At 41.7% G+C, this 60,948-nt stretch overlaps 1 protein-coding gene across 5 annotated transcripts; it reads right to left on the minus strand.

Annotated features, from left to right (window-relative positions):
- Nucleotides 1-7,872: 7,872 nt before the first annotated feature.
- On the minus strand, nt 7,873-50,704 carry znf438 (zinc finger protein 438). Of its 5 annotated transcripts, none has more exons than XM_069511986.1 (5): nt 50,539-50,704; nt 43,117-43,192; nt 24,800-24,892; nt 11,010-12,803; nt 7,873-10,829 (listed from the first exon to the last, which is right to left on the minus strand). In XM_069511986.1, the coding sequence occupies exons 4-5, from the start codon at nt 12,773-12,775 to the stop codon at nt 10,241-10,243; spliced, it is 2,355 nt and encodes a 784-aa protein (XP_069368087.1). In that variant the 5' UTR covers nt 12,776-12,803; nt 24,800-24,892; nt 43,117-43,192; nt 50,539-50,704; the 3' UTR covers nt 7,873-10,240. The 5 variants fall into 5 exon arrangements, with proteins under 5 accessions (XP_069368087.1, XP_019943321.2, XP_019943320.2 ...); XM_020087762.2 differs by having other exon boundaries at nt 24,796-24,892; XM_020087761.2 differs by lacking the exon at nt 43,117-43,192 and having other exon boundaries at nt 24,796-24,892.
- Nucleotides 50,705-60,948: the final 10,244 nt, after the last annotated feature.

The following is a 60,948-nucleotide window of genomic DNA, read 5'->3' on the forward strand; positions in this document are numbered from 1 at the left end:
CACACACACACACACACAGATACACGCACGCACAACTCAACTCACCCTCCATGTCATTAAACACCTCTTCCCATCATGCTTTGGGCAAAGCACAGTGAATCCACACAAGCTCTCCTTTACTTATTCAACCTGTAGTTAACTGTATGATACATTACATATGCATGAGCTAATTAAGATATCAAATCAGTTTTCCAGAGCGTTCTCTTTGTCTTAATTGAAGGTGGGAGAGAGGAGCATGATGGATTAAGACGGGCCTCAGCCCTCTCTCACAGTTCAGTGCAGAAGAACTCTCCTCCTCTTATTAGTCCACACCCACGGCTCCTTGGAGCCAGACTAAATAAATAAATAACCGTTTCAGATGGCGGCTTTCTTGCTAACCTTGTTAGCTTTTGCACCACAGCAAACAGAGCCCCCCCCCCCCTTGTTTGTGTGTCACTGTGTCTGGAATGATTGTATTCATGATTGCTGTATGTGTGTGTATTATATGAGGGGTCCGTGTGTTCTGCGGCAGGCCTGATTCATTAACCGTATATGTAAGATGGCTCAGTAAATGTAGGTTACCGCTCAGGCAGACATAATTCCCCAAAGGCCAAGGACGGCATTAGCATCCCGTTATCTCGTCACATTCCCTGGAGCTAACATGACTCCAGAAAGACGCTCTCTATCTTGTTTGAATTCTGCAGGACACCCATAAACACTCACACTCCACCACACACACGCACGCACACAGGTAGCAGAAATAGAAGCTGATGTGAGAGTTAAGGAATGAGGACAGGACAGAGGTAAAATGGGCCCATCATGACAGAATAAAGATTGAATTTCTCTGCTTTTTATCAGCTCCTGGAAGTTCTGTGCAGATGTTTCGAGCTGCACTGGATTTTATTTACTCATCGGTCAAGGAGAAACACGGGATTAGACAGAATCAGACCTTTATGCAAAGCCTTTAGACTGAGTGCATCGAGGCTCTGACTTATATGAGAGGAGAGGAAAGGATCAGAACAGATGGCAGGAGTCCCCCTGGGCGAACGACGCATACCCCACTGAACACTGGGAGCTCTTGACCATCTGGACCAAAAGCAATGAGCAGCATCCCCTCAGCGGATTCCCCTCTGAAAAGACATAGAAAAGGAGACGCACTCGAAGCAAAGTCACCAATATGCTGTAGTTCGGTTCCATATGACGATAAGGTGTCCCGCATACACACCGCAGGGTCGGGTGATCAGATCTGTTGCTCCTGTTGTGCAATGAACTAATCGCTGGTTTGGAGGCTGGAAATAAGATGCATTCGTCGAGACCTTCCACCCATCAACCGATGACTGTGTCTGACATTTCAAAGAGGGTTTTCAGACATGACCTCCAGAGACTTTCTGCAGAGTTTTCCTTTTCACATATGAAGAACACAGCAGGACATTCCCTGAGTCAGGTGCATTCATAACACAGAAATCTTTGTGTTCAGGTGAAGGCAGGCCGTAATGTATAAATTCCACTGCTCACATCACATTTGTATCCTTTTTGTTTTCATTAGTTTTGCATGCATTGCATGTTAGACATGTCATCACCACCCGCACTCGCTCTAGGTAAATCCTCCAAAGGATCTCCTGCTGTTTTTCACATGGACTCCTTTGTACATTATCCAGAGTTTTTACTCTGGGCCTGGCAGGAGAAACTCTGGAACCTCCAACTCGGACAATTGCGTTCTCACATACAGCCAGTCTGCATAATTTCAAGAGATTATCAGGAGTTCAGTGCATGTCTGAAAGCAGCTGTACAGAATAGTTCCCGTTTCATATAGATGCAGGGAGGATGGAGATCTCTTTGATACTCTGTGAGCCGACCATAGTTTCACGCACGCACTTGTTGGAATGTGGAGTGGTTGGTTACACTTGCTGCTCTGGAAAGAAATAAAATCTCCCCCTACAAATCAAAAGCATGTTTTTGATTTGGCTCGATTAGCTGCGCAGTCATCTCTCAATGCTGAAGAGCATGTGACTGTTGGAATCAGACTGGAAATGGAACAGAGGAGAGGTCTGTGTAAGTGATGTGAACCAGTTGCTGAGCTCTCAACACACACAATCTGATCTTCATCTTCAGATTTATTTCACCATCCGTCCATTCATGTTATCCAGGTTGACTTTTATTCCTACGAAACATCAGAATACATCTGTTTCATCTCTGCTGTCCGATGTCTGAGGATCATCATGTGTTTGTTTTTGTGTCCACATGTTCATGATGGACATTTGCAGAAACATGCACAGCCACACATATGAACCCACCTCCTATATGAAAGGTAATTCAACCAATCAGCTTGTGCAATGCATTGAGCTTTGCTAATCAACTCCTCCACCAGCTTCTGTCACTTTTTTGAATGGATTCATAGAAATGTTCACGTGTGCGTCCTGAGAAATGTACACTTCATATCCAACTCACAATCCAGCATTAAACGTTGGGCACTAAAGAAACAACAATTTCCAACAATGTTCAACAATGGCCAAACAAGAGGACATTTTAATGGAGTAATATCTGCTTTACCATCTCTGCTATAACACTACGCTGATGACAAAAACCATTGTTCCATACAGACCGCTGAAATATAGTTTTATATATTTCCACATCTATTGAAATTTTCAATCCCCATCAGGCCATAAGGACTCAGTGTTGCAGTGTTGTACCTGCACCAGCTTATCCTCCTGAGGTGTCTCCTTTTTTGTTCCATTTAGAGCCACAGACCAGCTCGGATCGATGCCTTTCTCCACCCGGCCATCATCAATTATTAACCTGATCAGCCCGTCTGCTCATTAGATGACTAATCTGGGAGGGTGAGGAGAGTCGGGCCGCTTTGAAATCTGAGACCGAGAGGCAGCAGGGACGGGAGATCACATCTCCAGATCCAGAGAGAGATGGAAGGTGAGTTCATAGATGTCGGATTACCGATTTGTACATCGAAGTCCTGTGTTCTAGGAGGTTTATAAATCCTTGATGAAACCGTAGAATCACTTTGATGAATGTGCTCGCGTATCACTGACGTATTGCACGTGCCAACAGAGGTGTCACGGATGTTAGCGTATTAAGAAAAACGGGCAACAGAGCACGCATCCACAGTGAGAAGTGAGAAAGAGGGAGTGGAGCTCGCCAGGAGATTGCATGCTGCTCTCTCTTGTTTCACCCTGGCTCAGTTGTTCTTGAGAACATCTTTGGTCAGTGTGGGTCACATTTTTACTGTCCTATAAATCTCACTCTGCTTTCTCCTAGTGACGCCAGTTTTGTTATTTCAAGTCTCCCTGCGTGTTGTTTTGTGGTCTAGTTTTTCACCCTACTCTTTTTCTTTTAGATTTGACCAGCAGATAAAGTGCGGAGAATTGGTTCCGTAGATTACCCAGGTTGCCTTTCACACATGCACAATGCAGCGGGACGTTATTTGACACGTGATTTACTTCACTACACAAAGACGTCAGCTCTTATCGCCACAAACTCTCTTAACATCTTTGTCGGCATCTTCTATGTCTGTGGCTCCACCTTTTCCCCCAGAGATCTTTGTTTTCTTCTTGTTTTTTTTCATTTTTGCATCTGTCGCACATTAGAAGCGTCATCAACCCCCTCACTTGCTCACAGTGAATCCAGAGAAGGATTCCCAGCTGCGTTTACACAGTTCCCCTGACTTTCTATGTATTTTATTCTAGGAGGCCAGGCTGAGAAAGCCAGCAGATAATTCGGAGCCTCTCAAACATTTGCTTTCACACATGCAGCTCCTCCAGAAAAAAGACGGATGATCTGCGGAGTTCAGCACATGTCTGAAAGCAGCTTCTGTCTGCTCGGCAGGGTCAAATGAAAGAAAACACGTTTTCAGACGTGAATTCCTGAGAATGTCCACACAATAGGGTCTGGACTTTCTCTGGAGCTTGCATTTCACATATCAGCAACGCAGCAGGAGATCCTTAGCTGAGATGAGAAGAGAAAAAACTCTGAAGTGCTTAGGCAAGGTATGGCACAGCATACAGAGAGATCATGTGTTTTTCTTTACAGCACATTGACACCATTGTTGGCCTTTATGACTAAAACCTCTTAAATCTTGTTGTCTTTCAAAGTTGCCGATGAAGATGTCTACTGCAAGCAAGTACTCCTCTTCTGGTATCAGTCGACCAACATGTCCAAAATGTCTCTTTGAGTAGGAAAAAGAAAGCAGTGCAACTGTGAGTCTCTCATCTCCCTCGCTCAATATAAATACTTCCAGGACCATGCCAGTGTTGAAGGGGGTGTAACTCAAAGACCGAAAGAAAGAGAGCAAGAACGGGAGAAAGAAAGAGAGCAGCCCCCAGTTCTCCTTCTTTCCCACTGATCATGTACAAGCAGGGGGGTGGCTTTGATCTCCCCTGTCCCCCTGAGAGCCACAGTGAGGTGGGAGTGCAGCGTGACGGCTGTGCTACACGTTAGCTCTGATTAAAGGGAAATATGCATCACTGTATAGGGCTTTCCTTTTTATCTGTGGCTGCGATGTGGTACGATGGTGACGCTAGATTGGGCCTGATATGTACTGATGTTGCAGCTTTCTCTGCGTTCCGCAGGAGCTGAAAGCCACCTGAAGTTGAGTCACTCTCATTTAAAACCCCTGTAAAGTAGTTTGGAGAAGTTCTGGAGTTGACGCAAATCTAGCTACGCTTGTTTTGTGTTCGGGGAGACGGGCCTGTTGCTTGTTTGACTAACAGCAGAAATCACTCCTGATGTGTTCTTCGACCTCTGATGCAGGGTCATGTGCCTCCAAATCAATTAGAGCTGTGGACCTGCATTCCACACTGGTGTGACAATGACTGCCAGGGCTGGGCCTTCATCAGTGCAGAGAGACTTTGGTTCCGATGGCAGAGAAACTATGATTATTTGTCTCTCTGTTGTCTGAGAATTTGACAGAGGAGGTAAAAGTACACATTCATATCTGTGTGAATAACGACTCAAGTAAAAATATAAGTACTGATTCAAGCTCTTTAGAGCAAAAGTATAAAAGCACAGGCTCTGAAGTATATATGCAAAGTATAAAAGTAAAAACAGTAGCCCTCTGAGAGCTATTTCTACCACCTGTATCTGTGCAAAGCAAACTGACACTCAAGTGACATTACTATATTTTGAAGACTTTTTAAACTCAAACCACTCCTTCATTAAATAAATAAAAAAAAACAATCAACTCAGTAATTCCACAAATGTCCGTCTTCCTGTCTGTATGAAAAAACTGCAATGCTTTATATCAAGCTGAATTACAGAGCTTTTATTTTAAAAAGTTGTGAACTTGGTTCTCAAGATTGAGTCAATTAGTCAACAGACCTCTGAAGTAGAATATTATGAAAAAATAACACCAGTTAAGTAAATCATTCAAACATATATATATATTGCATGTGTGTATATGTCACAAATGAACAGTACCAAAGCAAATTCAGTTTCATAGATTCAGACAAACCAGGTAGGACGGACATAGACCGTTTATAAAAAGCTCCAGAGCATCAACACAGGACAAGAGGACAGCTCATTCCAAACAGACAGGCACTGCACTAGAATACTCAAAGCAAACCTTGTCCAGGAGGAAATGTTTACAGTCTATTGAATTCAGTATTCTTAATTTAAATTAGGCCAGGGAGGGGGAATGTTTTGTTGCTCTGCTTCATTTTCACATTATCAGTGATGCTGGCTGAATTGTACCCCTTTTCATGGACATGTGCCACGCCTCCTCTCCACAGTTGAGTCTCCCTCTCGTCTATTTTGTCTTGATATGTTGTTTATTCTGTGTTGCAGATGCTGTGTATGATGTGCACTAATACACAACAAGGAATCATCTTTTCTGTGTTATTGTGCAGGAAAAAGAGCTTGATAATGCTAAATATAAAGAACCAGATAATGAGAAAGTGCTGAGCCTGGTACGAAAATGTGATAAGTAGAAGGTACAGATATTTGTTTTAAAATACAGATACCTGAAGAAGCTACTTGAGTACAGCAACAAAGTTTTTTTTAGTTCTTACCTTCTCTTTTACATTCTAACTGCATCTTGCTTTGCAGAAAATAAAATGAGCAGGCAGAGCTGAAACAAGAGCAGATCATTATTAATGTCATCTCCATTTATTAAACATGAAGCCATCACAAGGTTTACAGCTATTGTTTTTAACCTCCTCTCAGAGAATGGCAACTTAACCTTCCTTTGAACCTTCCTAAGAAATTGTCTTCGACCCATGTGTTTTCCTCCCCTGCTGCATTTGTAAGCAGCCTCTTGCATTGTGGCTCCTGTGTGGTCTATCTAATGAAAGAGAAATCTGCATTAAAAACCAAAAGCAAACATTTATGCGTCCGTATCTGTGGGTCTGAGTATGTTATGATGCTTTAGTGGACAGATGGAAGGTCTGTCGGGAGGGGAGGAGGACAGAGGTGAGGCATATGTAGGCTCCTAAAAGCCCTGTGGCTAACCCACTTTGCTTTGACCTTTCCACTGCACACATCATGCACACACCTTTCCGCTGTGAAATATCAAGGAATCCTATTCTCTACATCTCCTCTGACGATTACAGAGGGGATTAGGGGAGACAGTACTTAGCATCGATGGTCTTCACATCTGCGAGAGGAGCTACCTTTTTAGACTTACATTTTCTTAATTCTTTTCATTAGTCTACCTTCTTTATTTAACTGTATTTTATCTTGTACTTTATTTTAGTTGATTATAAATAGCACATTTTATTGCTCATTGTATTGCTATATTGTTGTGATTTTATTACATTGTTAAGCGCCTTGTATTGCAACTTTGCATGAAATGCGCTTTTTAAAATAAAGGTTTGATTTGATTATATCTCCTTATCTGCCTCACCCCTCCACCCCTCAGTCTGTGATTGTTGCTACAGTAGATGAGGTGTTCATGTCTGCAGGGTATTTCATGTGTATATGGGAGGGACCTAATTATATATTTCTGCTTTTACTACAGCTGTAAATACTTAATTGCTAAGGAGAAAATGGCATTTTTGATTTATTCGATTTATGATCCAATCTTTGTATTGAGGTTACTTTTTTTCATTTGTCCAGTACTTAAGTTTATGACCAGAAACCTGCATAAGTAATGATATTCCCGTCAGCTGCTTCTTTGCTTTGTGTTCAGTGCAAACAGAGTGGTGCAGGGATGCTGTATTTTTTATGTAGGGCAACCCAGAAATCTCTCTGGTTCTCTCGACAAAACACTAGTTGAGTTTTCTCTATTTGCTTTTGGAATATTGCAGATTAAGCTCTGAGACAAGTATTTGTTTAGAATCTCCAGTAAAGAACTCAATTTTTGTGATTTCTGAAGGCTTAATACAAACAGCAGAAAGAAAAAATATGTTAATACATTCTTAATACTTCAGCTAAGCTTCCAACTTGTAATTAGCTTTCTTGATGCATACTACTTCTGCAAGATAGTTTGTTATAGTTTAAGGGAGTGTGACTTAACACATCAAGGGTATAAATGCAGACTATGGAAAGGATCCATTTTTCATTTTCACTGTAATGAATGCAATAAAACTCATACTAAACTCACGAGTGGGATTTTTTATGTCGCAGAGTCAAATGTCTTGAACTTGTCTTAACCACAGACCTTATTTCAAGCATCTAATAAAAGCACACTTAACGTAGAATGGCACCCGTAGAGCGTCTACCTCACTTTGACTTGTCTGCTGCTGTAACAAGGGAATTTCCCTGGTGTGGGATCAATAAAGTTTTATCTTATAAGTTCACCAAGGCCCAACAATTCACTTAAATTCAATCAAGCAACACCAAACTGCACACACTTATAGATATCAAGCTGAAGTAGATTATTTTTTTCACTTTTGACTCTCTGACATTAAAACTCTGGTGAGTAAAGAAGCTCTAATGCAACCGTCACACTGTCTTCAACAAAGCATATCTTTATTCTGATAAACATCAGATTCTTCAGGAACACAAACACTCACAAACACAAACACTTTCAGTCTTTTCTTTTTTTTTGACACAGTCAACAAGTGAGTCAAAAACATTGTATCACCTAAATGTAGGATTTTTTTTCACTTTCGAACTTGTGCTGACGGTCATGTACGTCTCAACTAACTGAGGAAAGAAGAGTCTGAACCTTAATTCTGTCACTTCCTGGTTTGGGTTGAGGTCATGAAAACAAAGGACAGGTCACTGATGAACACTCTACCATGGTATTCAATGAACAGTAGTATAGTAAACTGGAGTTTACCCACTCAGTGCGACATGTACACATCAGTGCTTTGCCCTTCATTCACAGTCCCACGCTTTGTGTCAGACACATAAGGACAGCTCTGCATGGCTTTTGTTGCCTGGTTAGGCAATTATATATATTCATCTCTTGTTTTCCTCCACTGTGACAGAACAAAGCAGCTGATTCACTATTACTCTATGTAAATATATATGTTTTTCTTTTCTCAATATATCTATATATTCTATCTATAGAATAAGTCTATATAGCATATACTTTTGGTAGGGTTTTTAAAACATTCAGGTACATTCACTTGACCCTGTGATATTTTTTTCTTTATATGAAAGATAAACACACACAAGCTACTCGCCGTATAGTAATGACCTCCCAACCAAGAAACAAGACATTAAGCATCCCCAAAAAGAAGCAAACAAATCAAATGTCTCAGTGCCGGTTCTTTAAGGACCAACCACAAGCATAAATATACTAAAAGATCTGAATTAATCTAGAGTATAAAATAGCATATTTTTCTGGACTTGACAACGGTTTATATTAACTCTAATAATTGAGTCTGGGTGCACACGGTTCCACAGGTGCGTACATGAGCTGGCAACGACAGGTAGGCAATTTGATGGTTTCCTCTGCGTATTAACTACATTAATAAACAGTATTCCGTCAGTGGTTAACAAGCTTAAATGCAAAACTCACTTCTACAATCACTAGTGTGAATAGACCCTTGGCATATCATAGAATACACATATAGGCATTAATCAACACGTCAAGGAGATAGAACTTGGCCTACAGAGGACCATACTGATGATAAGCCACAATACGTATGGACAATTGTTTTCAGAAGGCCACAAGGATGTCTCTTGAGTGCTGGTTAGGAAAGTGTTCCTTCATAGGTCTAAGTTGACAGAGGAACCTAATACTGCCCTTCGTCAGACTGTGAAACTTCAAGTCTTAACTGAAAATGTTGATTTTCTGTTGCAGGAGGAATATTACACTCAAGGATTGTACAGATACTGGTTTCTATTTTTGCTCCAATAATACAAGGGCAATAGAGAACTAGTCTGTCAGAGTGGAAATCAACAGTGTGCCCTTATAATAAGATTCATGTACCTCTGTATTTTAATGGAAGAGTCCATCCAATTAAGAAATACATGTACTGTCACACTTTTCCAGAGTGGTATTCAGCCTTGCAGATCAGTGTGGTAGTTTCAGTTGAGGACAAAGATCTCATCTCTGTGATTCCTGCCATACACTCTGACACAGTGGACGCTATTGGAATCTGGTTTGTGGAAATCACAGCATTTAAAATGACAAGAGAACAGCTTATTTCCTCCAAGAAAAGAACTGGTTTCGGGGTCATGAATTGCATCTCTGGTTTAAATCTGACCAAGGACCTTAGCTGCATCTCTGTCTCCTTCATTCTCTTATCGCCTCTCTACTATCACCATCTAAAAAATACATAAAAAGTCAAAAACAATATTATTATGGAACTTGTAGGAACTATTTAGTTTTCCATTGGAGGCAGAAATCTTAGCACAGATATGTCAAAAACTGAACACATGAAACCAAATTCAAAGCATGGCCTAATACCTCAGGAAGTGTTTGGGTGAAATGAACATTTAACAGTTTTACTGTGTCAGCTAGGTTATAAATTACCCTTTTAGTAACCTTTAAATAACAGTAGAAAAAAATAATCATCTAGTTTTGAACAGGATATTAAATACATATCTCCAAACAAAAACGGTGCAATCAAAAACAACATGAAAAATAATATTGTTTATAAAATTGGATTCTCTGACTTAAAGACAATTTCTCTTATGAAATGTAGCACAAGATCAATTTTCACCACAGGCTTGATTTTTTTCTTTCCTTTTTTTCTATTTGAACTAAATCAGATGCCTCCGCTGGTGAAAGATGAAACTAGTGCTGGAAAACATAAGAGAGACTCTCCATCCCTGTGCTGTTGATTGTTAGGACTGAGTGTGTGTGTGAGGAGGAGCCACAGTGGAGGGCTCCATGCCCATCCAAGGCCTAGGCTCGTTAGTATGGGCTTGGAGCAGGAGTGTCCAAATCCCCATCCGCCTCACACTCTTCCTGGCCAGTATAGGAGCTCAGGGCATCCCAAAGCAGGATTGGTTGCTCACAGTGGTGGCAACTCCTCCAGTGCTGCATCACCCCCTCTTTAGTGTCCAACACCTCGCTGCAGAGCACACAGTTAAAGGCTGCACCTGCTGCAAGGACACCAAGTCCTCCACCTCTGTCTGGTGATGAGATTGTGCCACTATCCTCACCCTTTCTTTCACGGTGGTGGGACATGATGTGCCTTTTGAGCTTGGAGAAAGAGATGAACTCTTCGTCACAGTTGTCACACTTAACCAGGTTGCGTTTCTCGTTTAGCTGCCGCCAGTAGTGGGCAGCATGCTTTACCAGTTCATTCTCAGCCTCGCGGCAACCCCGCACGGTTTGGCCATCATTGAGTCGGACCTTGACCTCCTCTCTATGCACATAAAGCAAGTGCATCTTCATGTCAGCAAAGGTAGGAGTGATTGCCTGACAACGACCACATTTGATCTGCAACTCAACAGGATCTTCATGGTCCTGCTCATCTGATGGATCTGGGGAGTGGGCCCTGGTGAGAAAAAGAAATGACTAATGGTCATTTCTGATCACTTTGTTACCACTGTTAAATGTTGCCATGCTGGGTAAGCTATCAGTTTATTAACCTGTTTAATCTGTGGAAAACCTTGGTAGATGGTAAATGTATTAATTAAGTAGGGAATCATTATGATGCAACAGATAATACTCTTACCCCTCAACAGACATGTCATCTTCATGATGGCTGATGGACGGCTCCACAGTCAGTACCACCTTGTGGACCTCTTTGAGATGACTGAAGTACACCCCCACATACCCGAAGGCCTTCTCACAGAATTCACAGCTCAGAGACCGACGAGGACGTACCTCAGAGTGATGAAGCTTCATATGAGTACTCAAGCTGCCAGAGTGAGCGTAGGCTTTGCGACATACTGGACAGACATAGGGTCGACTGTTGGTGTGACTGTTCATGTGGCTCTGGAGGTGGTGCTTGAACTGGAAACAACGACTGCAAGTAGGACAACGGTGGAGTGGACGGCTGCCTATGAATACTCTAGTATGGGAAGCAGCTCTTAGATGGAGGGCTACTGGGGCTGGTTGGGGAGGACAGTCAAGGGCCTTGGTTGTGGTAGTGGTGGGGAACTGGTGACCAAGTATGAGCTCCTGTTCCTGACCATCTGAGGCAATTCCAGGCAGACTAACAAGTTGGGGCACTGTTTCCATAACCAACAGTGGCTTCGGTCGGATGCTGCGGTACTTCTTTGAAATATCAACCTCTTTTTCTTTCGAGCCTGGAACAACTGCTGGAGGTTTCTCAGGGACCCTTCTACGAAAGAAAGACAAGGACCTCTTCTTTCGGGCTTCAAATGCCAAGATGTCTTCCATTGTTTTTCTCTTCCTCCCTCGCTTCTTTCCAGGTGGTTTCTGGAGGATCCCCAACACAGGCATGAAAGTGTTTTTTGCCTGGGTCTGTAGAGCACAGTTTGACACGTGGTTGTGACTCAAAGCTTCAGCTGACTCTAGGGTCTTGGGTGTAGGATCTATGGGGCTGATGTGTCCTGTCTGGCAAGAGAAACTCTTCTTCTCAGGAGACACATTGCTGAGCTTGGCAGCGGGGATGAGGGTGCTCTTCATTTTAGAGTAGGGCAGAATGGGAAGTTTACCCTTAGGTGGGGAAGGGATAATCTGGACTGCTTTGCTGAAGATGGCTGGAGACAGAACAGTGATGCTGCTCTGGGGCTGGGGTACAGTGGGTTTAGATTGGCACAGCCTCATTGTGGTTTTACTTTCCTCTGAGGATTGGCTCGGGGAGCTTTTGACCGCAGTAGGGGGGGGATACTGAAGGTTCTGAATAAGACCAGTTGTCGCAGGTCGTTCAGGGCCATCTGGTGCTCGCTCCAATTGAGAGCTGGGATACAGGACAGCATTATCTGGGAGCAGTGCTGTGACAGAGATGTCAGAGGAGCTTGGGTCAATCAGAATTACTTGCTCTGAAGGTTCCTCTTTGGGCACTAGGGTTTCCTTTGTGTGCTTGGACTCCTGTTTTATATTTATCACTGATGATACCCCACCCACTGCCACCTTAGTCTGCAATGTAACAGTAGCCTTGGTGGCTGTTTTTATCTTAGCAGATGGTGGTGGTGATTTTATCTTATCTGTGGTCCCCTTGCTCCTCACTGGCTGGTATCTGGGAATGGGCAGTTTGAGGTTCTTTTGAATTGACTGGGTTTGTGGCTGTTGTTGCTGTTGTGCCTGAGAGGAGACAGAAGGGGGCAGTGCCACCAGGGAGAATGTGCCATCCTGACCTGCTATTTGCATCAGTGCATAGTTTTGGGTGGGTACAATGATGGACTTAGGGCTGGAGCCGGTGGTAGCTTCGGGGAGGGCAGAGGGAGGCTGGCAGGACAGGACCGCAGGGGAGGGCGAGGGCACCACGGCCGGAGCCTTTGGGGCAATGCTCCGGAACTGAAGGCTCTTCATCTGAAGGTCTGGACTCACTTGCTACCAACTAAAACACAAAGACAAAACACAGTTGTATAAGGAATTACACTGAGGCTAGCTAACCTTTCAAGACGTAGTTCGAGTCTTAGATCCATTTGATATAACAAACCCTATAGGACAAACTGAGATAGCGACATGACTTCCTGTTTGAGGTCTTAAGGTCTTTTATAGTGTAATTTATGTGCAACCAAAGCTGGAGAGAAGCAACCGCACTGTCAAAAATACAGGCATCTGCACAAGTGTGACAAGCTGTCCTAATACCAATGTCACTGGTCACATACAGCAGAAGCTCCCTCTCCCTGAGGCTGAGGACAGACTGCCCCCTTTGATTTGGGCTCAGCATGCAGCCATGGTACATGCTGTGACTCTGTGGGGGGCTTCTTGTACCTCCCCTCACTTCCTGCAAGGATCAGCCAGTGGAGCATGAAAGCTGCCCAACGGCAGAATCTTTACCAGATGAAGGGGGGGGGGTCCCCACTCATCCCCCCTCCACTGACCAGCATTGCAGTCTGGCCGATGGGCAATGATGATGCCCCCCCAAAAAGCCCTGGATCATCTCTTGTTCACAAATAATACTTCATGGTTACCCAGAAGGGATAAGGCTTTCCACACCGAGTCTCACCATACTCCCTGTGTTGATACAAAATACTGCTGAACTCTACAGAGAAACTATAACCTCAGAGTGAGGTTTTAAGCAAGTCTTTATTACCTCAATCTACCGAGCAGTTTCCATCCATCAATCAAAAGCCACAGGTATGGCTTTAAAAACAAAGGCAAAACTCCCTTTAGTTATATCAATACCATATCTTTATATCAAAAGGAGGGAGAGATTACAATGGAATGCTTTAAATGGTCTAATTGTAAACACATTCAGCGCTTTGAATTTCACATCATGACCGACTTTCAAAAGCATGGTTTGATACAGGCAGAGTTCCAACTCCACTCTAATATTAATCAGTACAAAGTCAAGCAATCTGGAGGTGTCACAAAAGGCAAATATTCAAAAACATAATTTCGCATTACAAAAAAACATGTATTCATTTTCAAAGCAGTCTGAGTAAGAAGCTTTATACATTGCAAAAGAAAGAAAAGAAAAACTGCAAAGGGCATATTGTTTAACAGCTGGAAGTGTTTCTGTGGGGAGAGATTATTTATACTGTACCCCTACCGCATTACGACTCCATAAAACTGGAGATATTCCTCCTCTGTGTGGATAGCTGATTCCAGTTTGACTGTGACTTTGGCTGGAAACATAGTGGAATAAAACTGTGGGATGTATGTTCCTATGGGAATTTTATATGGCTGAAGAAAGTGGTAGAATGGGGTAGAGACAACCCCTGGCGATGAATTCTACCATGTGAAAGTTAATAGTGTGACATGAAGGGGAAGAGAAAGGTGTGTATCAACAGCTGGAGAAGCAGCTAGTAGGCCTGTAATCCTTTTGTCACAGATGATTCTGCAGACGTTACCTGACACCACGTCGCACCACACAAAAAGACGTTTTAGCTTTACAATATGTTTGTCTCATTCCACCTGGAAAAGTAGCAGCAGTACTGGTGCAGCATGGGGATGTTTGAAGTTTATCTTGGACACATCTAACATTTAAAGAAACTATGCATTTGATAACAGCGGGAGAAAAGGCAAGAAGCACCAATAAAATACCAACAGTCCCAAAATGTTTTATTAATTAAAACACATTTATATAGCAAGGTGATCCAATATTTAAACATGTACACTGATTATACTATTATGTCCCTGTGGTTAAAAATGTCTGTACGCAGCTCTGCCTACCCTACACACTTCTGACAAATTTCCATTCATTTTGAGACAGGTTAGACAAATCAAACCCATCTATCTAGACTGGGATGGGTTTGATACAACTAACTTTCATTAACAGCTCAGATGATGGCCACTGATATGGTCAGGTACGATTAATCCTTTATTACAATACTTATTGTAAGTTGCTTTGGATAAAAGCTTCAGCTAAATAAAATGTAATGTAATTTAATATATAAGTATCCCAGAAACCACTGATACATTACATTATTATCATAACTTATCATCATAACAATAATAGCAAACAAAGTGGACAGTATATTTTCTACTTTCAGTATAAAGAAAAATTATTATTATAATATATTAGACAGCATTAGTTGATGCACTTCATTATGTTTCATTGCTCTGGTTGCAAGTCTATCCAATTGGGTCCAGAGGCATTTTCCGACTGTTTATAACGACCCTTGAAAATTGAAAATTAACTGAGATGTTGCAGACTCATTTGCAAAAGCAAATTGGTCTGGTGATGCAAAGGTGTGCTGTATGATGATGAAAAATTCACTCGAATTTGCACAAGGGATGAATCATTGCATAGAATTGTGTAGCAACTGCAAGGAGAAGTGACATAAGGGCTTTCTGTGTTTGAAAATAAAAAATAAAATGTATATTGACAGAACACGACAAAATAGGACTAGTTACATTATGACATAAAAAACTGTAGTACAGATAATTCTTTAATGGAATGGGACAAAAACTTGAAAAGCTGAATGAAATCTGGGACAATGGTACAAAAAACCTCCAAAGACTGAATATATCTGTAACTGATCCTAGAACATCTGGTATTTCCGTACAACAGACCAGCACAGATGTCTAGAGGTAACAGATTTAACACACAGTCACGCTATTTGAACTGAACTACAGGAAATACGCTGATACTACAGGTGAGTGTCAGTGATGTTGGCCTCAAGTACATCTACAGAATGGGGAAAAGTGTCCTCTTCCAATGTGGGCCAAACACTATTAATATTTGAAAAAGCTCTCTGGGCTACTCTTTTCTGTTCTCCTTACATCCTCCATTTCTATTATTACCATTCGTGTCCACTCTTTTCATATTTTGCTTCAAATTATGGGATGCTTTTTTAAGTGTATGCCCCCTTCTGCATAATAAGCAATCTCTTTCACAAGTTCAGCCACATGGAAGCAGGAAAAGAAAAAGGAGATGACAAGTGAAAAAGGATGAGTTGGAAAGGGTTTGTTCACTTGTTGATGTACCAGTGTCGGGCAGCTTGCCCCGTCAACGTCATTCTCAATTATCCTGTTGTGATTATAGATACATTCAAGCAAAAGAAGAAACCTAACTGCGAGAAAGTATGGTTGGTACCTGGATTTCACCAGACGTAGCTGAGTGAATTTTCTTTAACATAGGAAATGGTGGTTTGAAGAAAATAAAAACAATTCAACACAAGGTCCACTTATTAAATGTTTCCTGAAGGCCACAGTAGATAGTTTTTCAGGAGGCTTTTCCTGATAAAGACATATTTCTGTCCAAGGCCTTTCTTACCCAATTGCTGAGTTTGGCTGGATGAAGAGCTCTTAACTCTGGACCCTGAGAAGAGTCCTGGTGGTTTACCTTCACTAATACGCCTACATGGCTGCGAAGGTGCACCACTGATTCAATGAAATGAAAATGCCTTCCACTGCAGACCCATGTCTAACTTAAGATGTTAGAGAGATTTGACTGACCTTGCCTCAGTTCAGAGTGGGAATAACACAGTGGGCTAGGAGAGAAATGTAAGGGGAGGTCATAGATGCTACTCAATCTGCTGCTGGATTTGAAACGCCAACCACTCTAATCTGACTGGGGTCAGAGGTCAGGACTGGGGTGATGCTAAAACCTGACTTCTGGAGAGAATGTGAGAGGCTGAGGGAGAAAAAGTAGAAAAAAGGGTTGGGGGTGATCCACAGAGACAGATTATCAGGTAAAGCCAGAGGGGTGAGAGGTGAGGCACTGCTGTTTACGCTGGAAACGGGTCAGGGTTGAGCAGGAGGGCAGTGTGGCGACGGGCCAGGCATCCACCTGGAATGGAATGATATGAAATGAACTGCACAAAGCTATGAACACACACACACACACAAAAACTTCAGCTTACGCCCCTAAAACCAGGACCTGGGTCACATGAAGAGGTGGTCCAGCCAAGACCATAGGGCTGACCTGCCAAAACAACCTGCCTATTGTTCGCCAGTAATGCAGCGTTGTGAAGGGTGAACGCGTCGCTCTGTGAAATGTCAAAGCACAGAGCGTGGTGTGTTTGGTAGCAGCCATGATGCATTTTCTGATTCCACTTTGTCTCGCTTTTGGCCAACTACCGTTTGAAGTGCAGAGTCCAACATTTTGCTCCCACAGTATATTAAGACTGTGGCTAGATAAAAAAAAAAAAAACACCATTAAAAAAATTTTCATTTGAAAATGTCAGCCACTTGACAGCATTTGTTGACAGCAATAGGAAAAGAAAAGGTTTATTCTTTTCTGTTGTGACGATAAAAAAAATATGGAATGTAAAGTGTTTTGAGAAAAGCAGAGCAGGGAGCAGAGTTGTGTGAGGTTTGTTATCTCCCTTGTAGGTGAGAGCAATGCTCATCTGGGACTCAAAGAAAGAGCCTAGAGATAGAGGGGGTCTGGAATGAAGTGTGTGTCTCTCTGTGTGTGTATATATGTGGGAGGGAGGGCTAAAAACCCAGCAGAGGCCAAGCTCCCCCAGGTTTTAGCCCAGATGAAAGGCCAGGATCTGGGCTAGATAAGAGGGCAATTCACAGGGGGTCGGGGCCAGCAGGCTGTGAGAAGCCATGTCCAGCGGCCATCTTTCACCTACCGCCTCCCTCTCTCCTTCTTTCTCTCAGACACACAAACACACATACACCGCATGTGGGATTAATGAATGTGACACAGAGTGAGAGGTGGTAAAAAAAAAAAAAATTACAAATAAAACAAAAGCAACATTATATGGATTCTGCAGTCCAAGAGGAAATGAGATCATACTATATCTTTCCTCCTGAGTGAACTTAAGAGTTATCTGTGCTCGATTGCTTCTTCCTGCATGCATGCTAACTGCTCATCTTTGCTCTCCAGCCTAGGGTGTATGCATGTGTGTATGTATGAGTGTGTGTGTGCGCCGAGGAGTCGGGGTCTGAAGCGAGGGCGATCATGGGGAAAATGAAATCAGTGTTTGCAGAGGTCCTTGTTTTGTCCCAGAGCTCTACTGAATATAACACACACACACACACACACACACACACACACACACACACACACACACACACACACACACACACACACACACACACACACACACACACACACACACACACACACACACACACACACACACACACACACGATTCGGTAGTGTCCAGCTGCTCTGTCTACCTTTTCACCAAACAGTGAAAGGTGATGCAAGAGAGACCATTACGGCACCATATGGTATTCATGGCATGTACACAGACGCACACATAACCGTATGTCATCCACTGTCACCTGAGCAAAATCAATGCGTGGAAGAAATCCATTCCAATTAGGATCCTGCTGCTCTGCCCTGCATGTGGATGTAGATTCATCGATATAGAAATCCCACCCTCTTACCTGCCATTCCTCTTATAGAATAAGCTGAAATGAGACTCTGGACGCTTGCCTTCACATAATCAAATACATACTCTAATCATGTTCATTTGTACTCACACTGTTTAAAGGTATAAATATTCTCAAGTCAAGCAGACAACATTCACTGGCTTAAGGCTATCAAAAGAGTGGTCACTGCAGAGAATCTGGACACTCAGTAAAAAATGAATGCCTTTGAAGGCAGGATGCTGTAAACCCCTGACAACCAATGACCTCTGACCTGATGTCCAACAAGGCCATGCGTCATTCCCCAGGAAGTAGTAGCGCCTTCAATCATCCATGTCCATAGATGAACCAAATGAGCAAATGAGCGTGCACACGGAGAGACACATGCACACAGATGACATGGCTGTTGGCTCTGAGCTGAGTGACATCGACATGAAGCAGAGGTGACAGCAGTGTGTGCGAGTGTGTAGAGGTGTGTGTTCAAGGTCTCAAGTGTTAACGTGTGCTCCCCCCTCAGGCAGCCAGCACTGTGTTAGCCATCCAGACTTTGCTCAACACTAAACCTTTACCTGACCTTTTCCTCTGCTGTGACATTTGGACCCTGTTGAATAGGTCAAACAGCACTAAAGAGTGGTGAAAAAATGGAAGGGGGTTGGAGGAGAAAAAAAGAAAAGAGGAGAGGGATGACGGCCGTCAGAAGTCAGCAGAGGGATGTGACAGGAAGTGCGTTTGGGAACGTATAAGTGCGGATCGACGTAGTGAAAGAAATTCAAAACATTGCTAAAAATCCGGTCACACAATTATTCAGCAGGTTTGGACCCTTTTAGTTGAGACTGAATTCTTGCATTTGGCAAGGTAAGACCTTTGGTTGTGAGCAGCCGCCGGCCATCATTCAGTGCAACAGCTCCTGAGGATGGCTGATTAAAACGCCATGCTGCTGAATGTGAAAAAGTACAGGCAGATATTTGGCTTCACAAATGTGTAGCGTCACTGATGTCAGGAAGTTGCTGCAATCTTATTTTGCTGAGTGACCAACAGGAACAAAGCAGGAAATTATGACATGTTTGCATGATACTACAAAAGCAGATAAGAGACACAAAAACAAAGATACTGGTGGATGTACGACACAGAATGACAGACATACAAAGTTGTGTTTCTTTGTCAAAGCGGAAGTTGATAAAAATGCTTAAAATAATAACTGAGGATGTAGGACGGAACAGGAAACAAATAATTCATCCCTGTCTGCTGGGAGACATTGGTTTAATATCTTTAAAGTGTTGTCACCTCAAAAAATCTTAATGCAATTTTTAAACTCTGTATGACACAGGGGATACACTGGAAATATTTTAATTTCAATCAGAAATACTTAGTGTACCTAACTCAGTTTTTATCACCCTCATTAAGACTCAAGATAAGTTTTTTAACTCAAGAAAATCAATAAATTATGGAATTTGGCCACAATTTTGCATACAAACGTGATTTCTGCTTCTACTGCAGTGACAAAAAGAGCAACAACACCATCACTTGTGGTAACCATCACACAGGAATGTCTCAAGTTTCTTTGTTAAAAGACAAATAATTTCTGCAAAACAAATATATACAACCGAGCTGGAGTTGGACCTGACAAAACAGCATTGTAAGAGATTAAACAATAAGAGACAGCTTGGTCCGACTGAAGATAAACATTTGAAATCTCTAGAGGCATACACTTGGTCTGTGGCAAGTCATAATTACATAACCGGAGGGGGGCAAGGACAAACCTTTGCCTTCAGATGTGGGCAGACATTGCTTTGTAGGATAGTTTGTTTGAAGCATAAATCTCAGATGTTTGCCCACAGATGTTTGACATGTGAGGTAGGACTCAGAAAGTAGGACATGTGACGCAAGATTAAAGAACAAGTACAAAAGGTATAGCAACTCGGTTTTAGAATGTGCTCTATAACCTTTATTTAATCAGGTAATCTCTGACTTAAAGATGTCCAAACCTGAATTAACAGAAGAGAAACAATTTATTTATTATTTAATTTAAAACATTTATCAAGCTCCATTCTCCCATCCTCTCTATTTGTCTGTCATGTACTCATTTGCTCCTCCATCCCTACTGCTGTACATGCAGTGACTGTTGTAATGCATTCGAGTGGTACACCCACTCCCAAGTTAAAAACCTGTTTAGAACCCTCACACAGATTTGGGCTGTTGGTCCCATCCAGTTCAAGTGATTCGACTGGGACACTAAGAAAGCACCTGCCTTCCCGGTCCCACCATAATGATCACTCAACACACTGGGAGAACTCTAATAGGGGCCCTGGAAGGAAGGAAGGGAGGAAACTGCCAGTTTGCTAATTTTAGGCACTCTACATCTCAGATGAAACGCTGGGAAAGGCAGAGAAGAGGTGTAGAGAGGCGGGAAAGCTCTCCGTGTCTCACTTTCTCAACTTTCTGCATCATGTCTGTCTAACTATCATTACCCTCTGCATCTGCTATGAGAGAGAGTCTCATAGTTCTTTGATTCTCTCAATCATTTCCCCCTCTCTTCCTGTTCCCCGGCTTTCTCTGTCTCTTTCTCCCTTTTTCCCCGACTCTCTCTTTCATTCCCACCTCCCTCCCCTTCTGTCGGTACCTGAGTAAATAAACAGTGTTGTGTGGGATGCTAATTAGAGCAGGTTCAGGGACGTGACGAGCCCAGAGACAGATAAACAGCAAGGTGGGGAGGAGAAGAAATGATACGGAGGGGGTAGGGGTGGGGGTGGAGGTAACCCACCCCAAGGGCAACACAACACAGACACAAACACATCAGCTTAGTGGTGAAGGACAGACAAGAGCGGTTTTGGCTTTCAACCCAACTGAGGGCGGCTTTGAAGCGAAGGGCGGTAGAAATGTAGGGGAATTTGAAAGGGCTGCGATGAAGTGAAAGGCATTAGCAGAGAAAGGGGCACGTGGTAGAGCTTCAGCCACAATGAGAGTAGAGAGAACGTCATGCAAACTTCCTTAATGATGGCTGCTCCTAGAGACCCAGTGTGAGATCAAAAGAATATGCAGATGAACCCATCAGTTCTCCTGTTGAGGTGAGCCTGGGCTTCTAAAAGCAGGTCAATTCAAGGCAGCGTGTTCTTATTTAACATAAGATGGCCCTTCTGGGGGGAATAAGCTGCTAGGTATGCAGGTGAGAAGGTAATGTTACACAGGAGAGATGAACACAAACAAGTATGCTTGCACTTGGTTCTAACTTATTTAGTTCTACACAGTCAAAGTGGAAATAAACCTCTGCATAGCTACATTATACTGTGTGTGATACTACAACAGATTTACAGATTTGAGACATGAACTTGAGGCTTTTAGCCCTTTCATCCAGCAACAACTTGATCTGTAACCCAGGACTGTTTAAGAATCCAACAAGACTTTGCAACAATACTCCTCCCTTACTTCTCTTGTGTTTCAAAAAGTGGAATTTTTTAGATAGGGCAGCTTAAGTCATTGTATTGTGTTGTATATGGCATGACTCATTGGGGTCATCCTCACAAATTTAAAAGTTATTCTGAATACTGGACTCTTTCACTGTTGAGAGTTGTAAGCACAAGATCACAAGAATAATGTCCCAGTGATCATCTTCATCCATCCATCCATTATTCCATCCATCCAACCGTTATTTATATTGGTTATCTTTTGAGGCACACTAGGGGCCAAACTCAGCTGACATTGGGCAAGAGGCAGGGGACAACCTGGATAGGTCATCAGCCCATCAAGCACAAAACTAACACAAAGATTAAATGTCCTTGACTGAGAATAACTAATGAGCATTGATATACAATAAATAATGTAGGACTTTCATTTCTTAGTTAATGGGATATTTTTTTACTATTGCACATGAAAACAATAATTTAAAACAAGAGATTTAAGTTTGAAGCATAGTCTTACACAACCCTATCTCCTCAGTGCTGGAGAATGATTGTTCTGGATACACCCATGAATCTTCTGTTCTAGGGGGGAAAACGCAGGCTTGTTTGCATTTCTTTAACCAATCACAATCGTCATAGCCACGGCTAAACCCAAAATGCAGTGACAGTGTGCCTGCAAAAACAGTGTAGGGTTGTTGTTTCTCATAGCAAAGGAAATTTGAAAACAGCAACAAGCCAGATGTGGAGGAGAATGATATCTAAAAAAGACAGTGGTCGGCAGGCTTATACCCACAATCCATATCCAGTGTGTCAGACTACGTTGAACATAACATACAGGATACTGCTTGGGCTGGTACAACCCACAACCACCAACCACACTCAGCAGTACAACCGACTACTTCTGTAAAACACCTGGAACTTGATTTTAGAATCCCCTGCGGAGCATATGTTTAGTTCCTGTAGTGAACGCAGGGTTTTTCTGAGACCTGTCATATGAAAGTCTTCACTTCCGATTCGAAAGCAAAAACCAAGTTAACCCTTGTGTATTCCAAGGGCAGCACTGCAACATTTCTGAGCTACAGGGTTCAAACTAAAATTTCTAAAGGTTGTACGCCTCCACGAATCAGTCAAGTTGTAGCTTACGTCCATGTCTGTTCAGATTTCTAATATATGTCATGAATTTAAGTTACCAAGCATATGTTGCATATGAATGCTTCAGTTATAGCCAAAAATATGTTTTGGTCCCAGCGCCCTCGACCTTTAGCCAAGTTTGTTCAAGTGCACGTTTGTCTCTGATGTAAAGACATTTTCTCAACATGTTACCACAATACAAAATCCAGTCTTTATTAATAGGACAGCACATGTGTGAAATTGGGAGGAAGAATAGGGCTCTCCACGAGGATCTGTATGCAGGATGCTCGCTAGATCACCACCCCACATAAGGAGCCTTTGGAGTTCCATGTCATTTTAATGGTAAGCATTCAGATTATCTGAACCTGTAACTGCATGTACTTTGCTTATGAAAATGTCAGACTTGCCACAAGTGACAATTGGCTTACAATTGATTACAAACATTCTCAAAAAATGCCGTCACACAACTCAAAAATTAGTGTTTCTTCCCAACAACCCAGTTTTTGACAACTATATGGTTATTTATAATTATCTATGCATATTCCTAAAGAACTTCAGCATCACTCCAGTCAAGTGGCTCAATACACAACAGTGTGTAAAACAGCTTCCACAGGTGACTCCAGAGGTTACACAGAGTGCAAAACATGGCCTTACTGAATGAAAATGTGAAAGCTCAATAACATTTTTCCTGCTAAATTAAGTCTCTAAGAGATGAATTGTTTCATTTAAGGCAAGTCTCATTCCTTAAGATTTGGAAGAGGTGAATTCCTCCTATCATTCAGTCTCTATCTCGCTCTAGATTCCATAAATTGAGCATCAGCTAAGGTTTCTTTGTTGAGTTATTAAAAGCATGGGACATGCTGTCTGGTAGGATCAAAGCTAGTTTTGGACTGTAACGATCACTGATGCTGCTGTTAAATTAAACAGACGTGTACGCTGTTCACTCTAATGGGGGGATTTGGCTCCACTGGGAGAGAGGGTGAAGAGAGGCAATGGATCAGGTAAAAAAAAAAAAAAGAGGAAGCCTGAGAAAAAATGGTGGAATGGATTGTAGCAACACACTAACCAGGACACAATGCTAACAGATCATGTAAACACTGCCTTTAGTGTTTACTCAGAGATGTTTCGTGATTAAAACACATCTTATGATCGCAGATTACGGCCAGATTGGTAATGACAGGTGCTGGGGGAACCTTGCCATTACAAGGACTGGCATACATAAGCTTTTAATCTCATGTTAAGTCCTGCACAAACACTGATGGAGAGACAGAAGGGGGAGAGTGGAAGGTAGAGAGCATCACGATATATCTAAGAGATTGTGGAGGAAAGGGGAAATGGAGGAAAATGTGATGGCTGGATAGATGAGCTATTTTTATAATGAGGTCAGTGTGAGCTCTGGGATTTCATTCTCCTGGGACACGCACACACACAGAGGAACTGTGGCGATGTATCACTCCTGCTGGGTGGGACTACCTCTGCCCACAGGAAGATGAGGAGGAGGAAAAAGAGGAAGACAATGTGGGGACATTCAACGCAAGATGTCAGGGAATGGATTTTGAGGAGGATGTTTGTCATAACCCGATTGGTCTGATCCTTTTTTTCTGTGTCTATAGAAACACAAGGACTGACTCTTAATTATTAACCAAGACCGACATTTACACATCTTGCCTTTATAGAACAAGCAACCACAGAACAGTCCCATGGCCCCCACTGTCTTTAACACTTTTTTGCAACTAACCACTAATTTGCAACTGACCACAGAATACACTGCTACTGTTTTTTGCAAACACAACACATTTAATCACATTTCCATGTTATTTTGTGAATCTTTTGTCTTCTTTCTTGCTGTAACATACCCTTAAAAGTTACTATTTTTCACCATATTGCTATATGTAAAATGTTGTATCTTTTAGTGATTTTCTGACTTCATTTTGAAGAAAAAAAAGTTTTTATTGCATAAAATATTACATTAGAAACTTTTTTTTTTCCAATCATCTGTCCTTGTACTTCTGCTGCTTCATGGGTTGAATAAAGTTTATTTTTATATCTTAAGACAGCTGAAGCTAAAAAGTCTTTACCAACTTGATGATTGTTCCTCCTCAGCTGCTCCCTCGCTCCTCCTCTTCCTGGGTGGTGCCCGGGTTGTGGTCCTGCCCCCCCCTCTCCACACTCCCCCTGTAGAGAATAAATAGTGGGAAAAAATTAAGACAAGCCCCAAAAATCTCAGACTTGAGACTTACTAGTGTAGAGTATGGTGTGTTTGATATACTGTGTGACAAACGAAGTGAGTAGTGGTGACTCAGCTGACAAGTAAAGTTACATTGTGTCATGGTGAAAAACGCCATTATGAAATAAAAACATAAACATTGAATGATTTGTAAAACCATATTTCTTTCAATATATTATTTATCCCCCTTTATGCATAACTATGATTCTTATCCCTCTCTGTGTAAAGAGAGAGTGTATTTTTTTCCCATATATTCATCGTAGGATGACCAATCATTCATTCCATAAATTGCTGGGAGCATTTTGAGACAGTTCAGGCGAGGGGGTATCTCATGTGATCTGTCTGCATCAAGCTATAAAGAGTCAAATCGTGCAATAGCAAAGTACAGTGAGTAGCAACATTATTTGTACACTAGCACGGTCTGTTTCACAAGCACACACACACAGACCATCTACAAACTCTGTCTCTCGTGCCCCCCCCTTGCTCTCCCTAAATGCCTGTCGCTTTGGCCCTCCATTAAGCCAAGCGAGCGCTCGTTTAGCCAACAGTGTCTCGGCAGTTGGGGACGCGGGCTGCCCACTCAGTCAGATCCAGCCATATTAAATAAATAAGGAGCGCTCCTCTGTGTAAATTATTCATTTAACATGCCTTATCCTCTTCCAACAACCTTGTTAGAGCAGCTCAGGAGTGGAGAGGGGCCGAGCGTGGGGGGCACGGGAGGGAAAGGAGAGGGAAAGAGGCAGACACCGTGGCTCATGTGCGACTCAGCAGAACCTGTGGTGCATCTCTAAGCTCTCTGGCGTTCAGTCGTAAGGGGGCTAATTCGCCCTGACACCTCCTTTGTTTCAGGCGGAAAAGAGCTACATACACACAGCAACGCATTTGCTAACATGCGCACGCACACACACACACTTGAACACACACTGACACGCACAAGAAAGGAATTTTTAGTGCATATTCATAGAATAATCACTCTAGTTGTCAGGATAAATTATTGAAAAATGGGGGAGCAGGACACGCGATGCTGGAATGCAGGAGCTGTTTGTGCTGCCTGAACTAAAATCAGACAACACAGCTCTCTAAACAAGCTGACTGTAATGAGCCAAGATGGGGACAAATAGAGAAAATGCTTATTGTGAACAAAACCACTGTTCTGTATGTTAACCTTGAGGACAAATGAACATAGCGTACTTTAATATAGCCTAGTGTATGACACAACTATAAAAACATATTCAGATATTCTCTTATGTGTTGTATATTTTGTTCATAAATTTCAATCTACACAATAACCAAACATTGCAAGTAGAAACATGTTTCATGCAACAATTTACTATAAAATCTCAAACTAAAATCTCTAATTTACAAAAGTGTCCAGACTTCAAATTGTGGTCGGGTGCTTCCTGTTTGCTTCACTTATCCTTGAGATGAAGTACCTGCACTGTGACACCTGTGGCTACTTGATCTGATTGGACATAGTTTAGAAAGACACATACAAAGACACACACTTGTGGGTGTAAAAAGGTCCCACAATTAACACTGCAAGTCAGGACACACAAAATCCAAACCATGAAGTCTAAGGACTCTGTAGATCTCTGGACAAATATTTTGTGGAGGCACAGATCAGGGCAAAGGTGCACAACAATTTTTAAATCTCCAAGTGTGACACAAATTTTAACTTAATGGGCAGAACTCAAAACTAATACGTCCGGTCAATATCAAGCACTGCTCACCACCTGGCAGATACAATGGAAATCGCGTGAAAGAATGATGGCAGCCAAAGACAGAAAAAGTGCAGGTGGCCCATGCATTCAGCCAAGATCACACACAACAGAGCCTAATAGACAGGTACACAGACAAGAGAGTGAAAGAGAAGCTGAGGTAGACGCCTTTCATTTTCAACCATTTCAAGTTTAAAGTCAGAAACAAAAGTACAAGTTCGTCCCATTGTCTCCATTACCACACTCAATGCTAGTTCAATTTAGCTCTGACTACAAATTTAGTCTAAAATTTCCAAATGCCAGCAAGTAGTAGCCAACACACAACTGAGCCTGACTTGAAATTTCAACATTGAGTTTAAACATAGTCCCAGGATCGACCAGGAACAGAAGGAACCTGCCTGTTCTCCCTGTCTCCATCTGAGTCCACTGTTCAGCCAAAGAGCGGGAGGTTGTTATGTCAACTCTGACAGTGCTCATTACCAGCCTCTACGCTCTGAATTGGACTTAACAGGCTTTGGCCCAGACAGAGGCCGGCTAGACCCGACTGGTACAATAGGATCAGTGTGTGTGTGTGTGTGTGTGTGTGTGTGTGTGTGTGTGTGTGTGTGTGTGTGTGTGTGTGTGTGTGTGTGTGTGTGTGTGTGTGTGTGTGTGTGTTTGCTCACATGTGCTAAGCGTTAATCACAAAACACTCTTTCATTTCTAAATCACACCTCAAGGCCACTGTACATTAGAGAAGCACTAATACACAATGTACAACGACATGTGCTGCTTATTTTCATTTGAACTCACACATTCCCTGATAGGAGGCCTGATCAATCCTCCAATTCATTTTCTAATTAACCACTAAGCATTTCTCAGTAGAATTATATTACGGAACACATATGTGTCAGCACATTAGACGTCACTCTGACCTAAATGATAAAGACGCAGACACTTAACTGTAATTAGAACAGTACATTAAATTAAGCAATAACATCAGTGTGAGCAGCATTATTCTCATATTATTGCATGATTTTGCATGTGAGCATATGTAACCACATGTATAGACATAATTAGTTGTTTTTACAAAGGGGGGCGTCTAATGGAACAGGCTCAAACATGTTTATATATACAGGCCTGCGATTCACTATAAGGGGGACTTGTGGTTATTATCATACCAGTTCTACACACTAGTTTATTGCCCGTTCTAAACCTGCCTGTTTGGAACAGGCTGTTTATTTGGCCTGTGGTAATGCTGTTAAAGTGACTTACAGTAATTGAGCCATGACAAGTAAAGACTGGCAGCTGGATGCAGTCTGCAGAAAACTGAAGATGTGTCACTGCTGCTGCACAAAGAGCTGTTCACCTGTTTATTCAAAGTGCGGTGAAGCTCGACGCATAATTCTACACATGGTGGCCTCTGCCACCTATAGCAATAGTGACAACTGTGTTAGTGGTTTATCAGAAATAACTGATATCCACTGAGAGACGTGCTCGACACACATTATCTTCTCCAACATCTTGTCTCTTTACTTAGTAGCATTGATTTCAAGGAAGGTAACTGTTGTTCAGCATTAATTAACAACAACCCCAATATAAGCAGCTCTTTTTCAGTTGCCATTGTTTTAGGTACACAAGCAGTGGCATAGTAACCCCACAGCCAACTAGCATTTTGGCAGTGTAACTGCAGTGCAACAGAAACAACAGCACACAAATGCTCCCCAACACCATGGGCTACTAGTGCAGGGAATTGTAGATAGAAAATTGCTGCCCAAGCCACAAAGCGTCAATTCTATGTAAGTAAGCATAAACAACTTAATGATTTACAAAATCACAAAATTATTCATCTGACTATTGCATATGAAAAGCGGACGCACATATGCTTCTATGAACTGTTAAGACCCTTTACATGTTTGACAGTTCATAAGAGACTGGCCAAGGCTGAGCTGTAACTTGACACTGTAATGTTTTTACAAAAAGGAAAAAAAAGTTACACCAAGCCATCTCCAGTTTCTCCACAGAGACCGAATATAACTGTCGTGGTATTCTGAAGGTTTTTCATTGCCTGTCTGGTCTCCTGCTGCTGCTGCTGCTGCTGATGTATCCCCCGACTCTTCTTAACCCCCCCTCCCTCTCAAGCCAGTAACATGCCTTACAATGTCAGCGATTACACCGGTGATTAAGGTTTTCCACTTTAAATGAGCCCGATGTTTACACAGGCCCTGATATGGGGCATGGGATAAAGAGCAGGTAGAGCTCTGTTTGTTTCGGTGTGCATGCGTTTGCCTGGATGGAGGTATGAATGTCATTACGCCCAGGCTCTGTGGACATACAATCATAATACCACACTGAATGTTGTTTTGCATATTACAGATGCTTCCTCCTCGCAATCTTACTCCTCCTCCACCTACATAGCCCATATAAACCCCACTGTGCTGCACTGACATATGTTGTTTTACATTTGAAATGATTATAGCTCATAGGCAGAGGTAGAAGGGAGAATCCATTTATTTCCTTAAGGATTATTTCAGAACTGGTTTCGGTGGTTTTGCAACAGGCACTGGAAAAATATATCACCAAAACTTTCTTTAAGTCAAATATCTTAGCTCAGGGTTTTAATGTTTTTTAAGTCTTTTAATGTCTCAGCAGGTTTGTTGACTTGTGCTACATTCTGTCAGTTCTACTGTATACCTAAAACTAGATGCAGCCAAACTTCTTTACTTCATAAACAAGCAGTGTTTTCTATATTTTTAAAGCAGAAAGAGAAGGACAAAAGTGTGAGGTGTCCCACAGCTGCAGTACTGGAACCTAAATTAGCCCGGACCACATGAAAAGCTGTCGTCTCTATTCCAGGCCGGGGCGGGAAAATTACAGCCCTGCTCTCTCTACTCTAGCATTAAACCTCAATTAGTGCAGAACTACACCAATGATGTCATCACAGAAGGACCCAAAAGCCCTGGAAATGAGGAGTACTTTGCTTTTCGGCGACAGACGCTCACAACTGAGCCTCCTCAAACCTTTCAGGTCCTCGCTGAGCAACTCCGCAGATGAGGAAAGTGTTGGCTCCGTCGGACCGGCAAGAAATGGAGGTGGTGTTTCTTTTTATATTGTCTGAACATACAAAAGCACAAGAACCCGTGGCCCAGTTTGGCTGAATTTACCAGGAATTTTAATCCTTAGTCGTGACTAACGTTTTCCTGAGAATAAAGAGGTCAGTGAGGTGGGACTAGAAAAACTCCTGTGTGACCTCCAGTGACCTGGCAGGAGACAGAGGAGACCTGGATCCTGTCCAAACACTGATAGTGTTTCTATTGTCCATTGCTCAGCAAACTGCTTACATTACAAAACAAACTCCAATACCAATATGCTGAGAAATGACCTTATTTAAGCACATGCTAAATTAGGCCATGCTTTCTATTAGGGGTAACAGCTGGGCATCAAAGTTTGATGTCATCAAATAGTAGGCATTCAATGCTTGGGGACCTAATTTTGGACCCACAACCAATTTTCTATAGTTATCTGTCAGTAGAGAGAAAACCAAGGGAGAAGAGTAGGATAGCAGGTTCCGCAGATGAGATGTGACAAAATAGTCAGTGATTAAGCTTGTTGCCATCAGAGTGAAAGAGTCCAATGAGGCAGCATGAACACACAATGGTATGAGCAGGGTATCAAATCATCTGCTGAACAAGCAGAAAATACAATTTGTGATGTCTCTGACTGTTAAACCTGCAGTCAACCTGCAGTCCCATCTCCATTTACAACCCATCTGATATCAGTGTCCACTTTTCCTAAATTTGAAATGTGTAAACCACACTGCATGGAGCTCATGAAACAACATGATGCCAGCGACTGCTCTACCAATAAAATTGAGTCAGTGGCTTGCAAGCTTGAAACCTTTGCTCTGGTGTCTTGAAGTTTGAATTCATCCAAACACCTAATTTACTTAATATGTGACAGAGAAGTCCATCTAATATTTTGCAGGGTATATATGATTGGCCAGTGGATTTTTTCATCTCCCAGTAATCTTGGCTGATAATTCAAAAAAGCAAATTTTGGACCCTGCAACCAGCCCCTCCCTCTTTTTATCAATGGTATCTGCTGAGCAGTAGATCCTGTCACATCGATGTTAATAATCTCTTCTTTTTTTTCTTACTCAGTTATAAAAGAGAATTGATCAAATCTGTAACATTACTTGCCATTTTTATAGAGGTATAAAGTAATAAAAAATAACATATGAAAATAAAGTATGGCGCTAGAAGTGAAATCCAAGTTAACTCTTGGCTCGTTTCAAACCTCTCTCTTCCTATGACTGCTCATGTTTCTTATCCCATAATAGCTGAAAGTATTAAAACAAGACCCATGTTCGTAATAAATTGGAATTATCCATTAACGGTGCTCTTGGTTTCCAACAAAAACAACCTTGAACTCAACCCTCCCTTGTTATTGAAGTTCAACACAATCCTTGTTTCTGCAGGATGATTCTTCCTTTATGTCGTACAAAGGAACGAGAAACTTCAACACAGCTCAGCATGGGAACGCTTGCAGGCACCACCTCGTACCTTTCCTCCTCATTGTAACAGCAAGAGCCATTCCCCACAACGTGTGAATTATGCATCGCAGCTCAGAGCAACTTCTCATCAGTTGTTTGAGCAAGCTGCCGGAGGACCACAAGTCTTCTTCGGTGTACCTCCACCTGAAGAGAAGGGCCGCTTACACATCTTCAAAGAGAAGTCAATCACGCCATAGATTGTTAGTACCACCCAGTGGGTTTACAAAACTTTTACTTGGTTTCTCACAGGTGCAGTGAAAAGAGGATGGGGCCCACATTTCTCAGAAAGTGGAACAGAAATTTTTTTTAGAGCCGAGCTCTGACAAAAACTTTGAATGGGGGTGGGGGCGGTGAGAGGGGTGGTTGAGATCAAAAGCCTGCGAGTTCCTGGCGAGCGGACCCAATCAGCCGAGAGGGCCAAGGAGAGGAGGAGAGACAAGCGCTTCCCTTTTAAATTGATCCCACTGAGACCCTCAAGGTTCCCCTCGCAGGACTCACAGAAAAGCGATAAAAATCTCGCCCTGTGGATCTGACGAGGAACTGGGAGGGGAGAAGGGGAAGAAGAAAGACGGTTTCGGAGGGAGAGACACAGAAAGAACAGAGAGAAGCTGGGGGGAGAGCAGCCAGTTGAGGCAGATCAAGGGGAGACAAGGGAGAGAAGAAGGGTGGGCTTGTTCTCTGAGGGTGAATCCAGGCATCTTTGTGTGCCAGCAAAAAGCCAGAGCAGGAACGACTGCAGCTATCAGCTATCAAACCTGTGATACACGTCTGGTGAGGTACTCAACCAATCAGCTATGGGTATATCTTTATTCTACCCAGGTCCTGGCAGCTGAAACGTTGGATCATTTCATGCTGGCCTGAGATTAGACTCTGGACGTGGCCAGTGTCTTTATCCACAGCATGTTAGGGCCTCAAAGGAAAAGCGCTATCAGACCAACCCAGAGACTTTATAGCCTGCCAGGTACACCGCAGACCTGCCCAGTTGCCAACAGAAACACGAACACACACATACACAGTAAGGTGGTGTGTGAGTGGGTGTCCTTTCCAAAACCATGGATGTATTTTACAGAACAACATGAAGTCATTATCACCTGGACTTCACAATCACCAAAGCAGAAAAATCAAACAACAAATTCACTTCTGCAGTCAAACATCATGACTAAAGCCTTGTGAAAAAATAATCAATAAGTGGCAACCAAATAAAGACATTAATTTCACATTTACTAAAGTCAATTATATAAAATAAGTTCATGGGGCAAAAAAGGAGTGCTGGGGTCCTTTTTCTGGCCCCTCGTTCTTTGCAAACACACACACACACACACACACACACACACACACACACTTGAAAAGAAAACATATCGACAGGACGACATTAGAAATTCTACAACTTTCCCATCATTTTTCATAAAAGGGTTGAACTACTATCAAGACCAAAGAAAATTGATTTCCCTCTGGATTGTTAATGTTGTTTGTCTTGAATATATTAAACTGCCTGGTTTCAGTTGACCTGTGACAACCAAATAAAGGCAACATTGCTGAAATACATGTAATTAAATTTATGTGCAGAACATGTCCTGCAAACATTCTTCCATTTAAGCGAAGGGACCTCTATATAATAGGCATTCTGGAAATTCATAGTATGTTTCCTGACTGGAGAAGACTTAATATGACATATTTCAGAAATTCAATTATGAAAATGGTTCCATGGCATCCAGCACTATCACTTTTTCATAGGAAGAGCTAAGAAAGTCAAAGGTCATGGCAGTCCAGAATAGATAGTCAATGCAGGACCTTGCTGTGAAATAACTGGCATGACAAAGGTTTAAATATAGGGACAGCCACCTAGGTTTTCTCCACTGCGAGGTATTTAATAGTGTTTCCGTTATACACAACATAATTTAAAGCTGGAGAGAGAAGTTCAGTTTCTCTCTCTAGTCTCTCCTCAAGCTGACTACCACAACCACTATCTCTGTGGGTTTCAGATCCCGGGCCACACTGGCTGCTAACGGCTCCGCTGTGGATCTGCTGCATGTCGCTGTATACACACAGGCAGCGTGTCTGCTGCGTGCTTGCAGTAGAGCTGCTTCATGAGGTTTCTGATATGATCAATGTATTTCCTCTACGGCTATGTGGGGACGCTATGGTATGAAGCAGCGCATCTTCCAGTTTTGCAATAACAATAAAAACCTAGTTACAAAAAATAAATGGATTCAGTGAACAGAAATGCAACAGTTTGAAACAGGTGCAGGAAGTGTTGCAAATAGTTGTTTGTGACATATTTGACAGATAATTTTCACTGTGTTTTTTTGCTGAGTCGTGCACGGTAGGCAAGACCTCGAATCTCAACAAGAGCAGGTCGGCTCACGCTGCTTAGCCCTCCAACAAAGCACTTCTGTCAGGGTTTTCTAACCCTTATGACCATTATGAAAACATTTATGACATCAACAATACAAAGACACATAGCTTTTAGAGGGAGATTGAGGAAGCAGTGGGATTCGGCCAGGAGGAGGCTACGTAAATATTTTATATTGGACATCGGTAAGAAGTATAAACACTTGTTGGGCTGGACAATAGGGTGAGGTAGGTATGAGGAGAAGTCAGAGGGAGCTGCTGCATTAAAAATAGCAGGCAACACAGAGGACAGGTCAGAGGTAGGGTGAGTGGAGGAAAAAATTTGTTATCATAGCACCAAAAGGTACACAAAAAAGGAGCTGCAATTCATACCTGCTTGATGATCCAAATGACTGGATATTAAGTAGTGGATAAACAACATATTCAATCAGATCAACAACAGCCCTACTTGCAGGTTATAGTAAACCAACCTAGCTGTTGTGGATAGTGTCCTGAGCATGAATAACTTACAGGCTCATAAATAAGCAGATCTCTACTAATATCATTAACCTAGCCCTGGGACTGACAGGCCCCCTTGTCCCCCTGCACTACCCCCAGTAACCGCCCTCCTCTTCCAATGACAAATACCCTGAAATCACATAACTATTCAACATCAATATTTTGACATTTCATTCAGCTGACTCCCCAGACAGAGCCATTTCTTTAATTAGCTGAATAAAAATTGGCAGGGGAGGCAAATTCAAAGTTACGTGACCGGGCCTCAGTTGCCACAGGTAACCTTTTTGGAGAGACTTGGTGTGTCAAATTGATTGCTGAGAGAGCAGAGTCATCATGAGTGCTAATTTTCAGAAGCATTGCACAGCAAGGCAGGGGAAATAAGAGGCTCTACTCATAACAGAGGGAAACAGGAAAAGAGGGATTAGCTTGTCATTAGAATAAAGAGCGCAGAAGAAGAATCAATTTCAGGGTTTAAAAAGCTGACAAGCACAGTTCACTTATTCTTTCTCTCCCTCCTTCCCTGCCTCTGGCTCTGAGCTCACCTTTTGAATAACCAATCTACAACCTACAAGATATTGAGGTTAGTTTTTTGAGGAGCCAAACTCAGATTTCAACCTTCAGGATATCTCTTTTATGTCTTGACTAATTGGGATCCATTCAAACACACAACAGTTTGAATGATAGAGACATATTCTAATAATAATAGCTGTTGAAAGTCCATACTTTTATTGTCTGGCCTCAGAAAACAACATTATTATTTTCTAAATGGGTTAGGGCATCAGTATTGCACTTCGGTGCAGTTGGGATTCATATTATGAATAATATCTCATTAGACCCGCTCTGCCAACTAAATACCCACAATTTAGTGACCATGGTGACCATGAAGGCCAAAGCAAAGCAGTGCATCCACGTCTGTGCCAGATGTGGATCGTGGTCCATTCTGATCAGGTGTTTGATTTAACACCTATCTGCTGCAACTGTGCTCCCTTTCAGTAATAGCCAAAGGAGAGGAACCACACAGGCAAGGGCGAAAACAAAGTACCACAAACTGAACTTTTCTACCAATGCCACTGCACAGCTAAGATAAGACTAGAACAGTGGAGGCACTGGTGCATTTTTTTCATGTGTGTGTATGTGGGGAGGCAACATAGAGGAGCTAAGCTAGCTGTAGGAGGCAGTAGTGGAGGGATTTACCATTCACAATGGATTGCTCAAGCAAGCTTCAATACTATTACAAGGAGGAACTGAAGACCACCTTGCAATGCCGACTGTAGAGGATGCTGCCAAGACTTCACATTACTGATACAGTGACGGGAGAACATATTCAATTAATATACTTAAGCAGACAGCAATACTGGACTCTCCAAGCCAATCCGCTTATAGAACATCTAATAGCATATGAGGAGGAAGCACATTGTGCTAATTTGTCTTGTCTGTTGAGCACTCTGACAGCCCCATTGATGCAGACATCTCTTTAACATGAGGTTAGTGGGTGTTTGGCCTCCCCTCTCGTCGTTTGTGAGCTGCAGAGCCTGGAAATGATTAGGCCTGGGAGGGCAATTAGCCTGTGCATCGCTGGGCTAAATATAGTCCAGCCTGGCCCAGCTCTGCTCCTGGGTCATATCCACACCACAGCCTCCACACAGGCATGTTAGCTCAATCTGGATCCCGTTTGTTTGATGACTGATGCGAAGGCTGTGCTGACTCAGATGTGATAACATAACTCAGCTGTCGATCAGGTGTCTCGGGAGGGAGGGAAGTGAGTGGGAAGGAGTCATGGAAGGAAAAATAGAGGGATGGTGTTTGACAGGGAAGCACATGTTAACCTCAATAACCAGAAAATATGAGTCGGAGAAGCATGTTCCTCAAGTTAACTGACTCATATTTATTTATTCCGTCACACACTAAATGTGTCTACACACTGTGACCTGTATTTTCACAATCAAACCTTCAGCTTGAATTCAGCCTTATTTCACAAGAAATACTCTTTGAAATGAACCATGGTTGAGAAAACATGCTTTCCCACAGCCTTACAACAACTAGACGGAATGCAAAGAAAGAATTCTTTCCCATCACACAGCTGCCTGCCCCTCCAGTCCCCGTATCTCCCACCCCCTGTGAGAAAAAAAAGATTGTACAGATTTTATCCTTAAAAACAGGAGGTTCGCCCACTCATTCACCTGGGACGGCTCTTGGACGGTGGAGGCAAGCTAGAAGGTTATAGGAGCCTGGGAATGTTTAACATCAAGAAAGCAATCAGAACATAGCCAGAGCTCTGGGAATTGGACAGGAAACACGGAGAGTAACCCCTTCCTGCCGGAGAGGAAAGAGAGGAGGAAGTGATTTGGATTATGGGGTGAATTTGTACTGTAACCTGAAAGGAAACCTGTGAGCATTTATAAGTGAACTCGATTTTTACAAGTGCTACATTTAGCCAATTCAAATCAAGACTTTTTTTTAAAAGACCCTGAAAATAACCAGTTTCACTTCTCCATGTAACACCTTCTTGTTTTCTGAGTGTAATCTCTACCTACAGCAGCATTCAGAAGGTTGATGAGTGAAAACCCAGGGTCAAATAAGATACAGTGCAAGAAAAGCACTGTGAAAAGGTAGTGGCCTCAAACTCAACATAGACTCTGCTGCCATTTCCCCATCACTGACTTGACCCCACGTGTCTTTCTGCACAGTATGTAGACTGATGTGAAACATAAGTGGAAATGTTCTGCACCACACTGGTCTGAGCACAAATTGCACAAGACAGCTCAGGAAACACAGGTTTGCTTTTTACCCTGAGAAAGGAGAACTCTTATCAGCCAGTGAAATCTACTGTTGGAAGCCTGTTCCTGCACTGTCCTGTGACCAAGCTGGGCAAAAAGAGAGTACTCATACTAACATAACAAGATGTAGCATTGCACATGACTAAAACATTGCTATATATGGTAAACTCAAATAGATTCAAACACTTTAGATGAAAACTCAGGTCCAGAGTTTGATTTTGATCTTTGTTGTTTGTAGTAAATTAAATGTAGGTATTTTGCATGTTGTGATCTTTTTGTATTGGGATAATGGAAGCACAACAGTCAATATCAGTGTGTTTACATGCACTTAAGTAACCAGATTACAGTTGGCTTCTTCCAGGATGCCGATTTCATAAAATGTCATGCAAATGAGAAACCTAGGTTCTGTAACATTAGAGAAACCACCGATCCCCAATAGATTTCTCCTGGAAAACAAAGATGTCTCTGTCATGGACAAGAGTAACCAAATTTCTAAATGGCTTATTACAGGCATAACAGTGTCGGTAAAGTGGCTGAAAATCATTACACATAAAGAAGCATTACGTATTCAAAATAATACACCCAAAGTCTGACTGTGGAAACAATTAGTCGCTCAATGTTAAGCATTTAATATCAGTTCTTAAACCAAATCATAGTTTTACATATTTTCAAGCAGAAATACCAATAAATTTATGGTTTTAGCTTTTCCAAGTATTCACTCTCTGGAGACCATGGAATTCTGGGGGAAATTTCACTGTAATCCATCCAAAGATCGTCAACAGGAGAAAGTGCTGCAGTGGCATCGCAGAGCCACACCATTGGCCAAAGAAAAGACGAGTAATATGACTTCAACAGTTACTTAAGTCAAACTGTGGTGTCTACTTTGTGTAAACCAACCAACGACTGAGGCACTCACTGTTTATGACAAGAGAAAGAGCAATGCAGTACTTCCCAAGTCCCATGAAGTATTGCACTTCAATATGCAGTTCAGGAAAAAGATGGGGCATTTAAAAAGTCAACACAGTAGAAGACAGCACCACCTAAATTGTGCCAACCAGAAAAAGCCAACTGTACTTAATCCCAGCAATAAATCATATCCACTATGTGCCCACTATATGAAATTCCCTGTAAGCCTTAACGTTACAGCCATATACATAGATATCCTTGCAGCTCATAGCAGCAGAATAAAGTTGAAAACACATCCATCATAAAGAGAGGTTACTTTGGCACTGTGCAGTGATGATAAAAGTATAGACATGCTCAGCGCCCTGTTTATAAACTGTTTGTTAATCTATCATTTGCCACAAGAGGAATGAGATAACAATATGGTGTGGCTTACACCAGCCCAGCCACTGTGAAAAGATCGAAGCGCGTCCTTGGAGTGACATTATTTATTGAAATAAATTCACTCAACCTGAAATATGTATAGCAAATGCATTATGAACAGTGCTTCTGATGGAGCAGAGAGGGCTTTAACGCAGCGTAACATTGGCTCGCTCTTTTCAACAGATGTCCCTTGTGTGACACACGGCAGGGATAATAGAAAGGAACAGGTCTGAATGCTTTAATTTACCCCTTGCATGAATGGGAGGGATTTCCTTTCAAGGCCTATTTGAATGTATAGACAATTTAGAGTCCAACTCTGAGCAGAGATTTTGATCTTAATTACTTAGTTAATTAGCTGCGATTCAAAGGGAGAAACCTTGCCCTATCCAAAGTCCCTTTGCATTGCTGAGGGGGCTCCTCAGAAGCTCTCACATCCTCACCCCCATTTTAAAGCACCAATCCTGACACTGATTTGCAGGGCCGCCTTTGCTGAAGGTGGGCTTTTTTCCTCAAATGTCAGCAAACCCCACAGAGCTCCGGCTCTCCAATTCTACTGCCCCGAGGACAGCAGAGCAGATCAGGCTTTTCTATCCTCCCCTGCCTCCCCGCTCCATCGTAGACTTATATCACATGGACACATTTCACAGATTTATGTTTATCGTTTTCCAATGAAAGAGGGACAGCCGGCGCAACATCCTGCATGCTCCTCTCGCTGTGTGATAAATATGGCTCCCTAGCTCCCAGTGCCTCGACTTGGCCAATCAATGGAGCATTTAGCTAATCAAAGGAGGAAGTAGAGAGTAGGAAGAATAAACAGGATTGTCATGAGAAGTAGGTGTTGAGTGAACTCCCTGGACAAACAATGATGCTTCTCATTTGCTTACTCCAACACAGGTAGTTATCGCTTATCAAAGTGGATAGAGCCTTTTCTTGTACTGATTACACACCACCTACAGCAGCTGGTATCCTGAACAGGCAGCTCAGAACTTCGGCAAAAGTAGGCGTACTGGCATGTATTGGATAGCATGAGAGAACAGCACGCTGACAAAAAGGAAAAGTAAGGTCCAGCTGAGGCAGCTGCTTGCCATTACACCACCTCAACCCTCCCTCTAGCAGGAAATAAGCATCATTTAGTACTGACAGGTACATGCTGAACCATTGCTATCTCTGCTCTCAAACCAACCAAATAATGGATTACAGCAGTTTAGTATTAACCTTTAGCCTCTCAAGTGTTTTTGCCAAGGTTAGTCAGTTTCATACCTTACAGAGTATGAGTGTATATTTTCCTGAGAAGGATACAACATTAAGTAACACTGGTGTGCCATGGACACGTGAGTATGTGTGAGAGATTTTACTTCTACTTTTGACAGCAAAAGAGAGGCTCAGCTTGCACAAGCAAACATATCAGGTGTACAAACAATTTCTGTTTGTTGCTGCTGAGACAGAAAAACATGGCAGCAAACAAAGAAAGAGATCCCTCCTCAAACATATGAGGTGCTTTTTCTGGTTGTGAAAAGCAGTAATTTAGAGGTCTCTGGTGAGCTGTAGAGGGCTTAGCGTGTCCAACTGGATCAAGAGTGTAGCTGCAGACCTGGCTTAATGGACTGCCAGGTCACCAATACTGTGTGAAAATGGCAATATGAGGCCAGTATGGCTCCTTGTAGCTTCAGGCACAAAAACAATGCAGCAATATGAGTGGAAAGCTAAGAAAATTATCTGTATATTTAGTGCCACAGCCCTGACAGCTGCTACCACTTCAACACTGTGTTAAGAGCAACTAGAGGTAGACTTGAGTACTACTAAACTATGTCAAGCCATAAATGATAAACCACTGATAGTGGCTCAGCTGCAAATGTTAATTATCAGGCAACGTAGCCTTACTTGTCACCTTTGAATACAATTCAGTCTGTGTAGCATGAAAACAAAGTTGCTGTGTTGCTACACTGTGTTAAACTATGGGAAAGAATTAGCATTTAAGACACATTGAATAATAGTTTCTGGCACAGTTTAGGGATAACATCACATACTTGTGATTAGTGAGGTCATCCCACAGTCCGACACTATCCATTCCTGCCAAAGTTTTTCTGCGCAAGATACTTTGTACCTGCTGCAGAGGGGCCAGGCCAACAGGCTGAAATATGAGTTGGAACCACACTGTGACAGTTATGAAATAAAGTATGAATTAGAGCTGCAATCAACTAGTAGACAGACCAAGAAAATTAATGAATAGCTATTTTGAGAATCACATAATTGATTTGTCAATTTTATAAAATGTAATTAGGTTTAGCAAGGATTGTTGGTCATTCCAAGAAAACAATTTTCTTAAGTAATTGGGAAATTGTTGCAAAAAGGTCTGAGTTTGATTGAGTTAGTTAATTTTATATCTATATATGAGGGAGTCCTAATTTTTCCTATGCCACAAATACTTTCACACTTCTCATCATAACTTATGAGATGTTTGAGATTGAATGAATACTGTGGGAAAGGCAGTAGATGTGAAGTTTCCTCAGTCTACACTCAACTGACAGCCAGTTGTTTTGAGCAACTTAAAACCACGTTACCCTGAGAAGCATATATACGGCTAAATCTTACCAGTCACATATACACTATAAGCAGTAAAAGAGAATGTGAGTTGGAAATATATAAATATAAATACAACTTGGAGCTAAAACAGGATAAGAAATCTCCACTGCCTGGTCTGTATTTGTAGGACATTTGTCTGGAGAATCTAATATGTGTGTCAAGATAAATACATCGGCTCAAACAGCACTCAGCACAGTCACACACATAATTGACTAAATAAAATAAATAAATAAATAAATAAAACCTTGTACTTATAACAAATGGAACTGCACTTCAGATTATAGCAATATTAATCAGAATAATATGTAGCCTACAATTTTGCAAACAAACAGCATGACTAAGACTTCTATAAAAACAGAAAAAAAACACCACAGACCAAGAAAGGAGATGAAGGGAATATGGGCCTAATATTAGCAGACTCTCTCTTCTCTTACCCTTGTCCTAAAAATCCCAAATGTATTATTCTTTCCAATGATCTAAATCTAAAGTAATGTGAATGGTAAATAAGACTGTGTGCCAGGACAGACTTAGGGCAAATAAAATGCCCACATACAGACAGGAGAAAACATGTAGTCAGCGTTGTTGTTTTGTCTGTGACAGCCCTGCAGGCCCTCGGGCTCAGGAGTCGTTTCTCCTCTACAAACAGCTCTATTCTCAGGCCCCAGATGTCTCATTACTGTAAAACAAGCAAGAGATGAGCGACATACAAGCCACTGGCCCACAACGCTGTCTCCTTTTCAATTAGAAAGGATTAGCCTAGCCTGAGCGCCCCATCCTATGCTGTGCTGCATACACTACCTTGCATTGCAAAGGACATATGTCAGACTTAAATAAATGAAAAAGGAGCTGTAAGCTTTCTGATAGCAGGGTGGGAGTTACGGCTACACAATGAGTGGACAACAGGCTTAATAGGAAGACAATGCTGCAGCTTCTTCTATAAAACTTTACACCCAATGAAAGGACCTGGACAGAGAAACAGGTATACACCTTCTTCCTTCGCTGACTAATAAATTAGACCTATAGGATCCCACAATTCCTCAGTAGATTTAGAGAGTTCACTCAGCAAGCATTAATCAAGTGATAAAACCAAGCAAGCCAGTGAAATTTCCACAGTGTCATTCTTTGGCTAAGCCAACTAGACCACTCCTATCCCATCCCATGACATGTACTGTAGGAGCGATAGCAAGGCCCTCAAACAACCGCCCGCATCACTCACTTTTATGAGAGCGGGGTGGTGAAGGCTTTAACAAGACATTTTACTCGTCAAGTGAACCGACATTACATAACCATAAAACGATGAGTTCCACAAATCACCAGTCGACTTGTGACAACGGGGAGGGGTCCCATTTGTCGTGTCGCTCACAACCCTGCCAACAAAGAGTGCGGTGATTTGTGTGTGTGAAATTATAAACAACAACGAAAAAGATTTCTGATGTAACATCTCAGAGCAGCCCATCTGCTGGAGTTTTCTTCACCGCACATGAAATTGAAAATGCAGCAAAGCCTGCCGCCCGCCACTCAATTCTCTGCATCATTTTCCAGAGAGTCTGTGCCATAACTGGAATAACTCCACTGACCAGGGGCGTCTGTGGTTGCACTGCGCTAGTCCGCAGGTCCAGAGAGGCAGGCGGCGAGCAGGCAGGCAGGCTCCGCTATGCCTGACATGGAGCACCCTCATAGGGGGAAGGACTGAGTAATGGTAGGGTAACTTGATCCAGGGCTGGGAGGGAGCGCGAGCAACCCTGACGCCTAAATCATAGCTGTGGGATGAAGAGAGGGAGACACAAAAATGTGTTTGGAGGAAAGCTAGGCACGAAGATGAGAGGCTGAGGAGACAGTGGGTGGGACAAGCTGAGAAATTAGCAGCAGGGGGAGGTTGAGACAGTATATTTGGGAAACAGCCAAATGACAAGGGGATGAAAGTGAATGCCTCTCTGCTGCCTTTCACGCACGTGCCGCACCCACCGCAGGGGTGGGGCGGACCTCAGAGGAGTGACAAGGCGTGGGTTTGGTTTCAAATTCACTTAGCCTATCTCAGACGGAATAAACCCACGTAGGCCCAAAATGACTTAGATTTTCCCTAATGTCTGGAGCTAATTGAAAAATTTAGCCTGGTAGACATAAATAGATGTATCATTCTCTACATGGGCCAAATCATTCCACCAGAAAGAACCTGTCCTACAGCCAGAGTCCAAAATTAACTCTTTGGTCTGTCTGCCAATGGGTGCCGAAATATTTTTTAACCAGCCACAGAACTGTAGTCTGTGTTTCCTATAGACCAAAGGTTTAAATGGGGGGTATATCTTACTATGTGTATATAATAACATATTTAGAAATGTATTTTACACAGTAATTTTGTATTTGAAATTCAACAGTTGAATTTTTACCTCTGCCCTTTTCCTCTTGTTCTCCCCTTGCCTCCTGTTATCTCTTCACCTGCCCCCCGGTTGCATGTTCCCTCATCTATGAAGGTAGACAAACACTGAATAATTATATGAATAAATAAAGGCAACAACATTATTTTGTCAACAACGTATCAACTGTGTACATATGACTCTCACTAAGAGATAGTGGGAAGTGAGTTTCTCCTAGTGTATAAGAAGTACCAGTGTTGGAGCAGCCACATAAAAGTGTGCGCCATTAGCAGTAGTCAAGTTACTTCAGTCAGACATAAAGTGTGTAGATAAGCTCAGGTTGCAGTATAGTAGATACTGAAAGGGATTACAGCTGAACCAACCCAGCTTGCACCCAAGAGAGTGAGAGTGAGGAGAGATGTGCCTCGTCAACCCCCAACCAAATAAGGCCACATCCACACTACTATGTTTTCATTTTTTAAAAAGTCACTTGTGCTACGTATACTACTCGGGAGTTTAAAAGCACCTTTAACAGAAGTTTGGAAACTGCGGCCCTGTTTTAGTTTGAAGGCTGTGTAGTAGTATGCATGAGAAAAAATAAAGACATTTGGGAATAATGGCGCAGTCATTTGCTTTCTGATTGTTTTTTACAGTCACAACTTGACTATCAGTAGTGACTGCAAACCATTGCTCACACTTCCTAGTAACAGTTCCAGCTCATTTTAGGTCCAAAAAATAAATCCTTGCTCTTATATTTTTTTCAACATTGTTATTTCTCTTTTTAAAGTTTTTTCCATAACTAAGCAACCAAATGCTGAGTAGACAATCTGCTTCCTGTTTACACAGGCGAACAAAAGTGAACATAATGAGACATGAAATGCCTCTCTGGGTGACTCACCAAGGAATAGGTTCACACTGTTGATTGGATCTTTTCTAATAAATGTTACCAGCAAATAAACTGATAAGCTACCAGCAATGTGCTGCCACATCTCCATGCGCTAACTTCTAGGTTTCACTCAACAAGTTTTCCCACTGCCAAGAATTACATCATCAACTCTCTGTTGCACTTAAATAGATATAATGTCCAAGCCATGACAGCAAAACCTTTCATAGCAGGGCTTAGCCACTAGTCTAGTCTTTCATGACAGTGGCAGAACAACTTTCTATTTCAGTTTTTCCTTGAGATTATTTTTAACAGCGCCCCCCTCATAAATAAATAAATAGATAAATAAATGAATACATAAATTATTCTGATGCTCTCTGCATAAGGCTTGTGTGCTGCACCTAAGCCTTAAAAGGGAAAAATCTGATTATAGCCTTTACTGAATCAGGGTCCCTCCTGGCTGTGCACATCACGTCACCTCTTGTGTGTAGCAGGTGAACTGCATGCGCATGACATGTTGGACTTGTTTAAATACTTCTGATAAATTCTATAGCAAATCAAATAAGCACAAAGTAAACATGTACAGGTCCTCATAACGTCTAATTAGTGTTGGTGTTTAAAAGTGTTAAGTGAGCACAGGGAAGTGGAAGGGACGACTCTCAGACATGAGACTCCGACAGTAAAAGGATACTGGGGCTATAATGTGTGTCTGCCCCCATCTTGAAGCAGTTGCGGCTATAATTTTGTAGTGGAGGGCCACAGCTACAAAATGAACATAGTGGAAACCCTGTATTTTATTTAGCATTTATTCACAGAGCACAAGGTTGGGTGGAATCATAGTCGTATCAGTTGTTGGCCAACGGAGCAATTTGGAGGTAAGTTACTCATGGGCAGCTTGACAGGGATAACAAGGGAGGGGCAAGTGCTACTACCACACACTGATTTATAGAGGCTGGCCTTTGCTGAACTCCATCTAAAAAATAAAAGATTTAATGGATAAGAGAATTATGATGTATCATAAATACATCAGTACAGGAAGCAAAATAACAGATCTCACCATAACGAGCCAGTAACAATGAGTATACGTTTTTCAATGTTGTATTCGTGTTACATCAACCTCGATGTTACCGCACTAAGAAATATTTCTACCCAGAACACGACGAAGAAAATGGTTTGCTAGAAGTGGAACACAGCCAGGAACTATGCTAATGCTCCAAGGAGCAGCCTAATATAATAATATGCCTTCGCTGCCTGCAGCCTACAAATCCTGTAAAAGTCAGTCATTAGGCTTCACATGTAATTTTCATTATCTTTTCTTGGAAACAAGAGTCTAGCAGGACCAACAATTTAGCAGAGAAAGAAATATTCACCAGACTATTACTGAACCACATCCTCCCTTTTCCATCCACAATATGGTCTCCATTCATTATTCAGACTAGAGATGCACTTTCCTTGTTCTTCAACTCTCCACTCTTGTCATATTTGGGCAGCACTTAACAGACGAGATATGTATCAGCCGCTTGAATTTAGGTATAACTAAAAAAAAAATCTTTAAATGAGAATGGTTTTAATCAATTAGGCTAAATGGGTTGATTGACCAGAACTTGATGTTTTCCACCAGAATCGGAATTAGTCAGCGTGCTAATGTTTTAGGGGAGTGCTTTATTTTAATTTCAGCTGTGTTGTGCCGATATTGCACCCATAAAGTAATAAAGCCATAATTGAAAAAGTAGGCCAAGCCTTTAAGCAAGAATTAAGCCAGAAAAACAATCAGTGGCAGCTACAGTGTCCGAGATAGTTCATGCGGAGTGACTGTCTGAATGTGTGGCTGTATCATGAACCCCGAGTGTAAAATGTCAACAAGATTTGGGAACACTTTCAGTTTTCTTCAGACTTTAGAACGGTACCACAAAGCCTGGCAATGAGCGGCGCCTCATGTGTGTCTGTGAGAGTGTGTGTGAGAGAGTGTGTGTTTGTGTGTTATGGTAACATGATCTTGGTTATGATTGAGCGGAAATGTTAGACAAGCATCTAAGTTTCCTCTGCCTGCTTCCACCCTCTATGTCTCGCCACATGTGAAACCACACTGGAGCTGCTGCAGCCAGAGTAAACGCTCCAGTCATTCGCATGGCGTGTGTTTACGCTGGATGCCAGGTTTACATGCCAGCCCCCCACTCATATACTGCTGATAAATATCATCACACGGTGTAATTGTTCTTTCATAATCATATGCGTTGAACCCTAAAAGGGTGAGGCACTTCCCCACGGTGGGCAGGATGATGAAGAAGGCCTTCACTGCGTAGTTAGTGCATTCACTGTGTGTGTGTGTGTGTGTAGAGGCTGTTCCTCTTTATGACTCATCTATAGGCAGGGAGCTGTTCTGACTCGGCAGAAAATCTTGACAAAATGTGTCGCCTTACTTAATTTTCGAAAGTGAAAAGCAAGTAGGACGGGAATAATAAAAAGGTTAAAGCAACGTATGTTAGCAGATGAAACAGAGCCAGTATCAAAGCCTCATACATTTAAAACGGACTACTACGTCATATTATGCTCATCCCTAAATGAGCCATATCTGGTTACCTGAAATGACCTTCACTTTAGGCAAACTAAAAGCAGCCACAAGAGGTAAGTGGCATTTTATAACACTGAAAGCATTTAAGGGTCAAATCACCCAAAAAAACAGAAAACATATTTTTCCACTTCACTCTCATGGTACAGTACGTACAGTAGCATGTTTCAGGTTTTATTTTCCAAGATTGTGAAAAGAAATCAAAATACACCACTTTACCCCTTCTAATAATCCAGACTATACTGTTTTACAATACATTTATTTTCATGATTAATTTAATCTGCCTGTTATTTTCTCAACTAATCAATAACCTGCTCCATCTGCAAAACATCAGAAAACAATAAAAGATATTATATTTGGGCAGTGTAAGCAACAAATGAGGACATTTGAGAATCTGACACTGTCCCATTTTGGTACCAAATTAGATGATCAAATTAGTGATTGGTGACTAATTTGTGAAGTTAGCTGATTTACTTTCTTTGAATAAGTAAATCTGTTACCTGATTTAATGTTGCAGCTATAGGAACTGCTGCTGCTGTAATAAGTGAGTGACAGTGGCAGTATATTCTGTGGATTTTAGAAAAACAGAGCCCAAGAAACCCCCCCTATGCCATCCTGTCCACACTCAGAAAAGTTTGAACACTAACTAAGCCCGACACCTACAGTATAATAGTGTATCTGTAACAACTTTATATCGGCCTGGCTGTTTATTTGGTCTACATCAACTAAAAAAAAGGCTCTCCACATGTTTTTAAAAATAGTTTGAACATGTCATATTTATTTATTGAGTTAACTTTTCAGTTAAAATACATGTATATTTTATTTCCCCATATTTGAAAGTGCATATGCCATTTTAAAGACCTCTTCACACTGTCAGGAATAAAGAAAGAAGTTTAAATTATAACACAGCTATTGCATAAAAAACCTACCTACTCCAGGGAGACGAGTATCACGTGGTGTTTAACCGGAAGAATGTATCCTTGGCAAAACGTTCATCTATATTTAAATAAATTTACTTTTTACAGTCATATTTACAGTTATCTGTATATAAGGGGCCTTCTTGAATAAGTATCTACATTAGTAGCAGTAATCTATGTTGAAATCTATTACTCCATTGAAAAGGATCTTATGATTTTGCTCTGAGACAGAACATTTCTGAATATCTAGCTTTGATAATCAAGAAGGAGCATAGAGTAGCTATTGTCTCTGTTGTGGCAGCTTCTGAGTGTGAACATTGTACCAAATGCTAAAAAGTGTTTGCCGATATGTGTGGTGTGACTCACTTTACATCATCAGCACAAAATGTTGCTCAGACAGCACTCTGAGCCATTTTTCTCTCCGTACGTCCTAATAATGTTGCCTGAACATTAGACATTTGTTTGACTTGTGTTCAGGCAACATCTGACACATGGCAAATAGAATTACATTCAGTATAAGACACCGAAGACTCAACAGTGGAAAACCAATGGAAATTGTTTGTAGTGTGATCAGCCCACTTGTAAACTAGAGTTAACTTTGAAAGTGAAGCTTTTCATGAAAATAAAATACTTTTCAATCAACTTTCCCCACATAAGGACCTAAGATACATGAGGTTTGCTGACCTTTACTGTTTCTTTCCTGTGACTAAAACTGGGCTGCTGCAGATAGTGAAAATACTGAATCTGGAAAGGAACACCAGGAACACTCTCTGGAACAGACCCTTTACCACAGAGAGAGAGATTTCCAGTTCCTATGAGATGCTCTGCCGAGAGAGAAATTTTCTCTTTTACCTCTCCCCAAAATCCATCTCAATTCACTATAGCCGATCAGATTCCAGATGACTTAATAGGTGTTCAATCCAAATTGTCTCACTCTCTTACGAAATGCAACAGGGCCAATAACGTGGAGTAGAGGAAATTCTAAAAATGTCTACACGTCACATTAAATCGTAGTTTCAGAGCTGACCATGTGATAAGAGACAAGCTTTCCAGCTGTCCAGGCAAATGCACCAAGCTCCTCATGCTCTTTCTGCAACATTCAACCCTTTTACCTTCCTGTGGAGAGGTATGAGTAAAAAGAAATGCAGAAATACAGAGACAGGAAGTGATGTCAATTCTTATCACCACAAACTCTTTTGGCATCTTTGTTGGTGTCTTCTACATGTGTGCCATCACCAGGATGTATTTGTTTTTGTTTGTTTTTATCATTTTTGCATCTGTTGCCCCCACAATAACTTGCAGTGAATGATGGACTTTATCCAGAGAGAGTCCGAGCCTCTCACTGGGACATTTGCGCTCATACATGCACCCCCTCCTGCAGAGTTCATTGCTTGTCTGAGAGCAGCGTGTTTTAAATTCAAAATCTGCATTTCTCATTATACAGACCTAATTGTGTATATGTCTTTAACATTACACTGTAATTTTCAGGTTTGTAAAATTGTTTGTGGGTTTATTAGTTTGTAAAATTGCAGGTGCTACAATTTTAGTGACCAAGAGTGAGTTACACAGATACAGATGTAGAGGACACAGACGAAGATGTCAAGAGAGTTTGTGGCGATAAGAGTATGTTGTCAAGAAAATCATGTGATCTACGCAGTGGAATTAATGTGGAGGATGTTGTGAACGTGTCTGAGGAGAGAACCTCCCGCTGCGTTGTGCATGTGTCAAAATCTAACTGTGGGTAAAGTCTGTATTCAATTCTCTGGACTTTACCCACATGTCATGTCTGCAAACTGCTTTAGTCACGACTATTTCGTCTGGCTGCTAATGAGTCAATTTAATTGTCCACTGATGACAATGAAGTACATCAGACTGCTGCATGAGTACGTGGTGCTGAGAATGGTTTCTGTAATGGCGTCAAAGGGATGTAACATTATTATTATTATAATACTTATGAGAACCACTTGGGCTGACCACTGCCTTAAAATTGATAGTTCATGTTGCAAGTAGCACATCTTTTTAGATTTACCAAAGAAGCAAGTGCTGTGCAACATCACTTACAAAATGAGGATGGTGAAAGGCTCAAAGAACCCAACCCACGGTAAAATTATTCAAATAAGGGTCTGTTAGAGGAACTGAGATGGATAAAATCTATATCCACATACATAGAGAGAGAGAGAGAGAGAATGTGCAAAAGCAAAACAAAATGAAAAGTGTAAGTACAGTCCCGGGGGGGGTTTAGATTGCAACCTTGCTTGCAAAGTCCTACAATGAGCAGAAGAAAACATATGGAATGAACATATCCAGGCATCATCCCTCACACTTGACAAAACCATGGGCCGATCTGCACAAACCCTATATGTGAACTGAACTAGGAGTGACACCCTTGTGTTCACACTGATGCTCCAACATGGTGAGCCGCTTCCTCATTGTTTTCAGCTCATGCTACGACAAACAACAGCAAAGACAATCGCTGGACACTGATTCAAACTCTGTTTAAGGTAGAGATGTGTGCTCCATCCAAGTCTGCACTACTCAGTGACAGTAAAGGACCATCCACACACTCTGAAGAGCTCCTCCTCCTCTGAGGTTCACACCTCCACAACGTAAACAGATCAGATCCACATCCAGCACTGCTGACGTTCAGGGGATGAGTCGCTGACCCCAGTTCAGTGTGTTTGCACATATTTCAGCTCTTGCTTTTACGTGTGTGCGTGTGTGTGCATGCTGACCGCGGGGACTCCTGCAGCAATGACGTATTTCTGCGCTGCACAGCTGCAGGGTTAGCCACAGGCCTGCTCTGCATTAGCTCCACACAAACCGACTGACACGTTAACCACATGTATGTACCTGCTGAGTGCTGCACGTGCATCCTTGCCTCGACCTCTACGCTTCGAGGCGACTGCTACCCGAGTCTGACTCTGTAGTTCATACTGTAAATAAAGAGTTACAGCCACGGATGCTTCCTGCTTGCATGGAGAGGCTACCGTGACAACACTGCAAACCAGCCGTGTTTGGCCTCGTTTGCTCGGTGTAAAAGCGGCGGGCTGGGCGGAAACGTGGGATGAACTTTAAACATGTCTCACCTGGGTCCCCAGTTATGTGGAGGGAGCGCCTTCAGACTACACACAGGCTCATTTTCCCCAAATACCTGGCAAAGCCGTCGATCCTCATATCTGTTTCTCTCCAGCCATTTTGAATCAAACCGTAGACTTCATCCGGAGAGGGGTACACAGAATACGACCGACTTATTCTTCAGTTACATTACTCAAGCTGGGAACCCCACCGGGGTGAATTGTGTCAAGTGTGCGTTAAATGTATGTTTGAGTGGACGACGCGTGTTTTAAACGGGCGACGAAGGGACACCCAGCGGTGGTTGTTCGGTGGCGACACCCCTGTTGTCGGACATGGTACGGCTCGTCGAATTCCGGGTGCCACTGTGCTGGGTCAGATCAGCCAATCAGAGGAGCCGCTGAGCGGGGACCTGTGGCAGCGCTGTCAGAGGCAGAAGCTCAGTAACGCGTTACTGTGTTACTGTAACGTTGTCAGAAAAATACAAACAGCCCACAATCCAGAGAGACTTCATCTGAGAGGAGCAACATAATAAATATGACCTGAATGCATTTTTTTCTTATGTACAAACAGTCTTTTACTTGCTCGTATAATCATCCTGTGCCACTGCACTTTAATTTATAACATTTCATACAAACCACTATGTATGTATGTATTGTATGCATTGTACATCAACATTTATAGCGTTTATTTATATATACCTTGTCTACCTCATTCTGACTCGCCTGCTGCTCTTATTTTATCTTATAACATCTTGAATTTAAAATTTAAAAATGAAAGGGACACTCCACTAACTTCACACATGAATGGCAGTTTCATGCTTGCAAGTTATAAATATTTGAAGAGTGAATTTTACACCAGGGACATCGAGGGTTTGAAGATAATGACATTTAAATGGAAAGGAGGATCTGGTGAACGATCCCATTATGTTATTATTGCATTATGGGAATTGTAGGATCCAGCTTGGATATTTTGATTGATATTTAATCTTCACCTCTTCCCTTGTATTAGAAGGTATTCTTTATTTTATTTTCACATGTTATATTTGTGAATTATTAAATGGTGTGAGTAATAAAGAATTAAATAAAACAGATATAGTAAATTTTCCTTTGCTGCACAGATTTTGAGCATCTTTATATGAAAGTCGAGAGATGGCCTCTGTTATTATACATTACACAATTTTATTATTATTATTTCAGAGCACTACCACATTGGCAATTTTACTTCTGATAGCAATCCAATGAACCAGATCCATGCATCGATAATTTCAAGCATTATTTTGTACTACTTTGCATTATTTCTTACTCTTAGGTGGTCTTTATTATCGCAAGATAGAAAGTTACATTAATTCATATATGCACAGTACATTATATAAACATATATACACATATACTGACATATATGGAGTTTGTACACATTTCCTGTATGCATGTCTATAAATAGTATAGTAGTTGGGTTCCAATAGGGTTCAGTATTTAAGTATCAAAACTCCTGCCAATGTGGGCCCTCCTCCATACGATATGACCTTGTCTTGTCAAAATCAAACTTATAATTTTATTAATGCTCATACGGCGAATGTTCCCAAATACAGTTTAGTTAAACACAATGTATTTCAGGGCAGGAGTGCTGTTGCACTGCACTGAACTTGGGGGCAAACAGGGACATATACATTACAATTTATGGAGTGAGGTAAAAAATATACATATTTTTCATAGAAATGTAGTAAAAGCATAAGTAGCATGAAATTGAAATCCATCCATCCATTTGCTATACTGCTAATTCTTTGAGCATTGAGCCAGTCCCTGACATTGGGGTGAGATGCAGGGTACACCCTCGACAGACTGCCATCTATTCAATAATTCCCCAAATTGGGATCAATAAAGTACATCTATCTATCTATCTATTGCAGGGCTGACATATAAAGAAAAACAACTATCATAGATACAGTACCTGGGTAAACTTATTTGCTTCTCATCAAAAATCCAATAAATGGAGCTAAAGCCTGGTCACAGCATACATGATCAGGAGGTGCAACAGATGTATGTATCATGTGTTAGCCTCATCCTTCTATATTAAGGTATTTCACGATTTTAAGCAAGACCCCATGTGTAGATGATCCCAAAGCAGATTATATGTTCTCTTACTGTTTTGTTTATGCTTCAGGAAATCTTAGGAATCATAATGAAGTTCACATTAATTATTGCAATGCATTATGTATTGCAAAGTTGAATCAAATGTATACCAACACACACATTTAGACATGCATGTGAACTGACACACACACACACACACACCCTTTCTGCTGGTGTTTCACACCACGCTCCTGGTGCAGTGAAGCATGGTGTTGTTAGTTTTGCGATTTGAGTCACCCGGGGCTACACATGTCCTGTTCTGTTAACCACTGTCACAGGCCACGGCGTATAGTTAGTGGCACGTGGCAATGCTCTCAGCCTGTGTTTGTTTGTGTGTGTGAGTGAATGACAGATAGAAAAACAGGAAAAATAAGCATTCACGTTCATGCTACTCAGGATTTCTCTATCTTTTTCTGTCGCTCTGTTTTACACACACACACTCATGCAGAGACTGAGCGGCGGCAGCAGTGACACAAGCCTTGAGAATAAAGATGTGTAATCAGGAACTTCAGTACAGGTGTTTGTCACTGCAGCTGCTGTGAAAGGCTCCGTTTCATGCTGATAGTGCTCAGCGAGTAATATATCAATATTTCTAATCTCCCAAAAACAGGATATGAAAGAGAGCTGCTTTTTTTTCTTTTTTTTCCTGTAACCCTTGATGAAACACTGAGGTACCACTCACTAGCATGTGTTATCTCTCGCCTGTAACGTTTGATAAAATCTTCAGGTATCACTCTGAAACATATGTTTCAGTAACATATGCATGGCTGTGCAATGAGCTCAGGACTGCATAGGCTGGGAGGTTGTTTTTTTTCAACAACACATCGAGATCTTAACTATAGAAAAAGTAGTTGTGGCATCCCTACTTTGTGATCAATACAAGGATCTTTAGCTCAGGGCCAAATAGAATTAAGAATTGCTTTAGGATAATGACAGTATCGACCAGCGCTCAGTAAAGCGTTTCAGGCTGTGGCAGGTTAATTCCCATCTATGAAGGTGTAAAGGGAGCCAGTTGGAGTCAGCTTTGACGGTCAAAGTAATTCTCTCCAGCACGCAGCTACTTTCCCCACATACCACACAGGCATTTTAAGCAACTGCAATATAATTTATGACCTATTCTTTGGAAAGTAAGACATTTGAGAGTCTCTTTGCCATCACAGAAGTGGAGAAAGGTTGGCAAAAGCTGCGCTTGCATAGACCACAGCAGTAAAATTCAACTACTGCAAGGTTATAGAATAATTTATCCTCTCCATTGGCATGTGCCCACATATCTGAAAACCCAAAAGTCCTCAGGCGACTCTTGGATGACATGTCATGAATTACATGTCAATATGAGTTATAGCTAGATAAGGCTACAAAGCATTAAGTCTGACTCTGTAATATAACAGAATGGCACAATTACAGTTTAGAATAAAAGGTTAGGTAAAACAATAATAAGACAGAGTCAGCTCTTTTTGCATATTAAAACAATAGTTCATCTTAAGAAACAAAAAATGATGGCAAAAATACTGAATAAGTGGTATAAGACCTCTAGCCCCTTCTCTGTGCCGATACATTTTTTAAGCAAGGTACTTTGAGTGAGCATTCCTTCTTGCGTATTCCCTCTGTGGATAAAAGTAATTTACCTTGCTCTCATTGTGTGAGACGTTGAGGTGTTTTGATGTTTGGAGATGAAAATGTTTGGAGATGAAATATTCATTTTTTTAGTTGGCTTAATTATGTATGTGTCCACTGTCAAGTTGAAAACTGCTGCTCCTGTGAGGGATGTTTCAAGCGTACCTTTTTGCCACTGGCGCAGAATACATTACCTCCTTATTACAGGGATTGCCTGCAATACACTCATATGCAACCTTATGGAAATATTAAATGAAGAGGCTGCACACCTCAGTGGACACACTGAATAAGCATGAGTGTTATGTGGGTGATTCATAATGTGAAGGTTGGGCTGATTGTCGTTTTTGACTCATCCACTGCGTCATCCGTTGTTTTAGCCCAGACTTCTTTTCATGTAGATTAAGAGCGTATAGGCCTACCTGTGCTATGTGTTATATTTAAAATGACCTTGTTCAAACCATGATTATAATGAGTTAGTGCTTTGGTTTAAGAGCAGATGGTAGAGGTGCCTCAGGTGTAATTTGCCTGACATCATGAAAGTCATATGTCACCGTGTGTGTGGCCTTGTACTCATGTTATTAATCATCAGGTCAAATCGGGGGGGGGGGGTTTCAAAAGGAATAGTTCACCATTTCGGGAAATGCTCAAAATGAAAGTGAGATAAAATCGCTTGTATCTTCGCAGAAAATATGAACCTTAAGCTATCAGCTTCATACATATGATGGAGACGGGGGAAATTGTTTTGCGGTTATGTTCTGTTTTTGTATTATGTACTAATTTTAGCTAAGCTAACCACTCTCAAGTGGCAGTTGTGATATTTTCATTCAACCCATGGAAAAATAACGAAGAAGCACATATTCTATAGAGACTGCACAGAAGTGCTGTCCAAATTGATAAACCATTGTTTGTGAGACATGACAATAGCATGTTATTTGGGGTACTGGTTGGCTAAACCATAGATTGTATGTACAGATACACGAGAAGACTGCTTTGTAGGTTATAAACCCTGTCTCCTCCGTGTTAGCAAATAGAATGTGGATCAGACTAAAGATGGATGTCAAATCCATTTTTCTGGGTTCTGTCATTTTAGGTAGTTGTTATTGTACAGATGTCTGTCATCCATCTTTATACACAGTTTATGGGCTAAACACATCCTAACTCCTGCTCTATATTCAAAGGATTACTGTGATATTTTGAGAAATAAATTCAACTTATTTGCAGAGGATTGACTAAGAAATTTAATACCTCTCTTAGCTTAGCATAAGGACTGGGAACAGAGTGAAATAGCAAATGCAGCTCTGTCCAAAAGAAGATCTAAAGCTTATTAATTTAAACTATTTCATTTTTTAAATTTGTGCAGGGACTGAAGTTTTTGGAAAAGGGGTTTTGTGGGGGATTGATTATTATATTATTATGATATCTTGACACTAGCCCCATATTTAAAATACAAACTTAAGTGTGGTATCAACCTTCTTATCTAACTCTATTTAGAATGTAAGACATTGTGTTGACTTTAAGATGGTGTGAATAACACATACTGTTTTGTTCTTCTGGCTGGATTTTCAGGCTGGGTTAAGTATATGTCCCAGCATTTATACGTACGGTTTCCAACAGCATAATCTCCAGCTGGCTGTGTTGCTCTTTGGACCTCTTCTCCTTTCCGAGCCATGAGGTCAAGGCCCTCTCGCACTCTTTGGTTGTAAAACATGAAATTGAAACACTAAGCTATCTCACTTTCACTTGTGACCAGATGTCACAATGAGTTTTGATGTGTGATGCTCGCCACATGTTTCTAATAGGGGCTTCGGGTGCACACTTGGCTTAGAATTTTGTCAGTGACTGCTCAAGAGATGGTCAGGGTCCAACATTTAGGTTACGTTCCCAGTGTGTACAGATACCTGAGACGCAAAATATCCACACATAAGCATACATTATATCAGCCAAGTTAGATCATACCAAGTGATTTGGTCATGTAAACTAAGTTCTGTGCTAGATAAACATATTTCCAATCATCTAAATGTGTATAATTTTACTCAACAAAGACATTCTCTCAGAGTTCTTAGATTCAGTGTTTGAGATTTATGCCGAATAATTTACATAATACACCCCTTTTAAATACTGCCAGGAAAGGCTTTAGAAGAATTCATTGTTTAACCAAATCTTTTTATGCATCACTGATAATTTCCATAATATAAACACAGCAATCCCACTTGATTTAACTGAATGTGCCCACTACTGAGTGAGTCCTCCTCTTCCTGAACACTTCATTACAAACACTAAATGAGCAGCATCTCTGTACATGTTTATTTCCAAAGCCATACTGGCTGTTATGTTATTATTGCAGTCATTTCCCATGCTGGAATTTCATTTTGGGTCTCCCTTTCCACTCCTAAAACTTACTAGTGGCCCGTCACCCTTTCAACACCTCTCATTGGCTCTTGTAAAGGTGTGGGTGGCCGTGGTTGGACCCCGCAGTGGCCACATGGACACTGAGCTGTGAAATTACATTAAGTCGCCAGCCTAGGGCCCACGGCAATCCTTCCTTAATGAAAACTGTTTCACAGCACTGGCTGCTCGGAGCACCGGAGACAATCTGTTTGACAACCAGGGCTCAATATGGAGAGGTTGAGCAAAGGGGCACCATCGTAATTGGCTGGCATTTTGGATGTTCATTTCTAGTGCTCCGCCGCTATTCATGTGCGGAGAAAAATGTTATGATGTTCTGGAAGTGTATGTGTGTGTGGGAAAAGAGTAGGTGTGTGGTATTCATATTCATCCAGTGAAAACAGCAGTGGCCAATCACAGACTGAAACACAAGCACACACACAAACATATACCACCCACATACATTCACTTGCAAAGCCTCACCATTGGGCCTATGTAACCACAGAGCTTTAGATGTGATTCTTTGTAATGCAAATGACTGTTTAGATTCATATCTGCACACAGGGGACTGGTGTATATTAATTCAATTCATCAATGGAAAGTGAGCTAAATAAAAACAACATCTCTCTTATTAGTTCAAACAATTTATTCACTGTGCTGCCTCCAAATGGAGCTGAGGTGAACTTGTCGAAAAACTAGATTACATTAAAAACTACATCACTCAATATTTTTCAAGTTCAACTGCCTTTGCGTATTAGTCAAATGGGTGTGACCCTGCCTAATTGCTGATTCCGCAGAGAATCTTTCTGTCAGTCTGGGTTTCCTGGCACAGAAACTTTGCTCTTGTCAACCCTATCTCCAGCCACAGCTGCGAAGCTCTGATAAACACACTGCACACTACCTGCCCAGCAACAGACACACAAAGTTAGCAAGCAGCTAGTGAACACAGTGGAACAATTAGCAAAGACGGAATTCCCCCAAGAACTGGTGGAGACTAAAACGGAGCTAAAAAGAGATATGAGGCTTAAATTCTCCAGCTAATGCTGCTTCATGCCTGACTGAAATGCACTCTTTCAAATACATTAACTGCATCAACTTTAAAATGTGTAAAAAAAAAGCTTGTACTTCTGCACCACAGACTGTGTCGAATGTACGGCCCGTCTCCACATCTTCGCATTTCCAAAAATTAAGCTGAAATACTGAACACTGCCATCATGTGGAGCCACAGTGTGCACAGCAGCGATTAAGAGATGGAGCCGTGGCATCAAGATCCCAGTGAGACACATGCTCAATAAATCATTAGTCAGTTCCCGCTGTCAATCGTGACATTTCACCCCATTTTTATAGCATCAAATAACCGATTAAAAACAAACTTACTGGAAATATTTGTATTGAACATGCATCAGTGTGATAAGACCAAAAATGACAGAAACCTAACTTTCTATTTTAACTTTTGAGTTTGCACCATGTTCAATTAACATGGAGGAGCCAGGATTTATGATATAAATGCAACCAGGTGGTGGTCAAGACTCTTTGGCTTCACTTTAAAAGAACAGTCATATCATTAATCTCCATATACTGTCTAAGTGTTGCTCCAGTGTGGCAAAAATAAAATAAGTTAATGCAGCTTTTAAAAAGTCATCAGCAACACCTAACAGCATGCAGCAAACTGATTTGATTTCTAAGTATAGGATTAGTTTCATCGCACTGGTTATATATGCGGGTAAATGTGCATTTTTAATTTCAGTAGAAAAAAAACCTTAAACAACACAAACAATACAAAAATTCTAATTTCAATTTCAAAAAGTAGGAACTGGGCAAACTCTTTCAAGACAAAATCAGTAAAGCTGCATTTCCTGGTGAATAACATTATCTTGTCACTGCAGTGTACCACAGTTCACACATTTTTTTTTACGACAAACTGCTTTCAACTGTGAGAGAGGAGGATGCCTCCAAAAATAACACCTTGATAGACTGAGTTTGACGTCCCTGCAGAGCACACAAATGCTGTTCAAGCCGCAAGGACAAATGAACAGTAAAATGCAACGGGCGCTCCAATAAATACAGTATAAATTTAAACTGGGCTTTGCAGAGGATGGCTGTCTCCTTTTGACAGTCACAAGTAGAGAGGGAGAAGACTGGGGCAAGCCTGAATGGAGCGCTGAGGTTGTGTGGTTGTGTGGGTGTATTCATTTCTATGTGCGTGCATGCATGTGGATAAGTCCACACACGAGCCTCCCTCGCCAAAACAAGTATATATCTTGGCCAGCAGCGTAGACAGGCAACGTTACGTTCACCCGCAGGTCAGGAGCTTCCCCGTGGCCACCCACCCCTGTGGAATCATGGGAGTGGGGGAGTCTGTCTTTGTTTGTGTAACTCTGAGATTCAGAAGGGGCTTCTTCACACCCATTCCATCTTCACCCCCAAAATCCTTCCTGAGAGTCATGATGTCATCCTGATTTTTGGCTCCCTTTAAGTGAAGAAAGTCAGGAGGTAAGAGAATAAAATACAGGAAACTCTTATTTCTCAGTTTTCTCACATTTTACCAAAAGGAAAACATTAAATACTAATTAAGATGCATTGATTTGTCATATTCAGACTTTGGAAACTGCTATGATTGTAAAGACAAAATAACAATCATGATGTAATTTGGGTCATTTTGTACTGGATATGCTAGTTATTATGATGTCACACCATAATGGTAGTCAGGGTAACTCAATTGTCGTGTAACAAAAAGCCTATATTATAAACTAAGTTGAAAGATGTTTCTAAGTGAGATTCCAAGGCCTGCTGGGACTGTGAGCCCCCTAATGTGTGATTCCATGTGGAGGAAGCATCTAAATGCTGTACTCAAGCTAAAGTCCTGCAGTGAAAATGTTATTAAGTAAAAGTATCCACATATTTTAGAGAAAAGAAAAAAAAAGACCATGTGACTTTTACACAATTGTATCATTGTCCTTATTAGATCATATATGCGATTATATGCTGTGTGATATAAGTGTTTGGTGCTGTCACGCTCACCTTTCCCCTCAATTTTTGGGGTGGGGCTCAGTCCACGACCAGCATGTCAGCTACTTCCTGTCTCGAGAAATAAATCCATAGAGGAAGACGGAAGTGAGTTGAGAAAACTCCGGCTTGGTGGAGGAAAACCAAGAGATTGACATCTAGTCCTCCAAACATTGTATTGTTGGGTTTCGGACTCGGACACAGTGCATTCAGCTACTGTTGAATTCTTCAGCTGATGTTTGCTTTAGGATTTTCCCCCAAGGGGCCAGCTTGACCCCAATAGAGAGGCATGAGAAAATTCTTGAGTTTCAATGAGAGCTTTTTCATTTGCTACAAGCCAGACTGTTAAAATAAGAAGAATTTTTAAAAAATCAAAAAGTGTTTTTTTTCTTTAATGTCTGAGTCATGTTCTCACAGCTTTTTTTGTGCAGTGTTGAGCTTCCCTTCTGGGCTGAAATTGATCTTTTCTCTTTTCATTGTATCAGTTGCATTGCAGGCTCCACCTGAGCACTTTTACAGTTTGTGTGTGTGTGTGTGTGTGTGTGTGTGTGTGTGTGTGTGTGTGTGTGTGTGTGTGTGTGTGTGTGTGTGTGTGTGTGTGTGTGTGTGTGTGTGTGTGTTTGTGTGTTGGCTGGCTGGATAACAGCCTTGACTGCAGCTGAGCAGTATGCAGTGGTGGTGATAATGTTGTGTGGGGGTTGGTGGTCTGTGGAAAGGGGAGGAGGAGGTGGACCTCACATTTAGCTGCCGTCTCTTGGGAGAGATTAAGCAGTTTAGTCTTTGCTGTGTCTCTCTCTATCACTGCCTCCTGCTTCTCCTCTCGGCTCGGAGCAGGGCGGCGTGTACCTTTTCCGTCCTCCTCCTTTTGTTGCACTTTCTGTTCCTCTCCTCTGCTCTCGTTTCCTCTGTTCCTCTGCTCGCTGTGTTTTCTTGCCATCCATCCTGCTTCAGACACTGCAGGAGCTTTTTTTCACCTTCCCCCTCATTCAGTTTCTATTTTACACCCTCTAGCCCTTCCCCTCCTTTTCACTCCCCTGACCCATAGATATTCAGCCGATTCTCTTAGCTTACAGCCCAGATGGCACATAGCTAATGGGGCTGTGGCTGGATGCACTAGACAGAGCTGCCCCCACCACCACCTCCACAACTGCACACCAGCCCCGCTCTCCCCACCCAGCCATAGGCCGCTTTGGGTCGGCCGTCCCACTGAGCTGATCCCCTGGTCCTGCATGGAGCACCATGAAGCTCAACCTTTAATCTCCTAAACGATCCTGGACCTAAGAGGAT

The sequence above is a fragment of the Paralichthys olivaceus genome, chromosome 17, assembly GCF_024713975.1.
Source record: "Paralichthys olivaceus isolate ysfri-2021 chromosome 17, ASM2471397v2, whole genome shotgun sequence".
Taxonomy (NCBI): Eukaryota; Metazoa; Chordata; class Actinopteri; order Pleuronectiformes; family Paralichthyidae; genus Paralichthys; species Paralichthys olivaceus.

What these genes read in the sequence shown, in the direction of transcription:
- znf438 (XM_020087761.2), bottom strand. Translation starts at nt 12,775, where the DNA reads ATGAAGAGCCTTCAGTTCCGGAGCATTGCCCCAAAGGCTCCGGCCGTG. An exon ending in GATGACATGTCTGTTGAGGG is followed by an intron (nt 10,830 to 11,009) that starts GTAAGAGTATTA and finishes TTTTCTCACCAG; the next exon opens with GGCCCACTCCCCAGATCCAT.